Below are 72089 nucleotides of genomic sequence, written 5' to 3' on the forward strand. Positions count from 1 at the left end.
AAGCTCATATGACAGCAACACCCACACTCGGGATATATTGTCCTTCCTCAGAGGGGCATCTCTGGAAATGCCCTCATACACATAAACTAAGTGTGTCTCCTAGGTGATTCTAAGTCTATTCATTTGGGCACTATTATTCAACACAGACACATGTTTAGATAACCCCTCTTTTAAAATTGGACAGTATTGTGGCAGACATATTATTAGTTAACAAATGTATGGAGAAGTTTGTAAAAGGGGAACCTTCCACTAAAAGAGTTAAAAGCCTCAAGGTTTTGAGAAACGAAATAGAATTCATTAGGAACGATTAAATGGGCTTGGTGGGAAAATACCTTTGGTGACAATACTGAGCTGTCTCTGCCATCAGGAGAAAAACCCGCTTCAATTGCAATAAAGTCTAATGGTGACAGAGACCTTCTGTGGCATTAAAATACAAAATAACAAAAATGGGAAATTAAAAGCAGAACATGGGTAAAGAAGTGATAGAGTATCATATAGACTTCAAAATAACATCATCCTCTCCCAGGCAAGCATGAGCTTTTGGCAATTGGGGGTAAACCAAAGAACAGATGAGAACCAACATGCATCATTTGAATTCAGAACAGGATACATTTATGTAGTTTTAAGGGACCTGGGTCTTTGGCAGGAGATGATATACCTTAATTTTGTCTCTTAAAACCTAAGGGCTTTGCTTATATATATGCCATATATATTATGGCATGCAGATGACCTACCTAGGTTATTAATCTTAACATTTGAATTTCTCATCTCTTTGCCTTTATCTTCTAACTGCTGAAATTCAAGGTACACACCACCTCAAGTTGTGGTGCTGGGAATCAAATTCAGGGCTTCATGCATACTAGAAAAGCACAGTACCAACTGAGCTACCTCCCTACCCTCATCCTGCAGTTATATTGGCTGTGCCATGTCTATTAGGCACCAATATTGACAGGGCATAGGGGCTGAAGGGGAGTTAACATCTTTAGCTGGTGAGTGTTTACTAAATACCAAGTCCATGTTCATCTATCCCAACCGCATCTGAATCTTCTGGAATGGACTGGGCTCACTGCCTGTCCAGCCTTGCCTCCTTTTTATCTTCTTTGCTTATCACATTACATTTCTGCACATGTTGTAGATCCAGACTGCCTTGGTGTGAAACTTCAATTAACCACCTTGGTTCCTTTAGCCATAAGTTGGGGAGAGTAATCAATCAATCCTACCATGTAAGTTCTTATGAAGAGTGGACCAAATAATCATTATAGAACATACAGACCAGGACCGGAAAGATAGAAGATGTCCAGTGAATGTAAATACAAGGTTTATGAATTTGAAATAGAAAAAAGAAAAAGCAGTAACTAAACATCAATTCTATCCAATTGCTGAATAGTATTCCAAATTTAATGCTGGAATAACAGAAATCTAGAGAAAGAACTTGTAGCATATTTTTAGTAAAATCCATTGCCTTTGTTTGCAGTGGATCACAATAATTGAGGCTGTCATTATGTTTGACCCATAAAGAGTAACCTTGATGCTTATTTGTTATGTATTCAGTTTTGTCTGCCTTAACTCAATCTTAAATATTAATGGGAAGAAGAAAATCTACAAAATCCCTCAAGCTACACTGTAGGAGTCTGATGCATTGTAGCTAGTGGCAATGAATATAATCATCATTCCTGTGCTAATTTCTTAAGACAGCAACAAACATTGAGGCAAATAATTTGCAGAATGCTAGAAAGAAAATTGACAATTTGCATATGCAAGCCACGAATCTTAGATTCTTGGAGACTCCTTTCTGGGGTTAGCATATTTAACAATGTGGAAAAGAAAGCTATGAAACACACAGGGAGAGATTTCTGGTTGAGTTGGGTCAGAATGGGTGTAATGTCAATGGTATCCAGCTAGAGAACTCTTGAAAGCTAAGGCTGGTTTCCTTGGTGTTCGTGTGTTCAGTCTTTAAAGCATCTTCACCAATAGGCCTTTTAAATTCTGGTCTTGGCCTTCTCTAAATCAATTACTAACTGAATAGCTTTAAACAAGACTCTGATTTTTTCAAGGGAATGGTACCTCTATTGTATCATCTTAAGAGAATTAATTTGTACAATCTTTGAAAAGTGTTTGGACCATAATATGTGCTTAATAAATGTTAGCTATTTTTATTTTGGCCATAATAGAGCTGGCTCAAGATATATCAATAAGTATTCATGATTCCTTAGATAAAGGTTTAAATTGCTAGAAATTTATGTTGAAAATAGAAGTCCAAAAGTGGCTTGAACATTTAACAAGTGACACAAAAGTAACCAAGTAATCTTGTAATATTTATGAGAGGAATATCATAGACCTATTTTTTGAATATTGGTACTAAATTCAATAAAATTTTATTGACCAGCAATGTCTGGGAAAGCAGATAGCAACAGACTTGTGAATGTTTTTCATAATGCTTCTTGACATTACAATTAAGATTCTTTAACAAGTCACATGCTTATGGGAAATCTAACATACAATTATAGTATGGTGTAATTTATTCATGCAGTAGCAATCACAGAGATTACTGACATCATACTTAAATGCATGATTCTGATATGAAATAAGTAGACTTCCATTTTGATTAGGTAGGTTTGGAAAAGCATCTCCTTTAAAAAATGTATAAAATTAGTTAACTGAATAAGAAGTAATGGGTATAAAGACCTAAGTTCCACAGTACTAGGGTTTCATACTTTTCCCTGACTATAGACCCCGTGAGAGTTGTAGCAGTACAGGACACCAACACTGGAAGACTAGAAATGATGGAAACAAAACATGAACCACAGAGAAACTTCTGTGAAACTTTAAGTCTTCCTAGTGTTAAATTCTAAGAAGATGAAAATAAGAATAATCCATAGAAAGGGAAGCACATAATTTCAAAGCTATTTAAATGCACATAAATAGATTATTGTATATCACAGACAAAGGAAAGCAGTTCATGTGTTTACAGAATACATGCCTGATCAGAAGAGACTGACGATGCAATAGAGCAACTTGAGGCATAAGTTCTGACTTGAAATGAAGTCACAATTACTCTTATACCTAAACCACACAAAGACCCAACAAAGAAAGAGAACTTCAGACTAAGTTCCCTTATGAATATTGACGTAAAATACTCAATAAAATTCTTGCAAACCGAATCCAAGAACACATCAAAATGATCATCCATCATGATCAAGTAGGCTTCATCCCAGGTATGCAGGGATGGTTTAATATACGGAAATTCATTAACATGATCCACTATATAAACAAACTCAAAGATAAGAAGCACACTATCATTTCATTAGATGCTGAGAAAGCATTTGACAAAATTCAACACCGCTTCGTGATAAAAGTCTTGGAAAGATCAGGAATTCAAGGCCCATATCTAAACATAGTAAAAGCAATATGTGGCAAACCAGTAGCTAACATGAAACTAAATGGAGTAGCTAACTTGAAACAATACCACTAAAATCAAGGACTAGACAAGGCTGCCCACTCTCTCGCTACCTATTCAGTATATTACTCAAAGTCCTAGCCAGAGCAATCAGACAACGAAAGGAGGTCAAAGGATACAAATTTGAAGGGAAGCAGTTAAAATATCACTATTTGCAGGTGATATGATAGTATACCTAAGTGACCCCAAAAGTTCCACCAGAGAACTACTTAACCTGATAAACAACTAAAGCAAAGTGTCTGGGTATAAAATTAACTCAAACAATTCAGTAGCCTTCCACTACTCCAAGGATAAACAGGCTTAGAAAGAAATTAGGGAAATGACACTCTTTACAATAGTCCCTAATAATATAAAATATCTTGGAGGCTTATGGACAGAAAACCGGGAAAGGGAATAACATTTGAAATGTAAATAAAGAAATATATCTAATAAAAAAATTTCAAGAAGAAAAGCAAGAAAGAAAGCTCATTATTTTGCTCATTCTTTTTTCCTTTTCTTTATACCTGTCTTCTTCCACAGGAATTCTTCATTTACATTTATAATCTGCCTACAGAAGCAAAGGTTAATTTATCAATACAAATTTCCTATTCATTGCTACTTTATGGAAAAACACAGAGCTAGGTAGCTTTACGAATATCTCATTTAATATACATATGACTTACACATACATGATTTATTCAAGTCACATACTAAGAGAAACAATATGGATGCTCATTCATGTTTTTCCTTTCCCATGGCACAGCTCACAAAGCCCATGCTGTGCAGTCCAATTTTAAAACTATTCTAAGTTAAAATTTTTTGAAAATCGATTAACTACCATTAACGAACCCCATATGTATGTTTATGCCACTAATGAATTCTCAAATCCAATAAATTTTATGGACGGTCTCTCAGCAGATAGCTGTGTCTCTCATGAACTGTAAATCATGCCAGCTGGCTCATGATGATCACATGTATATTCAAACATGCCTTAAAAAGACTGAGAGAGAAGCAGCTGGATATTTATGATGGAAAATTCATCAAAGAGGGAGGAAATTAATAGTCAAATTAGGGAAGCCCAGTGCTCTAAGTATCTTACAGGGTTATGTTGATAGGTTAGGCTTCCTGAGGTTGTTAACTCTTTTAAGAAGCCACATATAAAATCCTTATACTTGAGCAAGAGTTATAGGTGAGTGGGCAAGAGTTCCTTCTATGAAAGCATGAGAACCTGAGATGGAAACCCTTGTGCACATATAAAAAGCTGAACATGGCTCTACACATTTGGAAATGATAACAAAGCAATGTCTAGTACCCAAGTTCAGTGTCCAGTCAGCCTAATGTAAATGACAAGTTCAGTGAGAGACCCTGTCTCAAGAAAATAAGGTAGAAAGCAACAGACAAAGATACCCAATGTCCTCTTCTGACCCCAGCATAGTACCTACACTCACTTTTGAATGCACTACCACTTTACACACATGCACACACAGACACATGCACACCTGTTTATCTTTGAAATAATCTTTGCAAACAAATGGCTCTAGAAGACCGATTACACATATTCCAAATATCACCAGAAAAGACTGGAGTAACTAAAAACTACTTTACAACTTCCAGATAACTTCAGTGATCATATTGCAAATTTGTATAATCTAAATTGAATGTTTTAGCTGTTGATAAGGAAAAGAAAGGTAAAAATAAAAATGTATCAAAGACAAATAATGAATCTTTGAAAAGCAAAAGCTTATAATTTTATCACAAGGGTAGATAGAACTGGCACATCAAGTAATGCCTAGGATTTAAAGACCAGCTTATATTTAAAGATCATATTACATTCTCACAAATCTTTAAAGACCAGTTGTAATAATCCTTTCTTTGTTGCCACTCTACTCACAGAGAGACAGTTCAGTCTCTGAAACAATACAAATTTCCTTCAATTGATAAATTGATAATGAGCATGTAGTATACTTGCACAGTGAAATACTGTGAAGCCATAAAACTTGAAATCATGAAATGTTTAGGTAAATAGATAGAATTAAAAGATACACTGATTGCTCTAACCCTGGCTCAACTGGACAAATTTTGCTTGGTTTCTCTTACTTCTGGGTCCTAGTTCTAAATCTTTGATTATATTATATAATCTGAAGATGACTAAGAAACCAGGGAAGGGAACTGCAAGAAGAAAAAAGGTAGAGGCAAAATCATAGGAGATGCAATGAAAAGGGTAATGAGAATATTGGAGGTAGACTAACTTAGGAGGAGAAAGGAAGGGCAATGGAGAGGGAAAGGAACAGGAGATGTAAATAACAGGAGGAAGGTTTAAAAAATCCCATAGGGAAGGATAGACTTTTACAAGCTTTCTCAATATGTATATATATATATATATATATATATATATATATATATATATATATATATATATATATATATGTGTGTGTGTGTGTGTGTGTGTGTGTGTGTATAGATTATAAATATAATAGATGATAGATGAAAGATATAGATAGATAGACAGACAGGCAGATAGATAAATGATAGAACTGAGTTGGGTCTCATTTGATGATCGTGCTTCTTCAGAACCATGCATTATCTTACAAATGCTAGTGCCAAGCACGGGAAACTTCCCATGGAGTTATTGGTCAGAGGAAACTAGACTTTTCCAAAACAGCATAGGATATTGTCATTGACCTTGGTAGTCTTTCCTATTTTGAAAAGTCATACCCACATTATTACCTTTTCTCCTTAGAAGGAACCCAATTAACTTATCAATGTTTCCACAGATTAGATTAATGTTAATCTGTTATCTGTATAAAACAGGAGTTTTGTAACTAGGTATGTAAAGTGAGGACATGATCACTTCAAGGTATGTTTGAGAAGAAGGATTTTGTTGGAGATATGAGGTAGAGCATAACCAGAGACATCTAGAAGAGTGCAGAGTCAGGAGCAAAATAGGAGACTACACATAACCTGTGAGTGGGGAGGCAACCAGAGGGGGAACCAAGAGACAGCCAAGAGAGCATATGACCAAAATGGCAGGATTATATAGGAGCAGGAAGCTAGTGGAAGAGAATCCAGTGAACTAGGTAAGTTTAGAATGGGTTGGGATAAGAAGGGCTGAGATGTGCCAGGATGCCAGTATAGATTCTATTACAGGTACTTGAGATACTCAGAATGTCTAGAATCTACTGTTTTCCTTAGTATTCTAATAGTCACCACAGTTAGCCATCTGTCCCAGTTTCTTTTGAAGTTGCCATCCCAGGCATGACAAAGTCTCCTTTGTAACTCCTTCTGAGATGATACTAGGGCATCTTTGTCAGGGTCTAGGAAGACTGGAATGCTGTTCAATGCCAGGACAGGAAAGAGAAGTGCAGGTCCAGGATATGTAGGACCACCTAGGACTAGTGAAGGGAGGGCAGCTTTGGAACAGTCTGGAAGTGCTGGTTCACACCAGAATAGGCAGGCTTAGGTGGTTGGAATTTCATCAGAAGAATTTAGTTTATATCTGCTTTCATCAAGTCCAGGGCTCATTGGTTCTGATTTGAAGCAGTTTATAGTCTTAGGTTGATTGGAAATCTGCCTGGACAGAGAAGAAATAGAGAGAGGAGATAGCTAAGGAGCTTAGGAGGAAATCTTTATCTTGGGTGTACACTTGAAACTCCTCAGCATATTTTCCTGGTTGGTGGGGAAAAGGGAGGAGGTCCAGGGCAAGGAGAAAGGACCTACTCATGGTTCTTGTTAAAGGTAAATCAAAGCTTCAACTCCCCGAAGGTCACATGACCGTTTTAAGTTTATAAAAAGGGATAAATGTTTTACATTTGTCAGCACTAAGTGAATAAAATGGGGAGTTAGGCACCGGATGCATAATGTAAGGACATGACCACTACAAGTATGATTGAGGAGAAGGTATTTACTATAGATATGAGAGGAGATGCATGCAGAAGCATTTGGAAAAGACCAGAGTAGGCAGAGAAAGTAGTAGACATAATAGATCCAGCAGATTGAACTGATCCATGAACAGAGATAGAGGGGAGGAGAAACTGAGGGAGAGAAAAGAGAGGTAACAAAGGAATGGAGAGGGAGAGAGAGAGAGAGAGAGAGAGAGAGAGAGAGAGAGAGAGAGAGAGAGAGAGAGAGAGAACGAACCAAGAGAGACATGGCCCTAATGGCAGGGTTATATAGGAAATAGAAACTAGCAGATGGAGAAGTTTAGGGTAGAATACAGGATGAGAAGAGCTGAGAGTAGCCAGGTTTCCACCATGACCTTATAGTAGTTATGTGTGATGCTGAGAGATCCTGAAGGCAAACCTGTTCTTTGTTGTTCCAAAAGTCATCACAGTCAGCCATTTGTTCCTAGGCATTTGTCTGACATTATCCAAGGAAAATTATCAATGATTCTTCCTCAGTCACCTCAGAAGACACAATCAAACTTGAACTGGATATTTATGGTTGTTGTGTTTTTTCTTTGCAGGAGGTTGAACCTTAGGTCAAGGGCAGGCTAAGCAAACACCCCACCACTGACCTAAATTCACCAAGTCCTTTGGTGTTTTGTTTGTTTTTGTTTTGTTTTGTTTTTATTGTTTGTTTGTGAGATGGAATCTCTCAAATTTAACTTCCACCTGCCTACCCCTCCCCGAGGTGGTCGGGAAATTGGCATGTGCCATTATACCAGTGGTTCTTGTCATTTGGCTTCTGGCTCTGAGAAAAAAATCTACCGCAAAAATGAAACGTTGAGACTACAGACCATGTAAGACATCTGCAGCAGAATCTGAAACCATTCCATCAATAATGGAAGAGCAATGGCATCTACATAATGGGTCAACAGCCATTAGAGGAAGGGACCCAAAAGAAGGAAGAGGACTAAGAGGATACTTTTTTATTCAATTATGTTGAAAAGTTTGACTATCATTTCTTCCTGTCTGTCACAGGAAAAAACTGTGAGAGACTGTGAATCACATGCAAAACTGAGAAGAATTGAATCTGAGGTGTCTGATTTTGATTTGGCTGGCCCATGCTGCTGTACAAAAATAGCCTCAGGCATTAATCTGTCAGGTCCATTATTATGCCTATTTCTTAGATTTATACATTGGTTTATAGTCACAATAGACATTTATTGAGTGCTGATCACCTGCCAGGCTCAGTGCTGTGCACCTTAGTAGTGATGGTCCCAACCCAGTGGGTTTTCAATCTAATAAGACGGGCAAGGCAATTAAGACACAAGCTCAAAGGCAGAGAATGACTAATGCATGCGGAGGAGACGGAATGGTTTTCTTTTCCTTTTCTACACCTCGTGTAGCCCACTGTGGTGCCTTTGTTCAAGGAAGCTAAGGAAGTATTTTATAGACCAAGCGAGTGTGAAAATGGATGTCAGCTGCAAGCTCAGATCACCTGCTCACTTTGGAATTTTTGACATTGATGCAAGTAGTGGATTTTCAGATGTTTTTCTGGTCCGATTCAATCAGTCTTGTGAAATTTCACTTTCTTGCCTTCTTTGTTTCTTCTTAACTTGTTTTATTCTCCAGGACACCACTGGTCTTTTTTATTTGTATTTTTCCTTTTCTATTGTAATTACTTAAACCCCCATTACCAAATACTTCATTTTAACCCTTTCCTCATTCTAGCTGCTAGCATCATCCTCCTCTTCCCCAGAGATATACTTGAAGAGTCTTTATGTGTTTAATGATGGGCGTCATGAATAAGCAAGTGTGATCACTGGCTTGAAATCATACAATAGTTACCAACAGGAAAAACTAACTATGCATAACACACAAATATAGAGAGAATATATAATATTATGTGTATAATCTGTAATACATATATTGCTATGAATAACAACAATCAGTGGATGAATATATTAATTAAAAAGTGTATACTAATTAATCTTTAAACTGAAATAAAATGTGATTGATACCAGAGCCATGGGAGTTACCTATTTTGTCTCATTGGCTGTATCACATTACAGTCAAGCACTGACATCTGAGGTCCCATATCCCATGAATCTTTGTCCTTAACAGTATAACCCAAAGCTCTAAGACATTCTTCCAGGAGTTTCCCTTCTTCAACATACTACTCACTAAGAGTGACGTGGGTCTTTTAACGTGGGAGCATCTGCTTACAGAGAAAGCATTCTATTGTGGACAATGAGGTGAGCAACTCAGGGGCTAATGTGAGATGCATGAGCTGCAGATACCACTTGAAGACTGTCAGAGCCTCCTGAGGCTTGTCCCATGTGGTGGTAATTAACTTTTAATGTAAGCCTGGAGGGCAAAACACTTAAGAGTTACCCAGCTTTCTCCAACGGAATAAGTAGGTAAATGTTGGCATGTGTTTATCAATAGCAGAAGCACTTAGATTAGATAACTATTGTTAAAAGGAGAAAGGGCTTAACTTTCCATTCTATTCTATTTTTCTCACTCTTACTCTATCATGAAATGGGTGTCTAATCATTAGAATTGTGTAAAATGAGGTCATGGTTTCCAGAGGTTAAGAGAAAACCAGCAGTTAGGAACCCGCTTGCTGCCACTCCTGTTTGTGTGTTACAAATAACAGAATCTCCTCCTCACTCTGGAAGTGGATCCAGAAGCTTCCTTTTTTTTAAAATTACATTTGGAATAGAAAAAGAAATCACACTCAATGCAACTAAGTTGCTATGCCAATACTAGATGATAAATTCTGTTCTTGATTGGGTCCAGAACCTCCCTGAGTCATTCATTGGTTTATCCTCAAGCTATGTTCATTTTATCAGGGATGTTAGGAAATAATTATTTCACAACTAAGACAGAACCAAGGAAGCACAGTCATAGTCAAAACAACAAATGGGGTACCTATTACAAGATTACTTACTAGACAGTTTTAGGTGTCAGAAAAACAAATATCTATAAGGGTTGGAGTTTTGCTCCCAGGGATTAAGGCAGCAACCAAAGAGTATACAAGGGGTACCCATGGTTCCAGCTGTATATGTAGCAGAGGACTGCTTTATCTGGCATCACTGGGAGGGCAGTCCCTTGGTCCTGTGGAGGCTTGATGACCCAGAATAGGGAAAGGCTAGGCTGCTGAGGCAGGAGTGGGTGGGTAGGTAGGGGAGCACCCTCTTAGAGGCAAAGGGAGAGGGAGAAGGGGGTAGGGGGATGGTGGAGGGAAAACTGGGAAGGGGGATAACATTTGAAATGTAAATAAATAAAATAACCAATAAAAATAAGAAAAATTAATATTAAATTGAATTTTAAAAATGGAATTTTCAATAAAGAAACACTAATTATGCCCCACTAAAAGCACTGCACCCATGGGGCAGTCTGCAGGAAAGGACTGCCTCTGTGGATCTGTGGAAAATATCCAGTTTCCAGACTTGGACAACAGGTAAAATGCAGTCTTGCTTACAGTGCAGAGAGAGTCAAGTAGTGACTCACCAGGTCCCTCAGTCCATCTGAGGGCAAAGATTTGTCGAGAGAAGTGAGATTTTGTTCGTTCTGCCTCTGAGGTCCTTGGAAAATCTCTTCTCCGAGGTTAACCTGAGTCTATGATAGTGAGAAAACTAAAATCCAGCATCGAGAAATAAGTAGTGTAAAGCCCCGATGAGTTTGGAATTGACTGGACACTGATGGAAGAAATAAAATGCAGAAAGCCATTGATATGGAGAAACAAATATCTCTTCTTGTAAATTAAGATGTGTTTTCTCGGGGTTGGAGATTTAGCTCAGTGGCAAGGCCCTGGGTTCTGTCCCCAGCTCCGAAAAAAAATATGTGTTTTCTTTAATGGTATTTGCATTATTTTCATCAGTACAAAATTATTTAACTCAATTCCTGAATCTTGTGGTTCTTTTTGTGCCTAAACCAGTCACCTTACTTTATATCACAACGGATCCGATGTCAAGAGGCCATGGTTCTTTAGCAGGTGAACTTCATCCGGGGCAAGTAAGACCTCAGCCTTCATTATGATGTTTATTTGGTATGTGCTATCATAGAATACTGAAAGAGCTGAAGGGGCTTGCAACCAAATAAGAATAAAAATGCCAACCAACCAGAGCTCCCAGGGACTAAACCACTAGCCAAAGACTATACATGGACTGACCCATGGCTCCAGCTTCATATGTAGCAGAAGAAGGCCAATGGAAAGAGAAGCCCTTGGTGCTGCCATGGCTGAACCCCCCAGTGTAAGTGAATGTTGGGGAGGGTGAGAACGGAGATGGTTGGGGAGGGGAACACCCTTATAGAAGACAGGGAGGGGGATGGGTAGGGGGCTTATGTCCAGGAAACCAGGAAAGGGGATAACATCTGAAATGTAAATAAAAAATATCCAATAAAAATATGTGGTTTAGAGGAATATCTGCATTCGACACTTCTTTCTCTCTGTCTTCTCTGTGCACCAGTGAGACAGTTCCTGCCTGGCCAATTGTACCAGTCATTCCATTTAGTAAAGCAGCCTCTCTTTAAATAAGACTGATCACTACAATAAGCCTACGTAGTATTCCTTGCTTCAACATAAATGGAACCAGTGTTATGGTCTTTCCTGGAGAACATGTACTGGAGATGATAGACATAGGAAGTAAATATATTTGTAATTGTATCACAGGCGGCATGGGAAAAGGCCAGCTGCCTTTCTCCCCATCAATCTTGGAGCCATGGATTTAGCTATAAAAGAAACAGTGTCCCACATTGCTTGCTAAGTCAGAATGAATATTTCTTGTGTCAAGATATTTCTCTGATGGTGACAAGGTGTAACATTCTAGGTGGTGCCATACTCAAACCTAAAATTATTTTCCCTTTTACTGAAAATAGGTCCTTCTCTCAAGCTAAAAGTTATAATATATACTCAGAGGACCTGGAGCAGACCTGTGCAGGTCAAATGCTTAGCTGACTCAGCATCTGTGAGCTCATACTTACCTTGCTGAGTTGATTCACAGGCCTTGTTCTCTTGTTGTTCCTTTTTCCCATCTGGCACCTAAAACTGTCATCCCATCATTCTTGCAACATCATCAGAATTAAGATGATAGAAACTACATTGGCATAACCGTTGAATTACAGAACACCAGATTAGTCTTGAGTTTCATTAATTGTAAAACAGCTCTTACTGAAAATCAATGTGGGGAGCTCCAGAGTGAATATGCCATTCTGATTGACCTCGGACAGGGATCTGTGGTCAGAAAGGATAAATCAAGAGGCAGAGAGAATTTTCTTCACAGAAGAGCAAATACTGATTGTATACCTATCTGTCTTTGGTGGCAGTTTTTCTTCTTTGTGATGGAAAATATAGACCTATTATTTTTTCCAACTGAAAGGAGTTGCGAAGGATGACAACTGTAGTCTTGCATCTGCTTCCAGTGTTTATTAGTTCCTTCTCTGTATAAAGACTAATGGTTTGTTACTTTCTCAATAATGGGCAAAACTGTGGAAGTAAATTATTAACAACTTTCACCTTAGCACATTTTTTCCGTCATGTTCTTCATGAGCAAGAGTCCTAACATTTCTTCTTCTAGTGTCTACAAATGTGAAGATGATGTTTTAATTTCATTGTTGCTGTAAAATGCCCCAACACAAAGAAGCTCAGGAGGAAAAGGGGTGTGTTTGAGATTATACTCTATCATTGTGAGAGACCCAAAGCAGGAAGTTCAAAAAGCTGGTCATATCATAGTAGTGGTTAAAAGGAGAGAAAAATGAATGAAAATTTGTTTGCTTGATTATGCTCAGCTGTGTTCATTCATACACTTCATGAATTCCTCCTAGTGTATTTGTGTTGCCCACAGTGGGCTGGATCTTAACACAACAATTCACTTGGTTAAGATATCACACGGGCAAAACACACACACACACACACACACACACACACACACACACACAGAGAGAGAGAATTTAAATTATAAATACCTTTAGGAATCTAGTGAAAGCAAATGATTTTCATCTCAGAGGAAAAAATCCTTGAATTGAGTAGAAAATAGTCAATAATTTAACTGGATTTATAGATATACTGAATTGATGTTTACAGCTCTGACATAACAGAATACTAATTTGTTAGTATACTCAACTTGTTCCCAACATTAAAAAAAGCAGTGGCTTAAACATTACAGAAAGATTTTCATTTGTGTTTTTAAAATGTGTTGCTCCAAAAGATACAATTTTTTCTTCTGAATATATGTATATAAAATGCTGTTTCCTGCTTCCATTGTCTTTGTTGTATTGTTATGGGGTTCATTTGGCTTGCTTATTCATCACATGGTCCTTTTTGACAAACAGTTTTTGGAATTCCAGGTATGTGCCACCATATACACTTTCATTAAGTTTTAAATATCCTTAAAACATCTTGTGCTACAGGCCATGGAAATATACTTGTGTGGTCTTTGTTAGCATATTAGTTTTTGCCCAAAAACTTGATGAAAAAGTAAAAGTGTAGTTCTAAAAATCAGTCCAGCATCTCTCTGAATTGCTATACTTAGTTGTCAAATTTTTCAAATTTAAATGCTGTAATTTTGCGTAGGAAATGGAGGTTCAAGAACTCTTACTAGCGTAATTAACTCACAAGCCATATATAAGTTACTTTATAATTATATTTAATCCTTGCAACTCTCTACAAAATAAGTCAGTATAGTTCCTAATTTTGCAACTGTAATGACCAGGGACCTGCCTGGGGTTATACCACATACCGGTAGCTACACAGATCCGAAGTCTTAGACCCTGACATTCTGCTCTCCTGCACCTACCCACACAGACTAAATACACAGTAAATTATTGATTTGAAACTATACTGCTACCTTAATGAGCAAAGTGGGTGTTATAAAATGTTATGGATTTAGTCATTCTGACCTAGTTTATGTTATAATGCCTTATACTTTTACAACACTTCATTATGTTGGATGACATTCGAGATAAATTTCTCACTTGGGCCCAAGACACTCAGAAAGGAGACATGAGATTGTCCAAAGAGAAACTGTATCCAAGAATATCAATTGAAGTTTGGGACCAAGATCCAAGCAAGGGTCCATCACCCACTTTGACATTATGCCCTAGAAATTATTTAAAATGCCAATGCATGTTAGTCACATGCTAAAAAATGAGTTCATGTTAAAATGAAAGAAATAGCCTTACTGGTTTTATCTGCAGTATATCTTCTGCAAACTGAAGGAGTTTCTTAAACACTTTCATTTCTAGCTAATTCATTGTTAAAAGTAAGGCCAGTGATAATACCCTGCCTAAAAATAAAAGGATGCCCATAAAAAGTGGTAACAGTACCCATGTTGTTACATGCCTGAATAGCCCATATTAAAGTCAGTAATGGTACCAATGCTGTAACATGTAGGAATAAGTCAAAGCAGTGTTAGTTCATAAGAAATGCTCAGCACTTGGGTTAAATATTTACTTGACTGTAATATAGTTATTCAGTTTCCATATTTGGAAAGTAAGAGCAAAACTTTTGTATGATTTTTATAAGAGTAAACATGGAATGTGAACATATAAAAAGCAATTGTATTCTGTACTTTGTATGAATATATTAAATGTGTATACTTTCTTCATTTTCTGACATGCATGGTTTGTGAAAAATAAGAAACTTTATAATAAATAAGTGAATAAATTGATTAAATACACACACATACACACACACCAAATATATATATATATATATATATATATATATATATATATATGAGATTGTGTATATCTATCTTTGTTTGCTTTCTATTGCTGTTATAAACACCATGACCAAAGCAACTTAGAGAGGAAAACTTACTCTAAATTAAAATTTCTACATTGTAAGCATCATTTTGCTGGAACCATCCATGAGGTAGTCAGGGTTGGAGTTAGAGCAGGAAACTGGAGGCAGGAACTGAAGTATGGATCATTTGCTAGATTACTATTTCTTCCTTGGTCTGTTTCTTATGCATCTTAAAACCATTGGTCACCGCTTCACTGTTCATAGTGAGCTGATCCCTTCCATATAATTGTGAATCAAACCCCTCACAAACTTGCCTACAAGCCAATTTGATGAAGACGATTCCTCAATGAGGTTCCCTCTTCCAAGATAACCACCCTACCTTGTGTCAACTCAACCAGTACACTATCTATTCCTTGTTCACAAAGCAGTCCCAAATTCCTCATGAATTCAGATACCACTTTTTTTTAAAATTTGAAATTCTTGATGGACTCTTTGATAGTTACTAGATAGAGGGAAGCAGGAATTTTCATCTCTGCTTCTATTCGCCTGGAAGAAACAGGTGCTAGCAGTGATTGACACTCTATAAATCATGCCTGATACAATCTTTGCAAAAATAATTGTTAAAAGATACTTATAGGTTGGTGCACACATCTAAATTCAGGTGGGGTTGTACACCCTCTCCAAGATGATAGACATTTCTAAGCTCTGTGTTTTCCTAGAGCTCACACAATGTACATCGATCAGTTTCCAACCAACATCGTTTTTCATATTCTTATTGAATAAACCAATGTATATGCTTCCTTAAGTTCAGTAACATGTTTATATATATATATATATAATTTTAATTAGATATGTTTATATACAATTATAAAATCTCATAAGATATTTATTACTTACGTTATGAATGAACCATTCCATCCATTTTTGACTGACATATAATCATGGCTCATATCAATGTGGTAGGGAGTGATATGTTAGTACATGGAAAGGACATGCAGTTTAATGAATAGTTCCACCTCTTCATCACTACTTTGTGTTCACCAGCATGTTCTTCTCACATATGGATAATTTAAAGAGTCAATAGTGGTTGGAAAGGGTAAAGAGTGTATGGGTATCAGGGAACAAAATGAAGTTAAATGAAAATAACACATTGTAGTGTTCCACAGTACAGTATATATACAAGCCAAACAGCTGCATTTCACAACCTAACTTCGGTATATTCTGGGGAACTATATTTTATGAAATTCAGTCACATCTTAAGAGGAGTTTGATAAGAGATAAAAACAACAGCAGCAGCCACAACAACAAAACAAACACCACACTGTTGAAGTAAATGAGATGCCGGAACTGTAGCAAGTGTGTTGGCTAGTTCCTGGGAGTATGTAGGTGACTATCAATGTCACAGGAATTCTAAAGTTGTTTTTTGTTTTGATGTTGTATAGCAGTTTACTCTGAAACTGAAGCAGTCCATCCCTCAGGGAAGCTTCTTAAACCTGAAGATAAGCAATTCAGAATATTGCTTATCATATTCATATTCAGGAAGTCCCCAAAACGAAAGAGTTCCACTAGGCCCCTTCTTCCCAAGAATAAACAGTGAAGTTTACTGATAGCCCCTCTCAAAGAAGCCAAGTTGCAAAGAAGACTCAAGCAAGACAAGCTGCAAAGAAGACTAAGAGACCAGATCAGATGTCTGTAAGAAGCAGAGATAAGCCAAGCTGTCTGGAAGAGGTTTAGAGCAACGGAGTCACATGGAAAGAGCCCATGTGTTGACTTGCCTGCAGGCTTCTCAGTGCATTCCAGGTTCCAGCTTTTATGACTTGTCAACCCATGCTGGGTGATACAACTGTCTTTAAGTCATATTTGTATCTGTAACTAATCCCTTTCCCTTACTCCTGTAATTAATCCCAAATGAAACTGATTGGTTCACTATGTTGGACGCTGCTAGTATGCATATTTTGGACTGTCATAGAATCCCTATATATGGTGAGTACACATGTGTGTTGTGTCTCCTCAGGATATAGTTTGTAACGCAGCATCTAATAAAATTTATTATCATATACTGCTATGGCAAATTCATGTCCACCAGTACATTACTCTTTCTTTAACAGTTTTTTTAAATACAATTTCATTAATATACCATTTACCCACATAAATGGACAGTTGGATGACTTGTTTTGAGTAATTCGTTTGGACTAGGCTTCTGTATGTAGTCACTGACATAAGGCAGATTTTGAATATTTTCCTCACATCTGAAAGAAACTTTTCATTTACATTACTCACTAGCATTCACAGCTCCTTGCCTTTGTTCTACTAATTTACTTTATGCCTTTATATATCTGCTCACTGTATTGCTTGGAAAGATGCAAATACGCCCTTGCTACTGTACTGTACATTCTAGTATAGTTGACTTGGGATGATCTAGGCAATGTCCTTATGTCTTGTCTTTCCTGTAGGGTTGCTGGCGTTACAAATGTGTCCTTGCAGCCAGTGTTTCACTTGGGTTCTATGGGATCACTCAGTTTCTGTGGCTAACATTTTCAGCCACTGGGTCACCTCCCTGAAGCCACACTACTTGGTAGTGCTGAAGACAGAACCTAAGCCTCACTGTCAATTTAGCATTTTTCTTCTTGATCTCCTCCTTCCTAGTGATAATTCTTCTGCCACTACAGAAATATTATATTCTGGGGCCACAGGGATGGCTTGGCAGTCAACAGCACTTGCTGTTTTAGGAGAGAACCTAAATCATTTCCCAGTATAAACACACACACAAACACACACACACATGCACACACATGCAAACACACAAACACACATGCGCACACACACATATAATTATGCTATTGTTGTTATCTAAGCTGGAATAGATTTCCCCCCTGAATGTTAATAACACTGGTATTTGCATGTCAGACTTCACTAATATATCATAAAGATATCAGCACACATTTCATTTCAACTGAGTTGTTAACTTCTTGAGGGTGGAGATCACTTTAATCATTTCATGATATTTAATCAAACTCATCATTTAATATTCAGATGAATAATTTGTTAACTTTTCCTGTCAGAGACATATGGTGAAGATTATTATACCATACTATCAGATGATAAATTTAGAGGACTATTAACCCAGTTTCATTAGCATTTTGAAAATTATACACTTATTTCTGCTGTTTTAACCGTTATTCTAACGTGTTTAAGTAATTTGAAATAATGATAAATTGTTTCATTGTTATGAGTGCTGGGATGAGCAGTGCAGCAACTTCATACAGTAGTCTTATAGGTTAATTTTTTTTAAAAGATGTATTTTTTCTAGTCTTCCTTGAGTTACGACCATAATCTGCGTATTTCAAAGTGTATATGTGGTTTCTTTGTGAAGATGGCTTTTGATTATTTTGAACATAACCAATAAGAAGAAAAACGTGTTCATAATGTAGTAATAGACCTAATTAAAACATTTTTACTGTAAGAATAACCCATTACTGGAAAATGTGAAGAGAAAGAGAGCCTCTGAACCATCAGTCTGACATCAGTTATCTTCATCAAACCCCGCCCCACAACCTTCAGGAATCTGTGCACAAGAAAAAATGGGAAGGTTGAAACAGCCAGGACTTCAAGGAGCCAGAATCTTCCAGAAACAGCAGGAACGACACACATATGAACTCAGAGACAATGACCTGAACAAATGCAAACAAGACAAAACACCAGTACTGTAAAGACATGGGCACAAAATCTCCTCCTTAACTAAGGAGCAATTTGCCTTTGATATTTTCTGGGAAAGTGATATTTGTTTCTCCAGTGGAGTTTCACTGAACATATCAAACACCATAGAGTGTAAATCCCATGCTGTGGAGAAGCTGGCCAATAAAAACTGTCTCCATCTTTTTTGGTGGGCTTTTGGTTTGATTTTGTTTTGCTTTGCTTTTTGGTTGTTATGTTTTGTTTGTCTTACTACTGTTATTGCTTTGTTTGATTTTTATTTTTATGTTCTGATTTTATTTTTCTATTTCTTTGGAAAGAAAAAAATTAGAAGGCATGATGTTCGGTGGGTAGGGAGGGGATAGAAGATCTGGGAAGAGTTTGGAGAAGTAGATGAATATGATCAACATACAGTGTATAAAAATGTTTTAAATTAAAGAAAGATTGAATTTCTTTTTGCCAAACCCCAAATTTTTTAGCTACTGGGCAAACACTCATACACTGTATTAACTTGATTTTAAAATGATATGTTTATATTGCTGTGGATTCACAGATTAATATTCATTTTAATGATTTATTCAGTGATGTTCCAATATCTGAATTATGTCAGGTAGCAAGATGTACACACCTATGGCATGATTCACAGGTAGTTGGGGTTTGACTATGTAGATCATCAGATTGTTTTTAATATAGCAGTCTGACATTATAGGAAGGCCTACAGAGTCAACTCACCTGGGCCCATAGTAGCTCACAGATATTGAACAACCAACCGAGGAGCATGCACGGTCTGAACTTAGGCCCTCTACACCACTGCACATGTGCAGTTGGCCTTCATGTGGGTTCCTTAAGAACTGGAGTGGAGGCTATCTCTGACTTTGTTGTCTGCCATTGGATACCTTTTTCCTACCTGGATGGTCTGGGTGGGTCTCAGTGGGAGAGGATGTGCTGAGTCCTGCTGAGACCAGATGTTCTAGTGTGGGATGGTACCCAAGGGAGGGGGCCTTCCCTTCTCTGAGGAAAAGAGGAGCAGGTAACAAGGAAAGGGATTGTAAGGGGATGACGTGGAAGAAAGGAGAGGGGGCTCCCACTGGGATGTAAGGTGAATAAAAAATAAATTATGAAAAGAAAAAATCCTTTACACACATAATTTTTAAAAACTTATTTGCAGTTATTCATACATAGCTGATAAATTGTTAAAGGGGAAAAAAACCTAACTGTAAGGTAAGTTGAATTCAAATATCCCAGCAGCAGAGGACGCCTAACGACTTCTGGACACAGAAGTAGATGGCATGTGTGATAGCGTATAGATAATTTTATGTGAAAGGAAGGCAATTTGATGGATTGTTCTCCCAATTATAAGGAAAGATTTTTTTCTTTAAGATCCTCTACAATGACAGTAAAAGGCTTGAAATTCTAGAGAATATATATAGGCTCTTATTCATAAAGTTTGTTCCATATACTGCCGTATGCCATTCCTAAAAATGTAAAAATTAAAAAAACAAAAAACTCTGCCTTCAAGTTAACTATAATATTTCTGTACAGCTATTTGGATTGTACAGTTTAGATGCCACTATATCACAAAATGTTATAAGATAAGCTATTTTATCTAAGCCTTTCCTACATTAATTAATGTTAATGGTAGAAACTTCATTGGCGAGGAATTCCTGTGAATATTCTACAAGTATTGAGAAAGGGTACCTTAAGCAATTTCAGAAATAGGTGACTGGGCTATGTGATCTATTCCTGTACAATTTATAAGCTTCTATAGAGGTATGAAGAATGGTTGGCTCGTGATTTGCAAAGCATATGCTCTTGTGTCAAATAATGCTCCTTCTAGAACCCCAAAGGCATCAAACATTCCCGATCTGGCCACCCCATGTTAGGAATCACACCACAGATTGTTCTATTACATCAAGATAACTCTATCTCACTTTCTCTCGTATGATTAAGAACACTCGTTGGCTTCCTTCCACATGCTGCTCCCGTTCGCAGATGAGCATTAGAGAGAATTTGAAAATGGAAGGCCTTTATGTCTGCCATGAACAGGGTCAATTCACTGTGGCAGCTATGAGCTAGTGACATAGACTTATATTGACACAACCCACTTTCCCGCAGCAGAATCACAAGGTGAAAGCACCCGGGGCTCTTCTGCCGTTTTCAATAAGATACGAATTTTTCTCTTCCTTGAATTAAGCAGAGATCTGTCATCTTGACTTGTACACTAAATGGTCCATTCTGACTGCCTTGTTTGTGTCCAATCCCAGCCAAGGATCCAGAAACATGTGTTAACATTTGGCATGTTTGGGGGCTAGTTGGAAGGGCCTGAGGCAAGACTCCCTGGTGCCTGCTGGAGGCTAGTCAATAATCATTAGCCCTTCAAGTGGAGAATGCCCAACATAAACTGTATTTATTTATTAAAAAAAATCTTTAAGCCACAGGGAAAGCCATTTTAGAGAATGCAGTTTCCCAGCAGTAACTAGATTATAATAAAGATGCATGCGTGGTGGAGTGAGAAACTGACAGAGGGGGCGCTGTTCTCAATGGAAAGAATAGGACTGTCAAAATCAATGAGGCCATGTATGGCAACACCAACCCAGTTACGTTCTTCATAGCCAACGTTCCAAGATCAGCACTCAGAATCAAAAGGTTCATGCAGAATACTCTTCTTCTAGCATTGTGTTAGTTCAATTAACAAGTTAAACAAAACTCCCCTCTGATTATTACATCACCTCTGACAACTAGAGGCTGCTATGATTAATAAAAATAGGAAAAGGAAAGAGATACAAACATCTCACAAATATCGTCAATATTTTATTTATATTCAGGATTTTCCCTTTCATGTTACTGGTGGAAAAAAATAAAGAATTGTATAGTCTATTATACAAAAAACCACATTTCTTCCTCTCCATTACTTCTCTAAAATTGATATCCCTCCCTACACGGTACTCTCCAATCCAACAGTACGTCATGCAAAAGCCAAATAAATTTTGTAGTGAGTTCAGGAGCACACGGTATTTATCCATTCCTTAACTAAGCAAAGCTGTACAGATATCTACAATGAAGAGATCAGTAATTTATCCTGTTATATAGTGGAGATGCTTAATAATGCAATCATTAAGGTATTTTCATAAAAGTATATTGATTTTTACAACTTCAAATCTTATGTGCTTACTCAAATTATGTTTTCACTAAATCCTTTATTTAAAACTATTTATTGTAGCTGGGAAGATACTTCAGGGATTAGTGTGCTTACCATGACATCATGGTAACCTTGTTAGCAAGGTATTGATCTTCAACACCCTCATAAATGCTAAGTGCCAGAGAATCTGGTGTCGTACCTGTAATTTCAATTTCAGTGCTTGGTTGGAGGAAACAAGGAATTCTCAGAATAAGGTAGTTAGACTAGGTGACTGGGCAAGTTCTGTGTTCAAATAAGAAAACATACTTCAATATACAAGTTTGAATGCAGCTGATGGACTCGTTTGATATCAACTCCTGGCCTTCACATACACACACACACACACACACACACACACACACAAACACACACACACACACAAAAACTGCACCCCAATACATGCTAGCACAAATATGCACACACACAACACATGTTCTTGTTAGGTTCAGCTTTCACCATGATACAGCCAAGAATCACATGAGGGACTCTTAGAGGATTGCCCAGAGAAGAGTGGCCTATGACAATGTCATCAAGAGGTTGTTTCAGTTTATAATTGATGTTGGAGGACCAACCCTATTATGCATGGCAGCATATATATATGAAAGCTATCCGAGCTAAAGCCAGTGAGCATCCCAGAGGGTGAGCCAGCAAGCAATATCCTCCATTGGTTCTGTTTTGAGATCCTGGATAAACTCTGCCACAGACTCTTTACAATAACAGACTGAGATCTAGAAACATAAGCAAAATAATCTGAACATAGCCATTAATCTGAAGCTACATTGAAGCCAGGCGTCATTCATAAAGAAAAAGAAATCAGAAACAGTGAGGAGAGGAAATCCACAATATTCCCAAGCAATGTCTGGCTGATGTCAACCAAGAACTAGAAAGATGAGCAGATCAAAGCAATGCAGAAAGCAGAGCAGGAAAAGGTAGTGGGATTTTGAAGGTGGGGCTGTGACAAAAACACAAGTCAACTCAGAAACTTTGTTCGTCCATTACCCTAGCATTAGGAATGGATTAGGAAGTGTGTGAAAAATAAAGAAAAAAAGCATAGCAACCCAAAACTTTGATTTAAATATGACTTCAGACCCACTAGCTACTCTTTGTACTGTTAAACTTATTTAACTCCTCCCTGGTAGCTTACATTTCTGGAAAACTATGACAGTTCAGCTTAATCTTCTGACTGTCATAAAATGAAATGATAGTGTGTAGGGTAAGAAAAATTATAGGGGGTAGAGTTCATTGTCATTCAGCAATGGATCTATCAGGTGAGTAACATTAATTTGATCCTGGAATGTTGTAAAGATACTTTATTTATATTATTATAGTTTATTGTGCTTTATACCCATCACAAAATAAGAAAACTATTACACCAAAACTGACATTTAAGAACACTTTAATGGGTTTGGGATTTAGCTCAGTGGTAGAGCGCTTGCCTAGCAAGCGCAAGGCCCTGGGTTCGGTCCCCGCCCCCCAAAAAAAAAAAAAAAAAAAAAAAAAAAAAAGAACACTTTAATGTTTCATTTCCTCACTTTTGTCCAAGTTGAGAAAATACATACTGGTAGTCACTGTTACTGTAATAAGGAGACATTACTTAACAGCATGGTCCATGACATAAAAAAAAGCACAATGCAAGGAACACACAACATATTGGAAGACTGTCTTGGCTTCCAACCTCCTTCTTATAAACAACAAGCTATGCAGAGAATCTGAGAGTCATTCCATGCAGGTTTCCAGGTATTTCAATCACTGACATACACTAAAATGTTTAAACTAGTCATAAAAGATGAAATATTTAGAACAATCGTCTAGGGACTAGATAGATCATGGAGAAAATTGTCTGCCATGCATGCATGAGGTTTAAGTTCATATTCCCAGCACCCATTTAAAAGTCAGGCACAGCAATAGCCTTTAAGAGAAGGGTTTGGAAAAGTGTAGAGTGACTGAGAAAGACCTGTAATCAACTTCTGACCTCTGTTCATACACATAAAGACAAACAATAATACCACACACGCACACACACACATACACACACACACACACACACACACACACACACACATACACATACACACACACAAACACCTCTGGCCTATAAAACACACACGTGTACATGTACATGCATACCTACACATGCACATATGCATACACAAACATACATATGTACATATACAGAAGCATGCATAATTACATAAAAACGATATGTAAAACAAGCTAAAACATTCTATTTTTGCTTGGTTCACTTCAACTTCAATTAAAATCTGGCAATAATTCTAATCTTCTTGTTAGTATCAAAGAAAACTATCATGTCTTACTTTCATTAGCATAAGAGTCTTTGAAAAAATATACTACTCCATCCTGACTTAGACCTTCACATTTTCAGGAAGAAAATAGCAGAAGGCTTATCATGGGTAGTTAGCCTTGTTTAATTGAATACATTGATAAGTAAATGCCCAAAAAGCTCTAGTAGATGTACAGTATGTTTTGTTTCTTATTTCTTCTACTAAAGTGTAGAAAGTACCATTTTAAAATGCATGATATGTACATTTTGCCTGGCTTCACCTTTTAGCACCACACTTCAACTTAATTTTATATTCATATTCCAAGTCCCACCTTTCTTGTACAAATATTTAGATTTCTCCAAAATAATTTAAATCTACAAAGACTTTTCCTAGGTAAGGTCAAATTGAAAAAAATATCATAAAAGTGTAATAAAAATTTTCCTTTGTACATGGTGTTCCAGCCAATCAACATTTCTAAATTTGAATGAATATTCCTCCCACAGGATAAAAATGTAGCCTTTTCCTGTAGCTCTTTTTAAACGCACTCACAGAGACCCCACATTTACGCATGCACACATAGAGCAAGCTACATGAACTATGAAGCAATAAGTCATAACCTAAACTCTGTCTGGACCAATTAAAATGCTGACAGTGTGGATATGTTTTGTTGGTTTACTCTCTCATGAAATTTCAAGGAAAGACTAAACTGTAACACATTTATAATTTAGTGGGTTTTTCCCTCAGATTAGAAATTCTTTTCCCATATGTCAAGATGAGATTGCTAATGGAACACAGAAAACAGACAGAATCTTCTCACGGGCACTAAGCAAGAACCCTGCTTAAAACTTGTGGCATTTGTCTAAGAAAAATAACTGTTTCTGAAAATAAGAGTGTGATAAAAGAAGAAATATTAAAGATTTGAAATGTATGTCAAAACCTTCTAGTTGTACCAAGTGGGATCTCTTCGTTTGTAAAAGAAAGTACACCAATTAAATTAAAAGATTCCAAAAGGTAATAGAAGCAGAATGGGATAAGGCAATGGTTCTGTGGGGAAGATAATTGCTGTGAAAGCTGAGAACATTATTTGAGTCCCAAAAGCACAGAAAAAAATCCAGGTATTTCTGAATGTGGCAATGACCCCGCAAAATGAGGTCAGAGACAGGCAGATTCCAAGAGCTCTCTAGCAGGAATCCTAGCAGATAAGATGCAGATCTGTTACAGTAAAAGATGTTATCTCAAGGAAAAAAGGTTTGGAGTAACAAAGTAAGATCCTACTTTTACCTATGCATGGATGTCTAAATTTAAAAGTGTACATGTAGATCAAACACACATATATAACCACACACACCACACAGAGCCACACAGAGGAGGGGAATGGAGAGGGAGAGGGAGAGGCAGAGGGAGAGAGAGAGGGAGGGGGAGGGGGAGAGAGAGCATGCAGAGGCAGGCTTAATATTCACAGGATACCCAGAAATCCTGGAAGATGATGAATGAGAGAGATACCCCTCCTCCCCCAACAAAGAGACAATTAATGTCTTCAAATTGAACATACAAGTATCTTATGGACAATGATTGAGGCAGGCAAGAGTGTGCAACTAGAATTTATATTTAAATCAAAGGAAATAGCACCACTCCTTGTAATTTTTGATGTCTACCGTTAAACAAGCACAGGTTTCTAAGTCTTCATGATGCTCTTAAGTTTTAATCTTTCCTTAGAGTGCTATTACTATTTTAGCCTTTTTAAAAAAAAATCTGTGTTGTTTTTCTTTTGTGACTTCATGTCCCTTCAGTCCTACACTGAAATACCTTTTCTTACTATAATCTATTCCTGGGAAGATAGCCTAATTATGTTGTTCCAGGTAAGTTTCCGTCTTCCAGCCTTTTCTGAGAAAAGTTTGCTTATGCAAGATTTGAACAGCTATTCTAGCTTTATCAGAATGTTTACCACATATCTGCTGAGACCTCATCTTACTTTTTGGTTTCTTCCTTCTGAAAATATTTGTAGAAATTTGCTTTGTGTTTTCATTCCCTAACTTTCCTAGATTGAGCCCAGAACCTATTATGAACCATCTAAGAATTTAAAATACTCATTCCTCTAATGGAAGCAAAATCAGTTTATTCTTCAAATCAAATAAACCAAAGCAGAGATATTGACGTCTTTATTCTTACATCCAGTTATCCAATCAATAGACATTTCTTTCTCTTGGTGTGCTGTCAATCATAACCTCATGCAATGCCTTTTTTCTCTTGTTCTCACAAGGAAACCAGGAAATTAGCAGTCTGTGTTTGTGTAAACTGCAATCAAGTTATAAGACCATTGTCAATAAAGGTTCTGTTGGTTTCAGGAACACTCTGGGACAATTTGTTCTTTAGGTTATTTTTTTCTATGTTCTTCACTAAAATAGAAATTGTAAGACTCTGATAAACATTATAGTCATTTCATGACAAGCACTTTTTCTATTAACTACTCAACCTTCATGTTAGAGACTACAAATGTTCAGAGACAATAAATAAAAGAATAAATGTACATCACCGTTCTAGGACAATTTTCCAAAAATCCAAGAAAGATGTTTTAGTTTGTGGTCTGTTGCTTGTCAATCTCTGTTTAAATGGTGTGTTCATGGGCTTTGAAAATTACAAATGCCCTCCTATTGGTTCGAGGAACCTACATAACCTAAATATCTCTTTGTACAAATTAGAGAAAAGCTCTATGAGCCAGCAGTGTGAAGAAACTAACATTTGGTGAGAATAAGTTCAGAAAATCAGCACCTCTATATAATAACTATGCTTCCTAGCAGTCAATAGGTAATAAAAACAGGCAAGAAACTGGGAGGATGACGTGGGGCTGTGTCATATGGGAGGAGTTAGAGGAGGAGGGTAGCTGGGTGTGATCAATACACATAAAAAAACTATATGAAATTCTCAATGGTAAATTAACATTATATTAAAATTGATAAAAATTTTTGTTTTCTAAAACGAGAGATTCTCAAAAAGAAAAAAAAATGCAGCCTCTAAGCTAGGGAAGATGGACATGTGACTTGGTTACATTCTTTGATTTAAAGTTGGTGATAGAATCCGTCCTGAATGTGAACTTCCAGTTGCTACATTTGCAAGATACAGAAGCAGAGTCAAGTAAAAAAAAAGGCAAGAGTAGCTTAGATTTTGACTTTCTTCATAAATATCATGAGTTTCTCTTCTACTTCATCTAAAAAACTCTACCCATCTTCCAGTCAGTATGAATCCCACTCTCAATAAAAAGCCCTACAGAGCTTCTTCCTGTTATTATCCATTCTTTTTTTTATTTATAGTAGGTTTTCATTCATTGATTGATGGTTATGATATCCCATTTGCTGGATTATCATATGCGGTTGTTCATGCTCTTTTTTGCTTTTTCATTTGCATGACTCATGTTCTGCTAAGAGTTTGAAAACATCTGTCTAGAAAGGGAATTGATCCCCAGAGTGGGAGCAGACATAAGGTGACAATTTCACCCTAGATTACAGCAGGTATAGCCAGAAGGTTGGGAGCATTCACTCATACAAATTTTCATGTTACTGTGAAATTCGATGTTATAGATCACTCTGACTTCCTTCTCCTGGGTTGCCCAGAATTTCTATGCTCTGAAAAGTCTGGTATGTGAGGGAGCTGCTCCATAAAATTCCACTCAATTTCCTCTGAACTCTCGCTGTGACTACTTGGCTTGATGCTGTAACCTTTAAGGTCTATCAATATATTAGTCTACTAAGAAAGCAATCAAACACACTGAAAAATGTGAAACTCTTAGTATTCTTTCTATAAAACCAAAGGGGTCTCTGCTCCACAGTTTTAAATAAAGCTCTATGATCTCCCATTAAGTGTGTTGGGTTCACCCTAGAGCTTGCTCCTTTCATAATTATCCCAGGTGATTTCTTGACCTATATTCTTGTCCTCTGATATTGAGCTAGGAAATTTGTTAAACATGACATGCAGGGGGGTTGGGGATTTAGCTCAGTGGTAGAGCGCTTGCCTAACAAGCACAAGGCCCTGGGTTCGGTCCCCAGCTCCGAAAAAAAATAGAAAAGAAAAAAAAATGACATGCAGGAAATATTTTCCTGCTCCTTTTATTTCATGTTGGTTTGGCATGGGAGCCAAGTCAATATAATGAGTATGATTCAATATTCACAAAACTTATTTTTATAGATCACAATATCTCTGATAGAAATAATAGTAATCTATACAAAAGGAAGCATTAGGACTCATAAATACCCACAGAATTCTGAGACATGAAGCAATCTTATTGGTATGGTGTTGAAAAGAATAGTATTCCAAGTCTAAATAGTTGGTAGGCAAGTTATTTATACTGGAATGTTCCAATATGAATAACCAAATTGATAGATGATTTGTGGTAACTAAAATTATCAGAGTTCCAAATGCTACTTAAAAATTCACCTATAGTTGTAAATATATTCATCAGAAAAATAATAAATCTTTTAAAGCTGTAACTAAGGAAGTACTAAACTTTTCAGCATCTTCTGGAATGATTATGAGAGGAGCAAGCAGTAAGATAAAGCCAGCACCCTGAATGGTAGATCATAGAGTCATTTGTGAACTGTGAAGCAGAATTCCCTTTGGGTTCATAGGAGAAATATTAAGAGTTAAAAAGAATGCATATGCGTATCTTTCTTTACTAATGGTCTGTGAAATTCTGCTTTAGATCCAATGCACACTGATTTTCTCCATATCCCCATCCCCAGGAACACATTTCTACTGGGAGTCAGATATCTAAAGGATCTGGCAGAGATATTGCTCCAGTCTGTTTCTATTACCCTAATATTTGCTTGTGTGTGTGTGTGTGTGTGTGTGTGTGTGTGTGTGTGTGTGTGTGTGTGTGTGTTTGTGATGCTTCCAGTGTAGGGTTGAACCATGCAGCCCACCCACTGAGACAAAGTGCAAAATGTTCATCTTTTGACGGAGCATATGCCTGACACTTGGAGGAAATGTGCAGAGAAGCAAAAAGAGCTCCATGCTTGAAAAAAAATACTAGTTAAAGCTGAGAAAAACAAAGGCCTTTGGATATTACCAGTTAAAACTGTATCTACATAATATCCAAAGATGGGTGATACATAGTTACGCCCCTTTTCCATCTATTCTATCTTTTACCATTCATTCATTCCTGCATGCAAATCACGAAGCTAGCTGCCAACTTACTGAGCTTTTGGGGTCTTAGTGATTTGAAGATGAAGAGAGAGGAAGCTTGGTTTAACGAATATCCCAGAAGATCTGCAAGTGGAAATCTTCCTGTTTTACGTAAGTTTTAGAGCAGTGGTTCTCAATGTGTGGCACATGACCCTGTTGGCAAATATCTTTATCTCCAAAACTATTTGCATTGCAATTAAACACAGTAGAGAAATTACTGCTATGAAGTAGCAATAAAAATAACTTTATGCTTGGGTGTCACTCCAACATGAAAAACTGTATAGGTCAGAGCATCGGGAAGATTGAGAACCACTGTTTTAGAGTATTACAGGTCATGTCAACAGATCTGCACTATTTAGGTCATTAAGACTCAGCCCTACCTTCACCGGTTGAGTCACATACACTGACTTTGCAGTAGGGAGAGAGAGCCTTCAAAGCCATGCTTGCTCAACTTTCTAAGTTAGGGCTGCATGACTTCCTGGGATTACTGAACACCCTGGGCTGCTGTAACTGCTTTCAAAAGTCACAGGCCTATGGAGTCTCCTATGCTGTAACTGTTAGATACACATATTTCCTAATTTACAACATAAATGAGAAGGAAGGAAACAAATACAATGAGAAGGACTTTAAGGATAGTCTACCCAAAATGCCTGAAGAACTCAAACACATTGATAATGAAAAGATTAGCAGTAGGATATTAATTTAAGTTCTGCAAGCAGAATGGATTTTCAGAAAATATGATGTTTAGACAGAAGTTGCTGAGGTTGATAAAACTGACACAAGAAAAGATGGGCAGTACCATTGTTCCACTTAGAAGAAGTACCTTGTGGAATGCACAAAAAAGCAATGATGAGTTAAGTCATCTTGGGAATAAAATGTAGGCCAGTGTGGTGGAGGACAGGAAGCTAAAAAAAAAAAAAAAAAAAAAGCAATAACAGAAAATGTTGAAACAAGAGGCTAGGACCAGATCCTTGAAAACCTTGTAGCCTATGACAATATCATTTTGTAAATTAATCTATCAGGTTCACATTTATGGATATGCAGGTGGAGAAAAACCAATTAAATCCCAAAGGTCAAGTGAATATAGCCAAATATTACAAAAAAAGGCTAATAAGAATTAAAATGTATACCCAGTAATTCAGAGGCAGCCATGCTATGCTAACTTTTTTGAGAATTGTCTGTGTTGCCGCACAGTTGCAAGAAAGATTGAACCCTATGAGGTCTCCCATATATATACAAATCTATGTTAAGGTTTTAACAATTTACTTAAATCAGTACAATGAGATGATATCAATGTCTATGACTTTTTCTAGAACATTATAAAAATGTCTCTAAAACTGAAGTGATTGTTCATCCACCTGTCGTAGCAATAAGAATAGACTTTACAACTTTTTTTTTTCCTTCCCCAGAGCTGAGGATCAAACACAGGGCCTTGTGCTTGCTAGGCATGTGCTCTACGACTGAGCTAAATCCCCAACCGTAATAAGAATAAATATACTCATTGATCTTTCAGAGGACTCGGGTTCAGTTCCCAGTACCTACATGGCTCACGATAATCTATAACTTTCATTCCAGGGGATACGAAACCTTCTTCTAACCCCTACAGGCATCACACATATCCATACTACCTATATGGGTAAAATACTTATAAACATGAAACAAAAATAAATATTAAAACAGTCAAAACCAAAAGAAACCTAGAATGGCGTTGGCAAGATGGTTCAGTGTGTAGAGATGCTGTGGCTAAGCACGACAACCTGAGTTTGGTCTCCCAAATCGCATGGTGGAAGGACAGAACCAGTTCCTGCAAGCTGTCTTCTGATCTCCACAAACATGCTGTAGAAATACCTCTCAAGGGGTTGGGAATTTAGCTCAGTGTTGGAGCGCTTGCCTAGCAAGTGCAAGACCCTGCGTTCAGTCCTCAGCTCCGGAAAATAAGAAATAGCTCTTAAATAAATAAAGTTTTTAAAATGTTTTTAAAGGAACTTGGGAGCTGGGTAGTAGGGGCACATACCTTTAATCCTAGAACCCAAGAGTCAAATGTAGAGGCAGATACAGATGGATCTCTCTGAGCTTGTGGCTAGCCTGGTCCATGGAGTGAGTTCTCAGACAATCAGAGCTAAACAGGCAAAGTCTGTCTAGGAGGAGGAGGAGGAGGAGGAGGAGGAGGAGGAGGAGGAGGAGGAGGAGGAGGAGGAGGAGGAGGAGGAGGAGGAGGAGGAGGAGGAGGAGGAGGAGGAGGAGGAGGAGGATTGGAAATAAGGAAAGAAGGGAGTGGAATGGAAGGAGAGAGACAAAGAAATAAAGTGACAGAGAATGACAAGTAATTCATGCCCTTTAGCTTGTCTCCCACAGGTTTGTGAGGCAACCGTTACTTAAAACCAAATTCATACTCAAATGGGAGCATGGATTAAAAAAATGAGAAATACTTCCAACTTTTAGGAACTAGAATATATATATATATATATTTTTTTTTTACCAATTCTTTAATGAGCATGTGCTTTTCTGGGCTCCCTCCCCTTAAAATCAGTTAGTTGGTGGTCAGGGAAAGAAGATTAATTTTCATATTTGCCTTAGGGAAGCAATTCAGTAGGAAGATTTGTCTTTAAATTCTGTGTCTTGCTAAACCAATTATGAAATATTAATGACTACCAGATTATCTCAAATCAAAAACTTGTTAACTATAGGATCATCCTGTTTAAAAATAACTTCTTAACAATAAATTAACTTCTGTCTTATTTTGGAGGACCATGGCATCCCGGAGGTACAATGGAATAATTTCTGGATACCTGTGTGCAGTTCCTTTCTGAGTCACTCATGAAATTCAGCGAGCACATACATAATAAGGATGTTCATCTAGTCCAATTATGTTTTAATTAGTATTTTTTTCTTTTCAGTTAATGTGCACTAAGATAGAGTGAACTAACTGATATTTGTTACATGTGTCAGTAAACTGAAGTGTTAAATTTGGAAGTTATTGACCTAAAAAAAAAAGAGTGTAACCATTTCGGTTGTTCACAAAGAGACCATATTAAAGGCACAAATAAAAATAATAAAACAACTCAATGTTCCAAGGACAATTGTGTTTCTCAATTTGTACTTGCAGAGAACGTGAATATAAAATAAACATAAAGTAATCTTTAGATCATGTATGAACTACTTAATATTGTATTTGCTATTGTTATCACAAGGTAAGACAATGACTTCAAGTCCCCATGATTATTTTGGAAAAAGAAAATTTATTTATTTTCTCAATATCAATGAACATTGCACAACAAATGCTTGCTGATGGTGATTTAATTGGAAATTTATAAAGAAACACAACATTAAAATTTTTATCTAGATTTTGTTTTAAACACACTTATTGACAGTAAACACATGTTTAGGGGGGTATTGCAATGACTTAGTCACTCAGTACATTGTGTTACTGTTCAGATTAATGAAACCAATACCATGTTTTTGTAGTCTATTAACTCATTGAAATGATTTGTATAGGACCCATTTTGAATTTTTATCCTTCTTCTTTTAAGAGTTAGGTGTAAATGATTCAACTCTTCATAGGCATTACTCACAATAAATATCTCTAAAATGTTAACAGTTTAGACTGATAATATCTACTGTTATTGTGGCTTGGGGTCTGTGGCTCTGTTTCTGCTCTGGAATAATCAGTGAGTTGCCTTCTGGTCTACTCTTTTCTTCATTCTGCACAATGCTTTTGCTTGACAGGTGTCTTCTTTTGTCACCAGTTCTGAAACCAGTGTAATTTGTTAAAGTCACTAAAGTCAGTTTAAGTGATAAATATTTTTCTAAGTATACGTTTTTTAAAAAATCACAGAGCAGTTCATAGTCAGTTACCCGCAAATGAATACTATTCTTTTTTCCTTTCTATTGATTGATTAGATTCCACTTCCTGATCACATATGAATATTCTTCTTCTTCTCTTGATCATGGTCACTTTCTGACTTCACAATGTCATAAATACATAAAGGAAAGTTAAAATAAATGCATTCATTTACTTATGACAGTGGTAATACTAATGTTTCCCATTTATTGATTACTCATTTACTTCACATTGAGGTCTTTAGTTCATTACTCATAATTATCACAACGTTCCACAAGAGGGCTACTGAGAGTCTAAAGCACAAACCACTAAACTGAAATACTATGCTAGTTCAGGACAAAACACCTATCAGTTGCTAAAACAGTCAATATCTCAATATAATTAAAATAGATCTTCTGTTTTTCTGTTTTTATTTTTCTACTTTTGCTTCAAATTTAGATCCAATTTTCTTATAATGTTTTTATTTATACTTTGGATTTGCACATATTTTCTGATCTTTTACTTTCCTCTCCCCAAATCACTTCCCCACCCACCGAACTTCATGTTCTCTCCTCTCTCAAACCAAAGCAAAGCAAAGCAAAACAAAACAAAACAAAACAATACAAAACAAAACAAACAACATTGTGTCTAATTTTGGTTGGCTGAATACTGGGTATGGGGCCTGACTGGAATGTAGTTCATACATTGATTTTTTTAAACCCTATTAAAGAAAATTGATTTCATCCTCCCAGAAACTATTAACTGGGAATATCATCTTGCCTAAAAGTTGGGTTTTGTGTCTATTTCTCCATCTTCATCCTGGGTTTTGTCTAGTTCGAACTTGTGCAGGTTTTGTGCATGCTGCCCCTGGTGCTTGGAGTTCATAGACATATCTGTCCTGTCAGGTCTGGAAAATGTTTCCTTGAAGTCATTTACCACCCTCTCTGCCTCTTATCTTTCTGCTCTTTCTTTCCCGAAATCCCTAAGCCTTGCAGGGAGTGCTGTGATATAAACATCATATTTTAAATAGCTAAGCATTCCAGCGCCTCTTTTCCTGTGTACATTGTTCAGTTGAGTCTCTGATCCACAAGCAGCAGAAGGAAACTGTGAGCTCCACAGGACATAACTTGAGCATAGGAGACCTCAAAGCCAATTCCCACAGTGATACATTCCTCCAAAAACACCACACCTTGTAATATTACCACTCCCTATGGACCAAGCATTCAAATGAGTCTTTGAGAGCCACTACAGCACGACAAAGGACATTACAATAAGGTATTTTTTAAAGATATCAAGAAGTTGTTCTTGGATTTTAACACAGTATTTCAGGAAGATGGTTAGTTAATTTCACAGGGTACTTCAAAGGTTTAAAAATTAATAAAGAATTCATCTAAAGAGATCATGTAATATTTGTTTTGACTGTTGGCAGATAGTGAATCTTTAAGTTAATGTAATCCTAGGATTTTAATTTACATTTTGAATCATTACAAAAATAAAAGTAATGGATTCTTTTATGGATTTTTATACATATATGCCAAAATATTTCATTTTATTCATCCCTCTGCACAAATGCTCTTTTTTCACCTCTCGAGTCTGGCTGGCTGATCCCCATGACACTCTCAATAGTCTTCTTTTCTGCTTTCATGTGTCATGAATTACAGTACCTCTCTTTATTTCTCCATTAGCATCTATTCTCCTTACTGGGTAAGGACAGTGTTTATGTTTAATTTCAGCACTCAGGCGGCAGGCAGATCTCTATGAGTTTGAGGCCAGCCTGATCTATGGAGTGAGTTTCAGGACAGATAAGGCTATACAATGAAATCCTGTTGCAGGATATTTGATCACATTGTGAACCCCAATATTTTGTTATTTACTGAAAAAAAAACCCTGTTTCTAGTTGTGGTATGCTTCAGACCTTAGCATATACCTTTAATTTTTTTTTTCTTTTTCTTTTTTTCGGAGCTGGGGACCGAACCCAGGGCCTTGTGCTTGCTAGGCAAGCGCTCTACCACTGAGCTAAATCCCCAACCCCCTTTAATTTTGTGACTAAAATTTGGATAGACCCTTAGTGTACATCTTTAATCCCAAACAATGAAGGTAATATTAGTTTGTAGGAGGAAGTACCCATGTTTGAAAGTGCTATCCAATTGGCAGAAAAAGTGAATAATCAGAAAAAGATTTGACACAATAGGATTTGTTCAACTCTCAAGAGAAGACAGAGAAAAGGATGTCTACTTAAGGGAGGATGACCAAAAAAAGAGGAGAGAGAGAGAGAGAGAGAGAGAGAGAGAGAGAGAGAGAGAGAGAGAGAGAGAGAGAGAGACTACAGTATGAGTCAGATATTTGGGTAATTTTTTTTCAATCAACAGTCTGTGCATCTCTAGCAGACACTAATTTTTTGCCATGCCATTATAAAGATAGCTATTATAAGGAGCCAAACAGGAAAGGCTCTGCCTGGGACCTATTCCTGTGTTCTCAGGGAAGATGCTGCATAGACTTCAGGGGAAATATTTTTTCGAAGGAGCATGCAGTGAGTCTATGGAACAGCTAGGATTAGAATCCAGATGTTCTTGCTCTTAGTTCAGTCTATTCCTTTAAGTAATGTCTGTGGTCCCTTTAAGCTAAATTCTAGGATTATAATGAGTACTTCTTCAGCAATTTTTATCCCTAATATGATTAGAGCATATGTTCCTACTCTACCAGTCACTCCACATTTCAAGAACAGAAGCAAAATCTCGGAGGGTGGCCATCATTCACAGAGTGCACAGAGAAGTATGCTCAGGCATTGAGACAAGATACACCATTCCTTTCTTAATTCCCTGCTTTCCATCTGCCTCTAAGTGTGTATTATCCTTGGCAGAAAAGGGAGAGCTAACCTTAACTTGAACTCTGCATCATATCCTAAGTTTTCTACAATATGCACCTCAAGATGGACTCCCACTGCCCAAAAATTATTTGTCTTTCTTTGAGAGATTCATGCAAGACTTCATTTTAAGAAAAAAATAAGGCAAACTTGAAGGCTGTCAATTTTATATATGTTTGTATCATGATGTGAACTAGTGTCTAACAAATAAATATTATTGAATGCATAAGATAACCTTCAGCAAAATTGTAGAATGTCTTTTTAATCTGTGTGTTAAATGTGTTTTATTACTAATTTTCATAGCTTACACAATATCGATGTGCATTTGTGCACGGTAACGAATTGTTAACAGTGCCTTGTTCCTGTATATGAACTGCATATTATCTCTTCTCTTTCACACCCAGGAGGATCTATAAAAAGCAGTCATCCTATATCCTGGCGAAGAGTATATTTATATGTGTCTGTCATATAATTATTGCTTATAAATTTCAGTCAACTCTAAACACTATTTTTGTAAAAGAATGATTAAGGATCAGGAAGATAATTTTCTTCTATCTTGTAAGTGCATCACAGGAAAGTCACAGGGGCATCAACATAAGTTCTTCCAGAGTTCTTTTTTATTTTTATTTTTTGTAAATTTTGCTTTCTGGTGCAGGCGAAGCCTCAGAGACCCACGATTGGTCAGCAACTTCTCACCTGGGCAAGATCGACTGCCTCTTCCAATCTTGGACCCAGGCTCCAGATTACACACAGGCGTGTAACTTCTCATGACAGGAGGCTGAATTATCCAGTGCCTTTCTGCCTCCCCTGTGGGGTCAGGGTTCCCCTTTCCCCTTTTCAGTTCAGTTCTCCTTGTTCTCTGTGTAACACTTAGCAAAGGATAACAGACTAAACCAAGTGTAGAGATAATGAAATATAAATTAGTAGGTTTTCTAGCCTTTATCCAAAGCCTTGTCAGAGTGCATTATCTGAAAGACGGAGTTCAGAGCAAGTCAGTGAAATTTCCCCTTATCAGAAACTGAGTGTGAAGTGTGGTAATGTTGCTAAGTGCAGAACAAAAATCTTTCTCTTTTGCATCCCACGACTGCTCCAGGCAACATTCTTGGAAACCTCTGACTAGGAAGAAACAGAAGACCCTGAGATATATACAGTGTGACAAGCCAGGAGGCTATGCTTCTCCGGTAACCATCCTATGAACGGCCGTCGCCTGTGGCAGTGACATTACCACACTTTGCTCAACTTCAGAAAAGGAAATTTAACTGACGACTGCTATGAACTGAAGCCACAGCCTACACCAGATAATACACCCTGACAATACTGTCAGGCAAAAAAAGGATGTGTTCCCATTGATTTCGTCGCATTAGAGACTTGTTACCCTGAGCAGTGCGTGTTCAAGGGTATATTGTGCACACTGTGGGAATATCAAAGAGAACGCACACTGGTTTAGGCAGAAGCAGGCCTCCAAGAGAGGAGACTCTCAGGAGTGGCCAGCCTGAAATATGCTGCATTTGGCAAAGCAGCGAAAACAATAACATTGGTGATAATTTTAACCTGATTCTCCATCGGTGTCAACTGACACAAACTGGGTTTATTTGAAACAAGAAGTCAAATGTATAGTATCTTTAGTACAGGAAGTTATTTTGCTTGCTAGCAAAGCATTTCTCCTTTGTAAAGAGCAACCCAGCCACAACCTTTTTGATCTGCACTGGTTTCCTACCTGCAATGTATTCTACTGCAATGGTAGCGCAGCTTTATGAAAGTGACCAGCCAATTTGATTTGACTGAAGGTCCACTCCACAAGATGGAGTGCTTATTTGACTAAGAACCTGAGACTACAAAGTTCAGAAACCTAGAGGAAAAACAAATACTAATATTCTTACAAAACGAACAAAGCAAAACCACTACCACCACAGAAAAGTACAACCATATCAATAAAATGACTCTAATAACACACTCCTACATATTAATTAGTGCCTTGCTCAGCCATCATCCAAGAAGCTTCCTCCTGAAATAGACAGGAACAAACACAGAGACCCACAGCCTGATATAATGCAAAGTGAGAGACCTTGAACACTCAGTCCTACATGGATATTTCCATCACCCCCCGAGACTCAGTGACCCCATAGAAAGAGGAGGCAGAAATGTCTTAGTCCTTGTTCAACTTCTGTGCACAAACACCATGACCACAACAACTTTTAGAAAAGAAAGCATTCAATTTGGGGCTTGGTTACAGTTTCAGAGACTTGTTCCATTATTGTCATGACATGGTGTATGGCTGGAAGGTAGGTATGGTGCTGAGAGTAGCTAAGGACTACATCCTTGTCCTTAGGTTGAGAGAGAAACATTGGGTTGAGTGTGAACTTTTGAAAACCTCGAAGCCCACATCCAGTGACACATTTCCTCCTCCAACAAGACAACACATCCTAATCCTTGTAATCCTATCAACGTGTTCTACTCCTTGGTAACTGAGCATTCAAGTATATGAGCCCTTGGGAGTCACTCTTATTCAAACAACCACGAAGTGTAAGAGCTAAGGGGGATGGACGGACACCAAGAAGAGAAAACAAAACTCCTCTATCTCCAAGACTGACTTGCACATGAACTCAGACACAGAGGCAGGTGTGTGTCAGATGGGGTCCAAAAGCTTAAAGAAGTAGACACATGCCCCAGAACATATTCCCAATTAATAATTCTGTAAATCAATGTTTAGTTTCCTTCAAGTAAATCTCACTGGGATAATAAAATACTCTTGAGGGAAACTGCAAGCTCAGCAGTAGATAGCCAATAGGAAAGGAACTCAATAGCATCTTTCTGAAAGTTCCTTGTCTTATGTCTTGTCAGGGTATATATATGCAACACACACGCATGCATACATATACACACAAATACACATGCACTCACACATATACGTATATATGGAATCTCAGTGTGAAAAAATAGCCTTTGATTCTTGTGTCTTCTCTTGGGCTCTTTTCCTTCTGCTTCCTTTGGCTAACTTCAATGTGTAATTTGTTGTTGTTGTTATTATTTTATCTTATACTTTATTTTATTATTATGCAATAGAAGCCTATTTCTTTTGTACTGAGAAACAGAAAGGGTCAATCCATATGGAAGAGGAGGGACAGAGGAACTACTGGGAGGATTAAGTGTAGAGGTAGGCGAAAGTATAAACAGGATATATTGTGAAAGAAAAAGATCTATTTTCTTTTGATTTTATTTGTTTGTTTTGCTTGTTTTCTCGAGACAGAGTTTCTCTGTGTAGCCCTGGCTGTCCTAGAAATCACTCTGTAGACCAGACTGGCCTTGAACTCAGATATCTATCTGCCTCTGTTTCCTGACTTCTGGGATTAAAGGCACATGCCACCGTTTCCTAACAAAGTACTTCTCATACTTGACCTGCAATGGAATTGAACCTACAACCTTGGAGATTTTAATACCACGCTGTAATTCACTGAACTAACTGAACAGCTATTTTCAACAAAAGGAAAAAATAGGTATTAACCCCTCTAGGATTAACTAAATTACGTTCTTCATTTACTTTAGAGATTTCCTTTCACGTATGTATTTTCTGCTTTTTTAAAATTGGATATTTTATTTATTTACATTTCAAATATTACCCTCCTTCCTGGTTTCCCCTCTGGAAACCCCCTATCCAATCCTCCCTCCTCCTGTTTCTATGAGGGTGATCCCCCACCCACCCACCTACTCCTGCCTCCCAGCCCTCTCGTTCTCCTACACCATCAAGCCTTCCCAGGACCGAGGGCCTCTCCTTTCACTGACATCCAACAAGGCCATCCTCTGCTACATATGTGGCTGAAGCCATCCATGTGTTCCCTTTTGTTGTTGGTTTAATCCCTGGGAGCTCTGGGAGAGGGGTTCTGGTTGGTTGATATTGTTGTTCTTCCTATCGGGTTGCAAACCCCTTCAGCTCCTTCAGTCCTTTCTCTTACTCCTCCAATGGGGACCCTGTGCTCATTCCAATAGTTGGCTGCAAGCATTCATCCCTGTACTTGTCAGACTCTGGCAGAGCCTCTCAGGATATAGCTATATGAGGCTCCTGTCAGCATGCACTTCTTGTCATCCACAATAGTGTCTGGGTTTGGTGTCTGTATATGGGATGGATCCCTAGGTAGGGCCGTCTCTGGATGGCCTTTTCTTCAGTCTCTGCTCGACCCTTTGTCTCCTGTGAGTATTTTTTCCCCTTCTAAGAAGGACTGAATCATCCATACTTTGGTCTTCCTTTTTCTTGAACTTCATGTGGTCTGTGAATTGTATCTTGGGTATTCCGAGCTTTTGGGATAATATCCACTTATTAGAACATATCATGTGTCTTCTTTTGTTGCTTGGTTTAGTCACTCAGGATGATATTTTCTAGTTCCATCCATTTGCCTAAGAATTTCATGAAGTCATAATTTTAATAGCTATTGTACTCCATTGTGTGCATAGCAGCCTTATTTATAATAGGCAAAAGCTGGAAAGAACCCAGATGTCCTTCAACAGAGGAATGGATGCAGAAAATGTTGTACATTTATACAACGGAGTACATGTGGATTTTTTAATGAAGTGTGAAGTGGTAAAACTTACAAGGGGAGGAAAAGACCAAGGCAGAGAAAATATACTGATATAAGAAATATATGTCTCCAGGAAATGTGTGTAGAAATAGATTTTTTCAAATAAAGTACTTTTAGTATTATTTTTGCTATAATAAATCACTGATACATTTTGTATATGATCACTCAAATAAATCAATGTTCATGTTTTATATATTTGGCAAAAAGTAAAACATTGACACAACCACACAAAGGGAAAATATTTCTTGACAAGTCGTAGAGATTATTTTAAAGCACGACTTCAATATCCCATATTGAAGAGCAAAGAAAGAAATGGAATAGAAGAGAAATATGATTACATATCTTACAAAGTCAAAAAAGTTAATTTCAGAGCATCATAAAGTACAATTTTACAAATTCAATGGACTGTTACTTTCAAAAGCAAGTCATTATTTAAGTCTTTCTAGACTTTCCTGCCCCATATCTTTAATTTTAAATTCTTCTGTATACTAATGTGAACGAGCACTTATCTCTCCCATCGCTCTGATCCTAATACTTTCTACTTCTGAATATTTTTTATTAGAATAGTCTCAATTTTGAACTTTTGTATCTCACCTTTTGATCTTTAAACTGGTACCCATTGGCCCATTCATGAACATCAGTATCCCAGTTATCCTCATCCTAAATTGGATTTAGTATTATCCATTCATGGATTCATTTACCTAAGCAATCAGTACAGTAAGTTGATACTTCATTCATGTAAGTACTTTTTCAAATACAACCCAACATCTTCCTCTACTTTTAAAGAATGACATGACTATGGAATGACTATAATTTGCTACATGGAAATCCAAATAGCTCTCGGAGCAAGGACACTGGAAGGAATTGGACATCAGTTTCTCTTTGTTCTCTTGGGTCATTTTCTCCCCTATCATTTGTGCTATTTTTTAAAAAAAGAAAATCAATTCTCCACATTTATCTCTGTTCAGTATTGAAAACCAAACATTGTTCTTTTTCATATTCATGCTTTTTGCTCTTTGATTTCTAAATTTTTGAGTGCATTGTATCTGTAGTTAACACTGTATAGATCTTTCTTAAGTCCTCTCTGTGTGCATTTTTTTAACATTTTGAGTGTTGCTTATAGTAGAGCTTCTTTCTGTGACTTTTCACCCAGGGTTTATACTGCTTCCTCTCAATCCCTGACTTTTAACAAATTTCATACTCTAAGACTTGAAATTTTCATTTCTATGCAAATGAGGACATTTGTTATTAACTTGGAGCCAGCAAATTAGAATGTTTTCACACCCTACGACCTTTGTCCAGATCTCCAGTCTTCCATTCCCTGTATCCACACCCTGTAAAGATGGAATTTTGTTTTCACTTCTCGTTTTTGACCTTTGGGTTGTACCTAAGCATGGGACAAAGCATATGGATGATACTGCCCAGTGGTTTGGCTATTTCAGTAGTGGACTGACAAACAGGTAAATTCAACCCCACCCTTCTCTTTGCCTTCTATGAGCTCTCTAGTCCTGTCATGATGCTAGAATTTAACACACCAAGCAGATTACCATGCTCTTGAACTTCCCAGTCTACATATCTATATATGTATTTGCTTTTAAGCTACTCTCTCTCTCTCTCTCTCTCTCTCTCTCTCTCTCTCTCTCTCTCTCTCTCTCTCTCCAGAAAATAGTGAGGGACAATGATGAAGCCAACACTGTAGAGAAATGGCCAACTTGGTCATTTCAAAAATTGTGACCACTAAATCACAGCCTGGCACAGTTGAGTCTATGATTTCTACTCTCCTCAAAAACAAAAATCTTCTCTAGCCTCAAACAATTTTTCAACTGAAGCTTATGCAAGAACCTGAAAGAGATAGTGCAGCCATTCCGTTCCTAATTGCTTGGCTACACAAACCAAAGCTTTGGCTCATCTCTTCAATTAAAATAAAAATTTTAAAACAATAGTCTTACAAAAAAAACAGCAGAAAGAAAGAACATTAGTTGTTCTCAAGACACAAGGCAGTAGGCGTATGTGATAATATAAATACCTATTTTCAATAATATAAATACATATAATTTAAATACCTAAGACTCAAGGCACCAGAGACAATTGGAAATGAGACTTCACTTGTGGTTATTTCTTTCATGTTCCACAAAGCATATGTTAGATGAATGACAGACACATGGTGCTAGAATCAGGGCGAGGGAGATGGGTGGGTTTCAGGTCCTAGCCAGGAAACTATCAGAAGGCAACTACTGTAGTGTCCTCTAATCATATCTGTATTCAACTAATTTCACACTTCAAGCATAATGTATTAGTAACATAGTACCCAAGCCAATGGTCAGAGACTCAGTCCTTTTCTTTGCCACTCACTGCCTTCCTGACTTTCCATATTTAGTGGAATCAAGTAAGTCAAAAAAGAAGAGAGAGTAAATGTGTTATTTTGCCTTTAACTGGACCAGAACAGGGGGAAATCTCAAACAAAATCAATGTAAACTTGCTTGTATCTGTAAAATCATCCATTTGTTGCTAATCCTCCTGTATGATCAACTTAGAAAGATGTTAGAGATTTAGTAGGTCACATAATTTCCATAGAGGAAATAATAACTGTAAGAGGTATGCCCTATTGACAAGCAACCTTCCTTCCTCAGTCTAGTAAGAACAGTGGTGGAAGCACGCGCCTCGATTTGTTCCATCTGTTATATTCATGTGTCTGTGTTGTTGTTTTCCCCCACCCACCCCCTTCCTTTTTCTTTTCCACAGATCAACAAGATAAACCTAACTGCCTAGCTACAGCACAAGGATGAAAGGAGTTCCTTTGTGAACTGAAGTTTCAGTTGCGATGCCTTATACTGGCTGATGTTCTGAAATTAGCATGAAACAGCACCAGAGGAAACAGAGGGATTCTTCCCTGTTGTACAAAGGACCCTGTGAACTTTCCAAATGCCTGCGATCTCATTACTGACAGCATTTCTTTTTGCCCTCCAAGTTTTCACATAGTGACCTATGGCTTCCACCAGAGCCAAGATGCAGATTTTCTCTCTAGTGAAATAGCATGAACAGAGTGAAGAGCGTCGTCTTTAAGGAAGCAAGCTGTGCACCACTGACATAATTAGGAGAGCTGCTTGCGAGGAGAGAGCAGTGGCCATCTAATGAGCCAGCGAGGATAAGGTGGAAAATGAGAGCGTGGTTATGTCGCAGAAGCACTGTTTGAGTTTTCCTTTAGGTAGGCTCAAAACAAAAATATTAAGCCTGCTGAAACCCTTCCAGAGTTTGGGGATTAAAAGCTCTAAGGAAGCTTAGGCCACTGTGGAAAGGGAAGAGAGAGGAGCAGCTGCCGTCAGTAGCTCGTTCTGATTATTGCTCTTTTGACCCACATTCACTTCAGAAAGCAGCATCGGTGTCAGCAGGAAAGAGTCTCAGAAAAATATTTTTAATGATTTCAGTAGAGAACACAGGATTTTAGGCAGGCCATGCGCTGTATCTTCACCAAAGTTCAAGAAAGAGTTTTGAAACAAGGATCTAATTTCAAAGGAGGAGCCATCACAAGAACCAGGACTCTGAAGTCAGTGTTTGGTAAAGCTTCCCTAATCATGTAGGAGTCCCAGAGCAACTGTGAGAATGTGGGCATCTAACAAAACGTCTTTGACTTTCCAGTTCTTTATAGACATAGAGATAATAGTAGTAATTCCTGTTCTAAATACATGTTTTGTGAATGCTAGATACAATAATGCGTGCAAAACACTTTGTATTGCCTAATTACAATGAAGGATGACTATCTTTGTTATTAACCGTCTAAATGCTTAAAGTAGGCAGTAAGAGAAATACGTAAGAGAACAAATCTATTGATTTACTGGATATGCATGGAACAAAAATGGAAATCAAGACTATTTGCTAGACTTGGTCCTAGAAGCCAAGTAGATAAAAACCTTAAGTCATATAGAAAGGATCAAAGATTGAATGGGCAAGATGACAAAGAAGTCAAGTTAGGGAATCCAGGGTCCCCAGTTCATTCCCCAGCATAAAAACCAAGATTCTAATCTAAGAAAGGAAATTACTAATGAAGGAAAAAAGTAAAGGGGGAAAATGCTGCCAGAACATGTATAATACCTGGTGATTTTAATAATATGAAAACAGAGGGCTCAAAAAAAATGAAAGAAATTTTAGTTAATAGAAAAAAGAAAGCCACCAGAAATACTCTGGAAAGATGATAAATCAAGCCTTGGGATGGAAAGAGTCCTTATGTAGAACTGCCTTGCTAGGATAGAAAGGGCTTTCCTGGTGTTGAATAAGAAGATTGAGTTTGACTCTTAGGAGGGGTAGAATTGAAGTCTAGTATGTTGATATAAACCTGTAATCTCAGCATTTGAGAGACTAAGATTGGATGATTGCCAAGATTTTTTGGCCAGCACAGCTACATGGTGAGATTCTGTCTCAAACAAAAGAATAAGAAACCAAAAATATGTGAAATTAAATGACCAAAGAAATGAGCATGTAATATCTAAAGACATTAAGGAAAAGAAGCAACAAGAGAGACAGTTCTCTGAGTCACTCTACACAGGGACTAACACCTTAGGCTTTGTATTTCTTTTTATTTTATTCTCTCAGACTACTTGTACCTCCTGCACTCAGCTGCCCATGCCTCTGTGCATCTACCCATCTGCCTGACTGTACTCAAAAGTGCTCTTTGTCTGAGTCTTAGTCCTGTACTAGGTGCAAGAGATAGCAGACTGAATTCGGGAGCATAATCCCAAGCATTACATGTGCTTCTGCTCTGCCAGGGAGTTTCTTGTTTAACCTTAAACATTTATTTATGGTTGACACTTTTACAAAGGGCCATGTTAAAGGCAGGACAGAGAAGTTGGATGCTGATGCTGATGGATGAAGAAGATGATACCTAACCGTAAGAGCATCTAGTTCCAGAATTCATTCCTAACCGCTTCACATTTCCTGTCTCTCTAGAAATTAAGAACGTTTATTGATTAGCAATGCTACCTGAGATACTTTTATTAGCAGTGCACATACATGAATGTGGATTCATTCAGAGAGAGAGAGGGAGAGAGAGAGAGAGAGAGAGAGAGAGAGAGAGAGAGAGAGAGAGTATGTATTGATGTCTAAAAATTGTAAACTCTTTAGAGACAGAAAATTTAGCAGCTATTCACTGAGTTTTATTATGAACCTTCTAAAAACTTTGCCTCATGTGAGGATTTAATTTCAGAATGTCCCAGAGTCAAATGCTTTCATCCCTTAGGGCATCCCTCTTCTCAATGACTTTCTGATCCCCTGTCTTCCATGGGGCCTTCATATTAAACACATGGAGCAAATATTCAAAATTAGTTCCACCTATGGCAGTCCAAATATTGAGGAACCTCTGCACTGATTCCCATGATACCTCTGCCAGTCCACCCTCCTTCTAGAAGTTCACATAATCTCAACAGCAACTGATGTCTGCTGACTGTTTAATAATGATTATTCTATATGATGTGAGATAGAATTTAAAAGTATATAACTTGGGCCTTCCTCTTGCATCTTTCAATCTAATTTTCTTATTCTGTATATTTAATAACTATAATTATAGTGTAGAGTGTTTCTTTTCTAGTCTTAGGCAGCACCTCCTCTTTTCTCATTTTAGAAAACTTTCTTCTATGATTATTGACAATATTTGCCATGCCCTTAGCAAGGGATTCTTCTTAAATGTCTATAACAAATATTTTTCTTACCACAATGTTCACAATCTTGTATGTTTAATTTATACATTTAAAGGTTGCTGTTGTCTTTCACTGAGTCATCTAATTTCTCCACTTTACCTAATCTGTCTCCTACATGATCCATTCTACTGTGATTTTTATTTAATTTTGTATTTTTATTTTCATTTTCATTATATCTTCAATCTGCTTTGTCTTCGCTAGTTTTCTTTGATGAATTCTATTTTCATATCATGAGATGGTTTCTTTATTTTACCCAGTTGCTTGTTTTTTGATAGACCACTCAGAAAATTTTCTATGTCTCTTTGATATTGCTCATTCATTAATACGTGTCATCTTTGAGAATTTTAACACATTTAAACATTTTAACACGTTCTTTAAAATTTTCTCTTTAGGGGGTTAGAGAGATGGCTCAGTGGTTAAGAGCACTCTGGCTCTTCCAGAGGTCCTGAGTTCAATTCCGTACAACCACATGGTGGCTCACAACCATCTGTAATGAGATCTGATGCCCTCTTTCTGGTGTGTCTGAAGACAGCTACAGAGTACTCATATGCATAAAATAAATAAATAAATCTTTAAAAAATTCTCTTTAGAATTTATTCAGAGTCCCTCTCATTGTCATAATTTCCCTAAGTGTTAAAAGAATAAATGTGTCCTAGAAGCAGGAAGCTTGGGTCCGCATATCTGTTTAGGTCCAGTGTGGAAGTATGCCTGGGAAACAGAACGTTAAAGAACATTTTACCTTTTGCTTGTCAGAACCTGGACTTAGCAGGGTGGTAAATGTGTGTCTCAGAATCGCAATGTCCTGGAGAGTTAGAGGGATCCCTGATTTGTTTGTATTTAAGTGTTTATGGGTCATGGGTGCCAGAGCCATAAGATGCTGGGAGCCCATGCCTGTCTGCACAATGTCTGGAAGGGAGGAGAAGCAGACATAGGCAGAGGGTCTTAGGACCACACTGTCCTATACCAAAGACACTTTTACAGGAGTAAAGGCTTCATGTACACACCAGTTGACACCTCCATGTTTAATGACTAATGTGGGTATAGCCTTCAGTAAAGGGCCATTGCTGTCAGTTTGTGGAAAGCAACATATGTAATGGGTTTGGCCTAATGGTGTTTATATTATACTAATTTGGTTCCCCAAAAAACAGTACGACACCTTGGGAACCTGTCCCCATTTGCTTCAGATTGGTAAATAAAATTGCCAGAAGCCAATGGTTGGACAGGGCAGACAGAGGTGGAAATTTTAGGAGTCCCAGGCTAGGGAGAGGGAGAAGGAAGGAAAAATAAACCCACCAATCTAGCAGAAGGAGAGGAAAGATGCTATGCCTGAGAAAATGCAGGACAGAGAGTATAGCTGTCATGTAGCAGCCAGAAGATTGCACCCAAGAGGACTGCCCGACTCATTCCAGGGCAGCAATGATGGACTTTAGGATTTAGTGAGTAATATCTTGGGGATATCAGAGGGAGAGAGATTAGCCACATGCATGATAGGAAGTGTCTCAGTCAGTCATTGAGCTCTTTTAGGCATATCAAAATATATCAGCTGTGTCTGTGTCTTTCATTTGGGAACCCAAAACATTGGGACGGGTACTGAAAAAGTTCACTGCCGCTGGAATCTATTTAAGTATGTAATTGGGTACTACTACAAACATATTGACTTGAGATCACCATAGGTTGTTCGTGGATTTGCATGGGACTCCTTAGGCCCAAAATTCAATTGGATGTAAGCCAGTCTATATACTGGAAGCATTGGTGTGGACTCAGTTTCCTGATTATTTGGAAACTTCATTAGAAATGCATTCATATGGCAGAGGAAGTTTCCACTACACTAGGTTTCCATAGCAACCTTCAAATGCACTCCATTCTAGCTGTCTTTACCCTCACTCCCTTTCTCAACCTCATCTGCTCTTTCTCCCTACCTGATTGTTCCTTTCCTGCCTCCCACTACTAAACCCAGTCTACTCATATAATCTATTGTATATCTTCTTCCCAAAGAATTCTTCTTATTCCTTCCTTTATGCCTATCCTCTCTGGGTCTATGGGTTGTAGCTCGGTTATCATTTGTTTAATGGTTGATATCCATATATAAGCGAATACAAATCATATTTATCTTCAGGTGTCTGGGATGAGTAATGCTACATAAGAGTACATCAGAATTAACCACAAACACACCTGAAAAAAGAAAACTTTACAAGTATTGGGAACATTGTAATACTCTGGAGATATGAGACTAGCTGAATTACTCTGAAAAACATGTACTGAAATCCAAAACTGTGTTGAATGGATAGCACATCAGATCTACAACATTTAAGCAAAATGGGGAACTGTTACCTCTTGATCCAGCACTTGGGAGGCTGAGATCGGATGATTGAATGTTCAAAAACAGGTTATGATAAATAGAAAGAACCTATCCAAAAAAAAAAAAAAAAGAATAAACCGACAGTGTTACTTATGATGAGTTGTAGTTTTACAGAGAAAGCAAGAGAAAAGGATTGGTAGAGAATAGAGCAACCATGTATGTGAAACTCTGTCATTTCCTTTACTTGCTTAAAACATTAATTTAATTGGAAGGGGTTTTTCAATTTGAAAAACAGGATAAAGACAAACTAATGATCAAAGCAACATGTAGCCTGCAAAGTAAGAAAACTAAGGATGATGAATTTAAGAAATCTATGAAAAAAATACAACTTTAGGACTGTACTGTCCAACAGCATTAAATTATATATAGAGATCAAGTACCACGGGGATTGAAGAAAACATATTGGTGTTGGCAGTTGGACTCTAATTATGGAAGTTCAACTCAAGAACTAAAAAAAATAATAATAATAAAGATAAAAGCACAAAAATAATTAAAGGGAAAATATAGAGCTGTAAATTAAGAAGTTAGGGCTTAGGGTAAAACAGATTTATTATGATGTTTAAGATCCAAATTTCTATTCAAGGGGATAAAAAATTAATACAACAACAGATCCAAAGAAATAATCCATTCATCAATATTCAAAAAATAGAGAATTATAATATTAGTAGTAGTAATGACATCTAATATTACAGAAAATAGAGATTTTTCAAAGAAGACTGAAGATCGTATTAAAAACTATAATTGTCATGTAAAACATGTAAATGTTTTCAGTTGCCTTTTGAATTGTCATGAGCTAATGCTGTTGCTTTAGAATCTTTAACTAAGCCCTACAAAGAAACTGTGTGATTTTGAGCCTCAATGACGTGATTTTTCCAATTAAGATAGACTACTATTCAATATAATTATTACAAGGATTTAACCAAATGGTGTTTATGTCTGAGGCAGGAGAAACGACTCTGCCCATAAGAGTACTTGCTGAAAAGACATGGGAACCTAGGTTCAGGTCCCAGCACCCATGTTATAAAAAATTAAAACAAGTTACCCAAGGCTATGAGAGCACCTGAAACACCAGGCCTGTTTGGTAAGTGGGCAGATATAGGAAATCTCTGGAGCTCTGTGGACACCGGCTTATCTCCAAATTCAATGAGAAACCCTGCCTCGAAGAATAAGGGGGAGAGAAATAGAGACGGACAATCAGTATCTTCATGCATGTGCATCACAAGCACACATGAACATATACTCTGGCTTATGATATGAACTGGCATCTGACATCTGCATGGTGAACACACATATATTCCCCACCCACCACACACACACACACACACACACACACACACACACACACACACACACACTCATACACACACTTTTTTTTAAGTCAATAGGAATCTAGACATTTTTTGAAAGTCACTCTTAACTGCTTATATTAATATAAAATAAATGAGTATGATAGGATGTGTATGATAAATCATGCATGATTACCCATCTTAGTCAAGTGATTGTTATTTTTTTTTAATTTAAAGCATTTTCATAGTGTAGGAGTCCTACCCATTTAAAAAAATAATATTTGAATTTAGAAAATTGTTATGAGGCTATGTCATGCTGTCAAAAAGAATGGTTAGAAACTTAAATCACTTATTATTGTAGCTTCACATTTTAGTGCATACACTAGTAGTTAAAGACAAATAAGTTTATTCTGAAAAATCTAATCTCAAATAGCTCTATTACTTTGTATGTCTGTAGCTTAAAGAAGTTATGCAAGTTACTTAAAAAGCACATACAAGTTTTGTCTGATTGGAAATTCCAAATAAATTATAGACAAATTCAAGATGTATCAATTTTTCACTCAGGATTAGAACACTGAACAAATAAACCAAAATTCATGACTGATTCTAATCAGTTTATATTCTAATAAATTTAAAGCAGTATAATGCATAAATACGCTCCTAACTTATCTGTATTAGTCAAATAAACTTCAGGAAATAATCAGAATTGTGTTTAGAAAGCTATGGAAAACAAATAAACAAGAACAAACCAAGATTCAGAGAAGGGACTCAAAATGAGTATTGAGCATAGTCACAAAGTTGAAGAAATTATGAAGAAAGAACACAGGTGGAAATAATGAGAACTATTGAGATACAAAAGTTTCACGTTTAACTTTATTAGCAACTCCACATAAAGTTTCTATTTAATGAGGCAGGAATTCCTCTGACGCTTGCAGGGACTTCCAAATTAGTAAAGCCCGGTGTTCTTGGGTTTGCTTCATACAAATTTCTTGGTTATTGTTATAAACTTACAGCCCATCTAGAGTCAGTCTTCAGAAAGGGACCCACACTGTTTGCTACTGTCTAGCATTAGTTCAGGAAGCTGAAGGTCAGAGTAAAGTAGATGTTAATGTCCACAAAATTTACTGCTAAGGAAAGACATCTACCAGAAACCCCAGCTGAAGCACTCACTAGTTCCTTGGCTCCACATTTCAGTCAATTCCTTAGAGACTTCATTCCTTCCTTCTCAAAATAAGGAAGACATCTTCCTCAGGACCTTGCTACTAAATATATAGTACTCAGATCTCTAGTTACTCCATGGGTAAAGTTTAACTTAGGTATTTGCACATTGCGAATAAAACAAAAATATAAAGAGTGCATATATTTCTAAGAAGCAGTGTTCCTAGATGCTTTATTACGAAATGGTTGTTCATAAGAAATATACTGTAGGATGTATTTCTGTTTAAATGATTCTATCTCAATAGATATGAACAAGCATTGCGTTCTAAGATGTAAAAAAGACATTATGTCTGTTAGCTTGCATATATACGTGTATACCATCATAAAGGAGAACACCAGCTCTTCTTTAGTTTTCAAATGTCTTCAAATTTGATACTTTGAAGTTCAGAGTAAAGATTGTGCAAGCTATTTAGGGAAAGTCAATGCATCACTACATACGTCTCAGCTTTCCACACACTGGATTTCTTTAAAAACCATATGAAATCTGTTGTCTTTTAAATAACAAAAGTGTCAAATACCAAAATACTTTGAACTTGAAAGGAGACCAGTAGTGGCTGGAGCACTGAGTTCCTGTCAGAGATTGAGAGACTGTCAGGGGCAATGGATAAATTAACCTTCTTTTCCCTTGTGTGAGTTCTTGCATTCTGTCTAGGTAAAATTCCTTAGTGTGGCTTCACAGAATGTACCAAGAAAAGAAAAAAAGAATAGAAGTCTGTTTTGTGCTTATACACCTAAAAAGGTCCTCAGCCTATTTGCTCTTTATAATTCAAATATGTAATGCAAAGCACAGCTGAAGATACTGGTTGCTATCTCGATGCAAGTTTGCTTTTCTTCATAGCCCTGCTCTCTAATGTGGGTGCTTGCTAAATCCCATCTTGCCGTTACTTAACAGCTCCAAGCATTTTCATTATGATTTTAGTGCATCAATTTGTTTCATTTCCCCTTTCAAGCTAGGCTTGAAAAATCAAACCAGAATTAATTACTGATTCAGAGATGTCAGTGTGATCAAATATGGAAAGAGAGAAGTCGATGAAATCTGACAATATTTATAAATAGGGAGAAGTAGGGAAAGAGCAGAGAAATGAGAAAGACAGACACATCCATTCCCGTTCCATATGTTGTATATCACCTCTAGCAATTTCCCACACTGCAGTCCAAGTTGGTGGTAAGCACAGGGTTTCCTCAGAGACCACAGATCTTCACTGATTCTCACCTCTCCTTCACCAGACCATATTTAGTAAAACAAAAGCGCTCAACAGCAACCAACGGCTCACGTAGACTGCTTGTTTCTCCTCCAGGCCTGATGTCTAGGCAGATTTTCTTTCCCTAGCCTATGGAAATGTTTTAGCATTAACTTGATAATAGTTTCTGTTCACACTCTCCTACTATAAAAGGAATTCACAGAAATTGGTGGGTGTTGCTGGTGACATTTTTCATGAGTGTTGAAAAACGAAGATTACAATGAGTTTCAGACTAACTTCTCCAACCTATTTAGGTCACTGAGTTTTACACGTTAGGCATAGTCTAAGTCTGTCAAATAAAAACATTTCAAATTCCTACATCATAAGCCCTAGACTCAAATCTTTATGCTGTACCCATGTACTTCAACATTATATTTTTATATGCAAGCTCTACATCATACCCACTAATGCACATAGGCTTGGTGGCTCATCCTGATGTTTTCATGTTATATATCCTTATAATAAATGACATAAAAATTTAAGCAGTAGAAATGTGTTTACCAAGGCACATTGGTGTTGCATATTTATATATGTATTTATTGAGTCCTCCTGGGACAGCAAGCACATGATCCCTGGAACCCTATTATCTACTTTGACTTTGCTCCCCAATTTCAGGAGCTTTGCAGGATGCCAAGAGCATGCTGCCTCTCTGTGGAAATGTTCAGGGGTTCCCAACCTAACCAGATTGATGCCTTTCCAACCACCCATCCAAGTAGGATCTACGCACCAGTCTGCTAGGGGCAGTCAGCAGAGATGAGTGGCACATGCGATCCTTGGAGCCCCAATGTCTAGCTCTGTTCTGACTACCTGATCTGGAGGAGCCCTGCAAGATCCCAGGAGTGTCCTGTTCCCATGTGGAACCCTTTGGGGGCCTCAAAACTAAGCAGCTTGGAGTCCTGCTCAACATCTACCCTAGTTGGACCTGCCTAATACAACATCTGCATCCGACTGGGACACAACCTGCAAAGTATGTCCACCCAGACTGATGAATAAAATGGAAAAACATGTGAACATGAATACTAATCATTATAGCAACATGTACTATTAACCCGGGGTTAACCCATTAAAACAGAGATAGTGAGAGAGGTACAGCAGCAATGGCAGCAGGAAGTTGGGAGAAGGCTTGGGTTCTGCAGATTCCATCTAATATTGGATAAGTTACAATGTCACACAGCTGACCAAACACAATTCTCATTTATCGTTGTGAGATGAGTTCTTTGCCCCGCAAATCTGGTGTTAAACCTCAATGTAAAACCACACACACTAAATCTAATAGAAGCGAATGTGGGAAACAGTCTTGAACACATTTGCACAAGAAAAACATGGCCATGTTTGTTTCTTTGCCTATATGTGTGTGAACAACACATTTGAGGTACCCACAGAAGCCTGAGGAGGTTACTGGATCCCTTTGTACTGGAGTGACAGATGATTGTTAATCATATGGATTCTGGAGACCGAACTTTTCTCTTCAAGAGTAGCAGATAATCTTAACCACTGAGCAATTTTTCTGGTCTCAGTCTTCCACATTCAGATCCATTTGTATGGTCTAACATGAGCTTGCCTTCAAAAATAATCGATGTACTCTTTGAAGTATGAGAGAATGCTTGTCACACACTTAGTGACTACTTAGGGCATTCTGATGGACCGAGTGTCTATTGTGAGAATATAAAGCTTAAATGAATTATTGTGGAAAATCAGAGACTTTTTTTTTAAATTTAAGATCTAACAATTCCTAACAAGTGGAATAAGTCTATCAGTCAGTTCATATTGGCATAAACAATAAAAATTTTATTTTCTCATAGTTCTAAAGACTTAAAGGCTAAGATCACAATATTGACACTGTTGAATTCCTATAAGGAAGGAATCTCTGTGTCACCAGTTAGCTTCTTCTGGTTTCTCACACATAAAGAGAAGAGTAGGAGAGAGAACTCATTTCATAAAGTCAGTAATCCCATCATGAAGGTCCTATCCTTATGACCTCACTAGGAACTAATTCTCAAGCAAATCTTCCATCTACAAAGTTCACCATCTTGACAATGAGCGGTTCAACACCAGATTGGGGGGGGGGCAGAGAACTCATCTTACAAGAATAAGTTAGAAATGTGTTTGGGCAGCTAAATGACACTTTATCTCATCCAATATTAGACTCCTCCCAACTTCCTGCTGCCCTTGCTGCCCTTATTCTCACAATGCCCATTTTAACTGGATAAGCCAGGGTTGATAGTGCATGTTGTATAATGGTCCATATTCACCTTCACTTTTTTCTCTTTTTATTCATGAGTCTGGGGTTCTTTTAACTTTAGCCTTTGTGGGATCTCTCAGCTTTGCCATTTAAATTTAGGAAGCTCACTTTCAAATATACATGTGAATCATTACCCGGAATAATAGATAGAAAGGGAAAGAAGAGAAAACGTTATGAATGCTTGTAAAACTGTCTAATTTAAACCCATTACCCTTTATATTTACTAGATATTATGACTCCTTCATGCTATAGTTATTTACATTAGATCTTATCCACAAGAAAATGCCAGCCATCTTGTAAATTGCCTTCCAAGTCTGAAGTGTATCTGCCTTATGTTTATGAGTCTCTCATCCTAATAAAACTAACAGGTTATTTGAAATAGATAAACTATCAGACATGGCTTTCCTGTGTAATTTTAATGTCCACTCTATGTCAATGTTGATTTCTTTTGACAAGAATTGTATTATTATAACAGTATAAATCTTTCCTAATCGAATTGTACTCTCAAATGGCATTTCCTTTACTTTGGATTTCCCTAATAACAATATGCTTCTGTGATTGATAATGTGATAAAACTATTGCTCATAGTTTATATATCCAGAAAATGTCCCTTGATTGGTTTCATGATCTGATTTACCAAAACTTTCTGCAATAATTAAATTTCTCATGGAAACCAAAAGCTCTCTAAATTGCTCATGATGTTGCACTCATCAACTCTCCACAGATATGGTTGCCTACACAGAACATGAAGACCATCACTAAATTCAACATTCCGTCAGAAATGAAAGAAGGGCTCCTCACAAAGCCCCACCAAAAGGTGAGGTGTTGTTCAACATGTATTGAGGGAAATAGAGTATGATTTCTTTGTCAAAAAGACCCCTGGTAGATTGGCTTATGGACCAGTGGTCAACCAAACTTATAAAGTAAAATATTACTCAAATCACATATTCTGCATAGACAAAGCACTAAATTAACTATGTACATTTTTATTTCTCTAAGATTCACTAAATATTTCTAAAAATAAAAATGATATCATGTCCTTATTCCTTTTCCTTCTTCTTCTCAAATTAACTACTTCTTTTTTTCTTTTATTATTGATATAGTCCAGTCTGATGAGTCCGTGTTTTATTGTTGGTGTGTATATGCTTTTTGTATACTAGTTTGTATTAACAGCATATTAGGGGTTTTCATGTATGGAAGAGAGTGATTCTCCCTCAGCATTTACTAGCTACTTGTAGTTTTAATTTTTATCTAGGGTTGGGACTTTGAGTTTTAAATATTATTTTAAATGACAAAATTTCACCTATCATATCACTCATCTTTTAAGTGTTTATATATAAAACAATCACATTCTATAGTTACTCATTCACTGGAATTTTTTTCACCTCATAAGATTAACTTGGCACTCAAATGCTCAACAGAAAGATTTCCACCCAACTCATTAATATTGACTTGCTTAGACTTGCTTTAGCTACCTCTTTCTTCTTTCTTGTGTGTCAAATGGTTTGTTTTAACTTTATACTTCTCCTCTTCTCCAGTAATTAAAATCAAATGCAATTTTCTGCTAACTCTTTACCTATATTCCAAGCCTAAGACTAGATTTTGTGCCAGCAATGCCCTGCCCCACATACTGATGAGCCTACTCCAATCTCTTTCCAGATTTTACTATCCTTCACTTTAGTAAGCAAACTGCTGAAATTGAAATATAAAAATGATAGATGGGAGTTAAATTGGAATCAACTATAATCTTTCCATGGTAACAATAACCTAGGACAGGCAAATGCTTGTCTGTATTGGTCTTTAATCTAGTCTCTCCATGTTTATGGATTAAGGTTGCTGCTGATCTCTGTGTGGACGCAGGACAAGCAGGATTCTTTCTCAGAAACTTTTTTATGTCAGAGCTTATATCCTTGGCAATGGGGATAGTTGAATTAAGAGCTCTTGTCTTTTATGCCAATCCTAACTCTTGAGGATATCAGGCAGCAGGGTTTTCCAGTGGCAAATTACAAAAAAAAAGGAAGAAAAAAGGAGTAAAAACAAAATGGCAGTAGGTATTACAAATACTGACCTACCTAAGATGATAACCCCTGCAACTGAGAGTTTCAGCTATCCATGAAGGCTTTTGTTTGATTATAATACAACTTTTAAAAAATCTATTCAAATTGCTTTTATGAATAAGAGTTTCTTTTCAAACGTTGACATTTTTTTCTCATTGGAATTACTGAAGAGAACTTTCTAAGAAGGGAATGAGTGAAGACTTTGAATGGGAGAGGAACTCAGAAATTGGCTGCAATGAAGCAAATTACAATAACAGGTTTATTACCAGATGAACAAAAATAATAAACAAGTTGTTCTCTGCCTTATTAGTCAGGATTCTCTGTACATAAGAGAACATATTGTGAAATTCTACACATAAAGACAAATTGAACTGCTTCCCTTAGTAAGTCAGTTATACATCTCACATGTTTACTCCATACACACACAGTTAAATATCTACTCCTGCCCCTGTCATTTCACATCTGGTATTCTAAAAACCCATTCCTCACCACCTGTCTTAGCCTTCTCTTCAATCTGTCCAAAATGTTACAGCTAAAAATCGTCTTTCAAGTATCTTTTTTAACTATATCCCTTTCTTTCTGAAGAACATTTTTTGATGTTATCTTATGTTTTAAAGCAACATTTTAATTATTCTTTTCAGTTTTAGATAAAATAACTTGACCTAAAAGCAAATGCATTTTTTTAAAAAAAATCATAGATAGTGATTCATTGGGTAAGGCAAAATAAAAACAGACCAAACTATGTATTGTGTATATTCATAACTTTTAAAAAATTCAAAGGAGGACTGGTGAGATGAATCAATAGACCCAGCACCAATCCTAATGACCCGAGTTTGATTGCCAGGACTGAGGATAAAAACAGACCCAATTTATGCAACTTGTCTTATGACCTCAACAAGCACATTGTGACACAACCTGAATAAATACAAGTCCAACACAGGCTCTTTGTTTTCTGCCATGGCCATGCTAATCCAGACTGAAGAAGACCCAGAAACTCCAGGGCCATGTGAGTCACGACCATGCCCACATCAGTAAGCACCACAAGTATCCAGGAGGCTAGGGGAATGCTAAAGGCATTCATTACCATAGGATCAACTTTGACAAATATCATCCAGTTGGTATGAGGCGTTATCACATGAAGAGGAACCAGAGCTTCTGCCCAACTGTCAACCTGGATAAATTATGGACATTGGTCAGTGAGCAGACACAGGTCAATGCAGCAAAACATAAGACTGGAGCTTCTCCCATCATTGATGTTGTTCGATTTGGCTACTACAAAGTTCTGGGGAAGAGGAAGCTCCCTAAGCAACCTGTCATCATGAAGGCAAATTCTTCAGTAGAAGAGCTAAAGAGAAGATTAGGGTGCTGGAGGTGCTTGAGTTCTGGTGGCTTTAAGCTACCTTGGAGGTTAATTAAATGCTAACATTTTCCATGTTGGAAAAAAAAAAACCAAGTACAACACAGTCAGTAAATAAATAAACAAGTAAATATAATGACATTTTCTATACACTTTTATCTCACAATCTATCCTCTCATAAGAGTCATTCTTAATTTAAGCTGAAAGGAAAAAAGACACAGTTTCAAAGACCACTTTGAAAACTGATTTGGCAGTTTCTCAGAAAATTGAGAATAGTTCTAATATAATACCCAGCTTTACCACTCCTGGACATATACCCAAAAGATACTTCTCCATACCACAAGGACACATGCTCCACTATGCTCACAGCAGCTTTATTTGTAATAGCCAGAAACCAGAAAAAACTAGATGCTCCTCAACTGAAGAATGGATATAGAATATATGATATTGAAAATAATGGCATCGTGAAATTACAGGCAAATATATGGAACTAGAAAATATCTTGACTGTGGTAACCTACAGCCAGAAAGACAAACATAATAACTACTTACTTATAGATATTAGCCATAGAGTAGAGAAAAACTGCTCTATAATCCACAAAACCAAAGAAGCCAAGTAACCAGAAAGGTCCTTGGTAGGATGCTTAAATTTTACTGATAAGGAAAGATAAAATAGACATGTAGGGTAAATGGAGGGAGGAACTGGGTGGTAGAGTGGGGGGGGAGGGGAACTGAAGGGATCAAGTATGGGGAAGATGGCAAGGGGAGAGAACAAAAATCAGTGTGTGGAGTATCTCTGGAGTATCCTAAAAATCTAGGACAATGGAAACTTCCAGGAATTGATGAGGGTGACCTTAGCTAAGAGTCCTAGGAATAGGAAAAACAAAACATGAAATGGTCACCTCCTATAACCAAGCAAGTCTTCCAAAGGAGAGATGGGGATACCCATCTATCCACAAAACCTTTGACTCATGATGTTGATATCTGTAAGAGCAGAAAGTAACGGAATATCCAACCAATGACTGGCCCAGCTTTTATCCCATGTCATGAGAGAGAGCTAACCCCTGGCTATTAATGATATTCTGCTATACCTACAGACAGGAGCTTAGCATAACTGTTGTCTGAGTGGCTTAACCCAGCAGCTTATGAAAACAGATGCAGAGTCCCAGAGCCAAATTTTAGGTGGAGCTTGGGAAATCTTGTGGAGGTGGGAGCATATTTAAAGAGTCAGAAAGGTCAAGGACACCACAATAAAACCTACTGAATCAAACAACATTGTCACGTAGGTGCTCACAGAGACTGAATCACCAATCAGAGAGTATGAATGGCACAAACCTAGTCCCCTTACACATACATAACAGATATCAAGCTTGGTAATCATGTGAGACCCTCTAATAGCAAAAGTAGGAGATATTTCTGACTGTTATCTGCCTTTGGATCCCTTTCCTCTAACTAAATAGCTTTGGTTTGCCTCAATGAGAGAAGATGCCTCAATGGGGGAAGACCCAGTTTTCCTACAACTTGATATACCAAGGTGGGCTGATATCCATCGTAGGCTTCCCTTTTCTGAGGAGAATGGGAACAGATATGGAGGATGTGAAGAGAGAGAGAGGGAGGGGCAGCTCTAACTTGGATGTGAAGTAAATTAATCAATTAATTAACAAAAAGGAAAGGAAAGGAGGCACAGAGAGTTTGAGAACCTGAAAAAAAATTATTCAGGATAGAAATGATCACCAGAATTACTCTTCATAATTTTTAGTACTGTGCTTTTTCCATAAGAAACAATGATGTCCGGAATACATTCCAAATATCAGAAACCAGCAGAGATGTATGTCTCTAGTATGTCTCACACCGAGAAAAGGAAATTAAGTAAGTCTATATTCTTAATTTTCTCAGGAATGTATCACTCTTTATTAGAGCTAATGATTAGGATACAGGGACTCTGCTAGACATTATGTAAGCATTATGTATATTAAGTATATATTTCTTGAATTCAATATCCTAGTTACACACTTACTTCCATATCCCATACTTTCACCTCATCTGTAATCACAGGGCAATCTCTCCCTGGAAACTAATTGGGTGATCTTCATTCTTCCCACCTTCCAGAATAATTTCCCAGTCCTATGCCTAGCTTTGTAGCTGACCACCTGCTATGCCCTTTCCTTCTTTTCTACCCACTTTCTAAGACTAAGATTCTCTTACAACCTTCCTTTCTTGTACTATCCTTTCTACTCATCACCAACACCCAAGGTATTCTTTCCCTGGTAACTGCTGGTCAAACTGGCCAATGAATCAAGTAAGTGAGCTTCACTATCCTTCCTGTGCTCTAATCCCAAGTCTCCAGTCTTATCTCCAGCTTTGTAGCAAAATACCTATGGGGGCATGTTGCCTCCTTCTCTTTCCATTCCCTTTGAACTTCACAGATGCTTATGAAAGGAATAGTTTTTTTAAATCACTTTTATGAACTCTTAACAGTTCCCACCCTTTTTCCCCAGGATATCTGCTTGTCAGTTCCAAATACCTAGGAACAAGATCTACCTGCGAATCCCAGTGGATATGACTGACTACAGGGGCTGATTCTTAAAGGACTCAGAAGAACTTCCTCCAAGACAATCCATAGCTATTGCATGTTCCTAAATACGGTGAAGGCAAATGAAACCAGGAGAGAGAACACCCACCAAAAAAAAGTCAAGACCAGATGTTTATAACTAAAATTCAATTGTCCAAAACACAGGTGCTTAGATGCCTACATAAAAATACACACAATAAAAGATAGGATAATATGTGTCCCCTGGAGCCCTGCCACCATATAAGAATAGAATATGAGAACTGCAACATATCTGAAGCAAAATACAAGGACTTCAAATTATTACAAATATGCTCAGAGACTTAGAACATATGAAGAGGACATGAACACAAGAACTCACAATAAAGAGATATAAATAAATTCATTAATGAAATTTATGAAAACATAAACAAACAGTGGGGTGATATGGAAAAATAACTGTTCATGACATGATTTTGGAAATGGAATCAATACAGAAAACTCAAACTGAGGAAAATCTGTAAATTAAAATTTTAGGAACTTGAACAGTAAATTCAGAGGCAAGCCTCATCCATAAAGTAGGAGAGATAGAAAAGATAATATCAGGCATTGGAGACAAGGTGAAAAATGGATACCTTGATCAAACAAAATGTTAAAATAAAAGAAACGTCAGGTACAAAGCATCAAAGAAGTCTGGGACATTATGAAAAGGCTATACTATGCAAAACTGACAAATAATAAAATTAGAAGAAAGAAAAGAAACCCAAGTCCAAGTTAAAGACACAGAAAATATTTTCAACAAAATCATAGAAGAAAATTTCTATAACCTAAAGGAGGAAGTATCCATAAAAATACAAGAGGCATATAAAACACCAAGTAGACAACCAGAAAAGAAATTCCCCATGATTCATAATTACTAAACATTACATATATAGAACAAGGAAAATTATTAAAGAATGCAAGGGAAAAAAGTCAAGTTATACATAAAGATAGAACTATTAGAATAATTCCTGACTTTTCAATGGAGATTCTCAAAAGCCAGAAGAAGGGTCTGGACAAATATTCTACTGACTCTAAAAGACCACAGATGCCACCAGCCCAGAACACTATACCCATCAAACTTTCAATCACGGTAGATGGAGATCTAAGCAGAATCTCTATTCAAATTCAGCTGTACAGAGTGCTAGAAAGAAAAAGTCAACCTGAATCTGAACAGGTTAATGACATTCCAAAAATCTTCAAGTAATAAATAATTTCAGGCCAGGAAATCAAAAAAAAGAAAAAGAGAAGAAAGAAACTGTCCCCCATTCCACAAAAACAAACTGCATAGAATCAGCAAACACTTCGACAATGGTTTCCATTCTCTGAAACACACACACACACACACACACACACACACACACACACACACACACACACACACACACACCAAATAAGACTAAAAGATTGGTTTCAAAATCAGGATCCAAAGTTCTCTTGCGTCTAAGACACATACCTTAACAACAAGAATAGATACCACCTCAGGGTAAAAACATGGAAAAAGGTATTCCAAAAATATGGATCGATAAAACCACTTGATTTTAGCCATTTTATTATCTGACAAAAGGGACTTTAAACCAAAACTAATCAAAAGAGGTAGGAATGGACACTTTATACTCATCAAAGAAAAATCTACCAAAGGAACCTTGCAATTCTTAACAATTATGTACTAAACATAAAGGTACCCAAACTCATAAGAGAAGCACTCTTGTAGTTTAAATCACATATTGACACTTATACAATGAAAGCTGGTGACTTCAGTACCCTACTCTCACCAGGAAACAGGTCATACAGATAGAATCTGAACAGAAAAATGCTGAGAATAAATGACATTATAAACAATAAGCACATGACAGTTATTTAAAAAACATTTGAGCCACACATAAAAGAATATACCTTTCCCCCTTCACTTCATGGAGCATTCACTAAAATTCGCAACATATTCAGACACAAAGCAAGTCTCAATAGATACAAGAAAATTTAAATAACTCCCTACATTGTAAGATCTGCAAACTAAAGTTGACAGCAAGGATAACAGAAAGCTTACAAACTCATGGAAACTGAACAACTCACTACTGAGTCAACACAGAAATCGAAAACTAGAAGAGTAACATTTTAGAGTTGAATGAAAATGAACACATAACATATCCAAACTTATTGAACACAATGAAGGTGGTTCTAACAGGCAAGTGTATAACACTAAATACCTACATAAAAACATTAGAGAGCTTTCATATTAATAACTTAATGGCACACTGAATGGCTCTAGAACAAAAAGAAGAAATGATGTGCTAAAGGAATAGACAGCAAGAAGAAATCAAATTCGGTGCTATCAATCAAACAGGAACAACAAATGGATAAACATAATTCAAGGAATCATTAAAGAAAGATTTTGGTTTTTTCTTTTTTATTGGATATTTTATTTATTTATATTTCAAATGTTATGTTTTTTCCTGGTTTCCCTCTAAACCCAATATCCCATTTCCCCATCCACTGCTTCTATAAGAGTGCTCTCAAACCTATCCAGCTACTGCCAACTCACCATCCTGGCATTCCCCTATGCTGGGGCATTGAGCCTTCAAAATACCAAGGGCCTCTCCTCCCACTGATGCCAGAAATAGATAATTTTCTTGATTTATACCACCTATTAAAGCTAATCAAGGTCAGAAAGGAAATTTAAGAGACCTATATCACTAGGTGAAATACCAGTGGTCATTAAAAATACCCCCACACACAAAAAAAAAATTTCAGGGCCAGAGTGTTTTAGTAAAGAATTCTACCAAAGTTTCAAAGAAGAATTAATATTGATACTTCTCAAATTAGTCCATAAAAAAGAACCAAAAAGAACATTACCCAATTCATTTTATGAGGCCACAGTTATCCTGATACCCAAACCACATAAAGACTCAAAGAAGAAAAAGAAGTGCAGAATAATTTATTATGAACACAGATGCAAAATTTCTCAATAAAATACTTGCAACCCAAACTTAATAATGCATAAAAAATATGATCAACCATGATCAAAAATGCTTCATCTAAGGAGTTCAGGTATGGTTCAACATATGTAAATTGGTAAATGTAACCTACTAATTAATAAAACAGAAATGCAAATATCACATGATCATGGAAAAAGCCTTTGAAAATATCCAACGCTTTGCCAGAAGCCGGAAAGAACCCAGATGTTCTTCAACAGAGGAATGGATACAGAAAATGTGGTACATTTATAAAATATTACCCAGTTATTAAGAACAATGACTACATGGAATTCTTAGGCAAATGGATGAAACTAATAAATATTATCCTGAGTGAGGTAACCCAGTCACAAAAGAACACAAATGATATGCACTCAGTGATAAGTGGATGTTAGCTCAAAACTTTGGAATACCTAGGAAAAACATTCATAGATCATATGAAGCTCAAGAAGAAGGAAGACCAAAATATGGATGCTTCTTTTTTTTTCTTCCTTAGAAGGGAGAATAAAATACTCATGGAAGGAAATACAGGGACAAAGGGTGGAGCAGGGACTAGTCCCCGGAAAAGGTCATTCAGAGACTGCCCCACCTGGGGATCCATCTTATATGTAGCCACCAAACCCAGTCACTATTGCTGATGCCAAGAAGTACTTGCTGACAGGTGCCAGATATGGGTGTCTCCTGAGAGGCTCTGCTAGAGCCCTACTGATATAGATGAGAATGCTTGCTGCTAACCATTGGACTGAACAAGGGGACCCCAATGGAGAAGTTAGAGAAAATACTGAAGGAGCTGAAGGGGTTTACAACACAGAACAATAATATCAACCAGCCAGTCCCCACCAGAGCTCCCAGAAACTAAACCACCAACCAATGTGTACACATGGAGGGACCCATGACTCCTGTCACATATGTAGCAGAAGATGGCATTGTCCAGCATCAATAGTAGGAAAAGCCCTTGGTCCTGTGAAGGCTCAATGTAGGGAAATTCCAGGGTGTTGAGGTGGAAGTGAGTGTATGGGAGTGGGAGCATCAGGATAGAAGCAGGGAAGGGGAGGGGGTATAGGAGAGAGGCGAAAGGGGCTAACATTTGAAATGTCAATACATAAAATATCCAAGAAAACTAAAATTTAAAAAAAAGTCCAGGAAAGACCAAAGATATAAGAGACAAAATACAACATAACATAGTTTATAGCAAGCCCATAGCCAGCACCTCCCAGTGATAGCCCAGATATTGGAGAGAAACTCAATGCATTTATTCTCAAATAAGGGGAAAAGGCAAGGTTGTCCATTCTCTTCATCCCTATTCAGTATAGTACTTGAAGTCTTATCTAGATCAAGGAGACAAGTGAAGGAGAGGAAGAGTATACAATTTAGAAGATAAGAAGCCAAAGTATATTTATTTTCAGATTTGATACATAAGTGACCCTAAAAGTTCCAGGGAACTCATACAGCTGATAAACCTTTTTAATGAAGTATACTAGCATACAAAATCAACACAAAACCCAGTAGCTTTACTATATACAAATGAAAAATGGATTGAGAAAGATATCAGGGAAGTAATACCCTTTACAATAGCCTTAAATAATATGAAATATGTTGAGGTGCTCTAACTAAAGCAAGTGAAGGTTTTATAAATAAAAATTCTAAAAAGATGCTGAAGAAAGAAAGTAAAGAAGACACCAGAAAATGGAAAGATGCAGCATGCTCATGATTGGTAAGGTTAATAGAGTGAAAATTGAAAACCTACCAAAAGCAATCTACAGATTCAATGCAGTCCTCATTAATATTCTAACAAAAGTTTCCACAAAATTTGAAAAAAATTTCAACTTAATATAGAAACAGAACAACCAAAACAATCCTGAATTAATAAACGAACAGTAACAACGAAAACCTGCTAGAGGGATCATCATTCCCAACCTCAAATGATTACTACAGAGATCTATGATGCCAAGACAAGTGATTGATGAAATAGAATTGAAGTCCCAGACATAGCTCCACATATCTATGGACACTTAATTCTTTTTATAGAGCAGCAAGAAATACACACTGGGAAAAAAAAACAAAAACAAACAAACAAAAAAAACAAGGCAGTATCTTTATCAATTGGTAGTAATCAAATTGGAGAGCTGTATGTGGAAGGATGCAAATAAATCCATACCTCTTCTGGTGGTTTGAATATGTATATCCCCATAGACTCTCCTGTTTGAATGTTTGGCACCAAAGAAGCAGAATGGTGATAAATCTTGTGTTGGGGGAAGATAAACAAATTAAAGATGTTCAATAAAATAAAGGGGTGGTGACCTCAGGAAAAGATTGCACCCATCTAAACTTCCATCTTGTGAAAGGAATTAAATAGCAATTAAAATCCAGGCATAATAGGAAACACCGTTAATCCCAGCATTTAAGAGACAGGCATGTAATACAGCCACCCAATTAGAAAAGATGGATGAAGCAAAGAAGTGCAGGCTGACAGGAACCGGATGTAGATCTCTCCTGAGAGACACAGCCAGAATACAGCAAATACATAGACGAATGCCAGCAGCAAACCACTGAACTTAGAACAGGACCCCCGTTGTAGGAATCAGAGAAAGAACTGGAAGAGCTTGAAGGGGCTCAAGACCCCATATGAACAACAATGCCAAGCAACCAGAGCTTCCAGGGACTAAGCTACTACCCAAAGACTATATATAGACTGACCCTGGGCTCCAAATTCATAGGTAGCAATGAATAGCCTTGTAGGGACACCAGTGGAAGGGGAAGCCCTTGATCCTATCAAGGCTAGATCCCCATGAATGAGATTGTTGGAGGGAGGGTGGTAATGAGGCAAGTGTCTGAGAAACAGTTAAACAAATATTGAACACCTTTTGTCATCAGAGGAAGGCAAACCAAAACTACTGAGACATTTCATCTTACACCAGTCAGAATTGTCAACAACAATATTAAAAGTGACAGCTTACTCTAGAGAGGATGTGGAATAAGAAAATCACTCCTCACACTCCTCCATTGTCGGTGGAATCGAAGACTGGTACAACCACTCTGGGAATCAGTCTGGAGGTTCCTCAGAAAATAGGACATTGTAGTACCTGAGGACCCAGTTATACCTCTCCTGGGCATATACCCAAAAGATTCTGCAACATACAACAAAGACACATGCTCAACTATGTTCATAGAAGCCTTATTTATAATAGCTAGAAGCTAGAAAGAACCCGATGCCCTTCAACAGAAGAATGGATTCAAAAAATGTGGTACATCTACACAACGGAGTACTACTCAGCTATCAAAAACAATGACTTCATGAAATACATAGGCAAATGGACGAAACTGGAAAATATCATCCTGAGTGAGGAAACCCAATCACAGGAAAACATACTTGGTATTCACTCATTGATAAGTGGATATTAGCCCAAAAGTTCAAATTACCCAAGATAAAATCCACAGACCACAGGAAGCTCAAGAAGGATGACCAAAATGTGGACGCTCCCACTCCTTCTTGAAAGGAGAAAAAAAATATCCATAGGAGGAGATATGGAAGCAAAGTTTAGAGCAGTGACTGAAGGAACAGTCATTTGGAGCCTGCCCCACATGCAATCCATACATAAACAGCCACCAAAACCAGATAAGATTCATGAAGGTAAGAAGTGCATGCTGAAAGAGGTGGGATATTGATCTCTCCTGAGAGACACAACCAGAGCATGTCAAATACAGTGGTGAATGCTAGCAGGAAGCCACTGAACTGAGAAAGGAACCCCCTTTGGGGGGAATTAGAGGAAGAAATGAAAGAACTGAAGGGACTTGCAACCCTATAAGAACAACAATGCCAACCAACCAGAACTTCCAGGGACTAAGTCACCACCCAAAGACTATACATGGGATGACCCTGGGCTCCAACTGCATATTTAGCAGTGAATAGCCTTGTTGGGGCACCAGTGGAAGGGGAAATCAAGGCTGGATCCACCGTGCAGGGGAATGTCAGGGGGCTGGTAAAGGTGGGTGGATGGGGGGAACACCCTTATGGGGGAAGGGAAAGGGAGAGGGGGATTATTGACAAGAAACTGGGAAAGGGAATAACATTTGAAATGTAAATAAAGAAATATATCCAATTACAAGAAAGGAAGAGAGAAAGAAAGAAAGAGAGAGAGAGAGAGAGAGAGAGAAAGTGAGTCCTCCATTGCTGGTGGGAGTACAAATCTTAACAGCTGCTATGGAAGTCAGTGTAGTGGTACTTCAAGAAGATAGAGAGAGATAGATCTGCTACCTCACTTTCCAGCTATATTACTTGTAGACTATATATACCCAAAGGGCTCTGCATCCTACTACAGAGACCCTTGCTCAACCATATTTATTATTGCTCTATGACAATATCCAGGAATTGGATAAAAAGTATAGGTCCAAAAACAGATGAATAGATGAAGTATAGTACATTTACACAACATATTATGATTTACCTGCTTACAAAATGAAATAATGTGTTTTGTAGACAAATGCATGGAGCTACAAAAAAATCCTGCTTCAGGTAGCCCAGGTACCAGACTACAAATACAGTATCTATTTGCTTAGATATTAACATTAGCTTTTAAGTAGTCATGCTACTATAAGTATAAGCACAGAGGTTAGGCATTAAGTAAAGTACCAGCGTTGAAAATTATCATCATAAGATATCTATGGATGATTGGGGCAGACTGAAATGGAAGAATCAAATGTGGGGAGCAAGAGACATAGACAAAAGAGGGAGTATGACTGAGGGCAACTTAAACTACCATTTGAGAGGTCAAATGGAACTGAAGTATAGTAGGCAGTTCTGAGTGTGTGTGTGTGTGTGTGTGTGTGTGTGTGTGTGTGTGTGTGTGTGTGTGTGGTGTATTATCTAAGTGGAATCACAAAAAATGGGGTAGATAGAACCAAGATTGGACATTTCTTGTTATCAAATGAAGCTACCAGTTCTAGCAGTGGATTACATTTAATCGAATTTTGGTTAAAAGGTAGCTCCATAGAAACCCTCAAAGAACCCATGCCAATGCCTCCAGAAACTGATGGTATGACTACTGCTGAAGAGAACATACTTCACATAACATGAGAAAGTCAATTTTGCCATACCCATCCTGACCAGGGTTTGGGGTACTGCATAAACACCAGATTATCCCCAACCTTTTAATATATAAATGGTGATGTGCATGCAAGATATGCTAGTGTAAGAGTAGCACAAAGCTGTTGGGTCAACTAAACAGTGTCTTACCAGATTTAAAACCCATGACTTGAGATGGAACCCATACCTGAAGCTGTGCAGAGGGCCAAGAATCAGAGATAAGAAGGTCAGCAACCTAGAGGGAAACCAAAATCAACTTTTGCTAAAGTATAATAGCAATAAAATAACTCCTAACAAGATTCTACTCTGCTCATAAGTCCATGTCTTTCCCAGCCATCATCAGAGAAGAGCTTCCTCCTTGAGAAGGTGGGAATAAACAGAAGACCTACAGCTGAACAATATGCAAGGAGGAAGAAACCTTCTAACTCTCAGTCCTAAGTGGAATGCCCTCTGAATCCCCTCCCCTTGGAGTTCGGGAACCCCTGAATAAGAGGAGGCAGGGAGATTATAAGAGCCAAAAGGATGGAAAATACCATGGAGTCAGTCCTTCTAAAGACAGCAGATCCAGGGGACATATGAACTCACAAAAACTGTGGCAGAATGCACAGGCCTGGGCCTAATGGGATTGCTATGCTGAGAGGAGAAGTGGACACAAGCCGACAACCCTAACAATATTCCTAAATTTCAAACCATTTTATCTATATCTATACACTTATTTGTCTACATCTATATGTCTACATCTATGACAACACATACATATACATCTATATCAACATATGCATCTACATCAACATATACATCTATATCAACATATACATCTACATCAACACCAACACTTACACATACACATACATATATATGTTGCTGTATTTAAGAGTGTATAGGTTATCCTTTCCACAGTAGGATCTCTTTAAGATCAAGGTTGATAGGTTTGTTTGTTTGTTCTTTTTTGGCAATATGTTTCTGCATCATGAATATATGTAATGTGTATAGTAATAGAGTGGCCAACTGAAAAGTTTGTTAGTAAATATAAGGTGAGGATGGACTAAAACTTTACTAGGAGCTCTTATGCTCTAAGACAGAATGATAGGTTGTACAAGAACAATGATGTGAGGAGGGTCTGACACTGAAAGTCAAATATTACTTTTTAGTAAAACAGCCCTATTTTTAATTGGTTGATGCATGTACATGTGTGTACAAGTATGTCCACATGCATATTTGTGCACATGTGTGTGGAAGTCATATTTTAACACTGGGTGTCATCATTAATCACTCTCTACCTTAGTTTGGGAAATAGACTCTCAAGGTACCTGCAGCTTGTTGATTTGGCTAGGCTGGCTGATTGATGAACCTCAACTATTTCCTGTGTGCCTCCCCAGCACTGTGGTTAGAGGGGTAAACTATCGTGCTGGGACTTTTATATGTGTACTGGAAATTGAACTTTTCCTAATGCTGTGAACCAGGCATGTTATTTGCTTCACTCCCTATGTTTGACTTTTCTTCATGACCTGTCATTTGCTGTCAACTGTAACTTGAACATGTTAAGTTGGAAATTACAAAATTAACTATTCATATGTTTCCTATCAGCACTACACTGAATAGCATGAACATTTTCTCATCCTACCTTAGTACATCCTAGACATGAATTACCCCTCATGAACCCCTATATGAACTTTCTCCTTTCCAAGTTGTGTCTTGGATGTTTTCCTTACTAGACAGACTATGGCAGTCTCACTGCTTGTGTTGATAATATGGAAATAGCTCTGAAGCCAAGTACTCTTCACTGACTGACCATGAGCTCAAAGCTCATGTTTGGGGGTATCACAAGGATAAAAGGGTAGACATTAATTTTTGGAAGATATTTTAATAGAATATATTCTGACTCTGATTACCCTCCCCAAAATCCACCTAGATCCTCCTGACTTACCTACCCACCGAAATCCACACCCTCTCTCATTAGGATATGGGAATCAATAATAATAGTAATAATAATAATAATAATAATAATAACAACAATAATTGGACAAAAAGTTAACAAACCAGAATAGGACAAAAACAAACAAACAAACAAACCAAACAAAATAAAAAAAGCCAAAAAAATAAAGACAAGCACATTATTATGTACTGAGAAAGCTGATACAAACACAAATCTGGAAACCATAATGTATACACCAAGAGCCTGTGAGGTAAAAAACAAGAACTAAAACGAAAGCTTTCTAAGGTGTTAGGAAACAAGGACCTTCCAAAAATGCCATTGAGTTAGTTCATTTGCAGTTGGTTAGTTTCTGTTGGGCCTGAGACATGGCCTTAAGAATCTTTGTATGCGTGGTAAGACTCCACTGGAGAAAAAAACTTCTTTCTGAGTAGTTGAGTTTTACTTCTCCACTTTAGCATTTCTATTGTATTCCTGGTAGAGCTCATGTTTTGACAGACGTGGTTGTGAGACTTTATGGTAGTATCTTCTGCTATTACTGAGACACAACCTCATAGAAAATTCCCTGATCCTCTGGCTCTTAGAATCTTCCCACCTCCCCTTTGGAAATATTTTCTGAACTTTGGGTACTGGAGTATGCTGTAAATGTATTCTTTGTGAGAGTTCCACAGCTCAGCATGTTGACTGACTGTATTTCTGTAATGTCCTCCATCTTTCGCAAAGAGAAGTTTCCTTGTCAGGAAACATACCTACACAAAGAACAAGAAGCAACTAAGGAATCTGAAGAGTAGGACAAATGGTCCTCCCCAGGGAAGAGCCCACTAATTGGTTATCCAGTTTCAAATGGTCAACTCTGAAAAGCCACATACACATAGCATATAGATATTTAAATACATAGCAATATATGTGTATACACATATACATCTATGTATGTAACAACAACTAGTAGAGACAGAGGCCAAGAATTTGAAAGGAAAGTAAACAAGGGTGGGGGTATATAGAAGAATTGGGAGAAAGGAAAAATAGGGATAAATGATGTGATTATATTATAGCTGAAAAGTAAAAGACATTTAAAAAATACCTGATTAGAAAAGGACAAATCATAAAGTTAAATGAGCAAGAGCATTCAGAAGTGCTGGCATTAAGGATGAACTTTACTATGTTCAATGCCAACTTCAAATGTTGTGCATAATGGGGCAGATTGCATATACACCTATTTAGTAAGTGACTGAAGATTGCATCAAGGCAAAAGAAGTGTTATGTACTTGGAAATAAACATTGAAATGTTAAATAAATTGAAAACAAGAAATAGACTTTTGCTCTGTTTAAAACATCTATAGTTGTCTAATTCAACATAATAATGAAGGTAGCTCAAATGCCTTTGTCTTCTACTGGAACCCTTCTGATAGTAATTTTTTC

The 72089-nt window shown here is 37.3% G+C and overlaps 1 pseudogene; it reads left to right on the forward strand.

Annotated features, from left to right (window-relative positions):
• Nucleotides 1–10709: 10709 nt before the first annotated feature.
• LOC116898446 lies at nucleotides 10710–58151 on the forward strand (annotated as a pseudogene).
• Nucleotides 58152–72089: the final 13938 nt, after the last annotated feature.

This window comes from Rattus rattus, chromosome 4 (genome assembly GCF_011064425.1).
Source record: "Rattus rattus isolate New Zealand chromosome 4, Rrattus_CSIRO_v1, whole genome shotgun sequence".
Classification (NCBI taxonomy): Eukaryota; Metazoa; Chordata; class Mammalia; order Rodentia; family Muridae; genus Rattus; species Rattus rattus.